General features: G+C 42.1%; 2 protein-coding genes across 3 annotated transcripts; both read right to left on the reverse strand.

Annotated features, from left to right (window-relative positions):
- Positions 1-9,487: 9,487 nt before the first annotated feature.
- On the reverse strand, positions 9,488-33,443 carry PER2 (period circadian regulator 2). Of its 2 annotated transcripts, XM_053389973.1 has the most exons (23): positions 33,119-33,443; positions 27,882-27,964; positions 25,555-25,979; positions 24,494-24,648; positions 23,811-23,932; positions 22,750-22,951; positions 21,782-21,833; positions 20,954-21,090; positions 20,779-20,857; positions 19,639-19,745; positions 18,639-18,792; positions 17,341-17,446; positions 16,424-16,558; positions 16,146-16,248; positions 15,715-15,871; positions 15,475-15,593; positions 14,779-14,982; positions 14,320-14,580; positions 12,768-13,612; positions 12,082-12,268; positions 11,793-11,982; positions 10,583-10,733; positions 9,488-10,270 (listed from the first exon to the last, which is right to left on the reverse strand). In XM_053389973.1, the coding sequence occupies exons 3-23, from the start codon at positions 25,776-25,778 to the stop codon at positions 10,160-10,162; spliced, it is 3,801 nt and encodes a 1,266-aa protein (XP_053245948.1). In that variant the 5' UTR covers positions 25,779-25,979; positions 27,882-27,964; positions 33,119-33,443; the 3' UTR covers positions 9,488-10,159. The 2 variants fall into 2 exon arrangements, with proteins under 2 accessions (XP_053245948.1, XP_053245949.1); XM_053389974.1 differs by lacking the exons at positions 27,882-27,964; positions 33,119-33,443 and having other exon boundaries at positions 14,779-14,979; positions 25,555-25,791.
- Positions 33,444-50,575: 17,132 nt separating this feature from the next.
- On the reverse strand, positions 50,576-70,444 carry LOC128414549 (vesicle-associated membrane protein 2-like). The gene is made up of 5 exons (XM_053389975.1): positions 70,193-70,444; positions 56,828-56,951; positions 53,938-54,096; positions 53,343-53,394; positions 50,576-51,445 (listed from the first exon to the last, which is right to left on the reverse strand). Coding segments are annotated over exons 1-5 (354 nt in total). The 5' UTR covers positions 70,195-70,444; the 3' UTR covers positions 50,576-51,428.
- Positions 70,445-72,089: the final 1,645 nt, after the last annotated feature.

Consider the following 72,089-nt stretch of genomic DNA (forward strand, 5'->3'; position numbering starts at 1 on the left):
TAAAAACATCATTCCAAACTGCAAACTAAAGTGGGGTTTTGGTTTCCATTTCTAGCAGAGAGCACCAACAAAAGTGTTTTTATTAACACAGATCTGTATTGCTTTGGACTGCCTTTTCTTTTTCTTCTAGATTCAAAAATAAAGCTGGCATCACCTACGGTGATCTTCTGCACAAACCCCACAGCAATGAATGGAGGTTACATCATGAGCCGCTCATTATTTTATCCCAGCGGCCAGCCTATGGCATTATTATCCTCTTCTCCACGCAAGGTTTTTAAACAACGCTTCATGCAAACACAAGAGCGTGTGGGTTTCCTTACCCACCCCCCAGCCCCACTTTTGAGAGTCATTCAGGGCATGTAAAACAGTAGCAGCAATTAATTTCGCAGGCCAGCTTCCTGCCGTCAATTCCAGAATGGAAAACCTGGACGTTGCCAAACAAAACCATCTGCTCTGTAGTGATATATCATTACAGTCACCAACATTCTTGCTACCACAAGCAGAGTGGACAAAAGAGAAACTAGTTTCAGGCAGGGAAACAAAAGGCTACACCTTGGAGCTGTAAGGAAATATATTTTGGTGTTTCCCCCTTAAGCCATTCCCTGGGGGTGGGTTATGTGTGTGGGGTGTGTGTGTGCAATATCTGTGGCACAGGACACGTCATACTAAACTGCCAACTTTGCTGCATTTATTTGGTCTGTGCCACAATGTAGGTAAAGGTAAAGGGATCCCTGAACCATTAGGTCCAGTCGTGGCCGACTCTGGGGTTGCGGCGCTCATCTCGCTTTATTGGCTGAGGGAGCCGGCGTACAGCTTCTGGGTCATGTGGCCAGCATGACTAAGCGCTTCCGGCGGACCAGAGCAGCACACGGAAACACTGTTTACCTTCCCGCCGGAGCGGTACCTATTTATCTACTTGCACTTTGACGTGCTTTCAAACTGCTAGGTTGGCAGGAGCAGGGACTGAGCAACGGGAGCTCACCCCATCGCGGGGATTCGAACCGCCGACCTTTTGATCGGCAAGTCCTAGGCTCTGTGGTTTAACCCACAGTGCCACCCGCGTCCCTTGTGCCACAATCTAGTTCAGGACAAATAAGAGTACTTTGTCACGCAGTGCAGTTAAATGATGAAACTCACTCCCCCAGTGATGGCCACCAACTTGGATGGCTTTAAGAGAGGACTGGCAATTTTGTGGAGGCTGCAGTTATCAATGGCTACTAGCCATGATGACTATGCCCTGCCTCCACAGTTGGAAGCAGTAATGCTTTGGAAAACTAGTTGCTGAAAACTGCAAGAGGGGAGAATGCCCTTGTGATTGGGTCTTGCTTGTAGGGTTCCCACAGGCATCTGACTGGCCATGGTGAGAACAGGAGGCTGGACTAGATAGGCCACTGGCCTGATCCAGCAGGCTCTTCTTTATGTTCTTATCACTTTCCATGACGCCCTCTAACTGCAAATTCAGGGGGTGAGGGCTGGCAGGACTAGTGCCAAACCAAAAAAGAGAGCAAACCCTAAGGGAGTATCTGCCACACCAGCTGCCCAATGAGGCCTCCAAATGCTCTGTATCCACAGAATGTGGAACATGACTTGGAAAAGAAAACCTGAGGAGGAGGGTGACAGAATAAGAGAATTGTTTCTCCTATGCTTCAAAGTATGAAATTCAAACATCCACTGTAGGGGCTTGCAACTGATAACTCTTAACAGCAGTGCTTCTGCTCAGCCAGCCATGTCCCACAGAATATGCTATTCTCTTGTCAGAATTTGGGACTAGTCAGAAATAAACTAAACAAGGTTGTGAAAACAAGCATAGAGGGGCAGGCCCCAAGAGCCAGCACATTAGAGATATATGTGGGACAAAAAGAGGACAGGCAAATCCCATTCCCTCTGCCGTGCTTACATGATCTGCCTGCAATCGTGGTCAGTGATTAGATTGGCTCAAAAGCCAATTTTATCACCAGTGGACCACAACCTCTGCTATTCCTGGTTTTGCAGGACTTTCTCTCTGTGAACCCTCAATGTCAGCAGCATTTGCAGGGCAAATTTCTTCTCACCTTATGGCCATAAGAGCATAAGAACCACCCCGATGGATCAGACCAAAGGCTGATCAAGTGTTTCCCTACAGTGGCCAACCAGATGCCAATGGGAAGCCCACAAAGAGATGAATGTGATGGCCCTCTCCTGCTGTTTTCTCAGCAACTGACATTCAAAGACATGCCATCTGCCACTGATCCTGGAGACTGCCCTTGACATCACTAAAAGACAGATAAAAAGCATAGGATGCTTACCTTGTACACCACTCTGCTGTAATGAACAGCAGGGTGCTCATCAATGAACACAATGCAAATGCAAGCAGCCACAGAAGCAGGACTTCAACGTGAACTTGTTGCTAAAAGGGGAGGTCTTCTGAAAAGCCGGCAAAGAGGTAGCTTTCTTCTCATTTTCTGGTAGGACCTTTCAGAGTTTGGCAGCAGTGATCACAAAAGTCCTGTTCTGAGCCACTGCAGTTCCAATTTCCAATAGAAATGGCAGTGGGGAGGATCGTAACCAATTCACAGAGCACTTGTCTTAAATGCAGAAGCTTGCATGCCATGTCCTTAATATAGGACATGGAACGACTCCTGTCTAAAACCCTGGAGAGCCATTAGCAGGCAGTGTAGGCAACTCTGAGCCGGGTATGACTCAGGTTTCGACAGATAGATCTTACGTTTACTAGATCTTAATTAGTGAAGGGCCTCCACGACGCTTGAGGAATGGGACCAGGCTGAACAAAGGTTAAAGGTTTTTTAAGTGTTCAAATCAGTACCTTGAATTAGACCAGTGCCCACTCCAGATGATGTTGGAAGGCAGTGCTCTTCCCTAAACGTATGAGTTGTGTTGGAACCATGTAGGGTGCATTACGGAAGTCAAGCCTAAAAGTTAACAGAAGCATAGATCCACATAGCAAGGTTTGATCCATTTAGGAGAGGAAGAAAGTCTGCTCATCTGCCAAACTTGAATGAAGGGACTCCTGCAATGACGCTCAGTGTACTTCTCAAGAAGCAATGCCAAGTTCAAGGCTTCTGACCTGGTCAGGCAAAGTCAACAGGGGGACTGTCTGTAATAGGCTAGCTAAGTCCTTCCAGAGACTGGCTATCCTGTACCAATATCGCATGTGTCTTGCTGGGTTTCAGTATCAAACTATTCACCCTCATCCAGCCTCTATACTGGTTCAGGAAAGAGAGAGTGTATATGGCAGGGCTGCTCCAAGATGGCTGAATTTCTGAATAAGAGTTTTACTAGGATCTCTTTGATAACTAAATGAACTATTTCTACACCTGTATACGGAACAGGATGTGAAAAGTAAAAGCTTATTTCTCATCCCATAACAGCAGCCCAGGGCTCCATTGCCAAATCCTGGAATCGCTTCTTCTATCTTTATAATTTATGTAGATTACTGGTATGCCAGAGGGTAAATTGCCCTCCTTGAAAAGACATAAACTGAAAGCATCTAAAGGGTACAGCTTTTTTTGTTGCCGTTATATGCAGTGCTTTTTTCCTGGGGGTACGCATACCCCTAAACATTTTGTGAATCTTTGTACTTTTGTCCATTTATTGTATTTATTTTTCCCAATTTGAACTATAAAATGGTGATTTTCTTGAGTCAAAATGGGTACCCCTAAACATTTTTTAAAAGAAAAAAGCACTGGTTAAGTGGCATGGTTTTATTTCTTATACAGTGGTGCCTCGCAAGACGAAATTAATTCGTTCCGCAAGTTTTTTCTTCTTGCGAGTTTTTCGTCTTGCGAAGCACGGTTTCCCATAGGAATGCATTGAAAATCAATCAATGCATTCCTATGGAAACCGCCTTCAGACCAGGTCTGGGGACAGTCTGTCCCCCGACCTCTTCTGAAGGCTGGGGGGAAGACAAGGGCTTTTCTTCCCACCGCCAGCCTTCAGAGGGCTGTTCTGAAGGCTGGCGGTGGGAAGAAAAGCCCTTCTCCCCACCTCCCGCCCCGCAAGCTCCGGGGACAGGAGGGCTTTGCTGCCGCCCGCCAGCATTTTAAAAGCCCCTGGGACAGCGGAGGTCTTCTGAAGGCAGGCGGTGGGCGAAAGTCTTTGCTCCCCCCTGCCTGCCTTCAAAAGCCGTCCGGGATAGCGGAGAAACGCGCTGCGCTTCTCCGCTATCCCGGGAAGGCAGGCGGGGGGGAGCAAAGACTTTTGCCTCCCGCCGGCCTTCAGAAGAGGTCCAGAAATTCGTCTTGCGGAACGACTCAAAAACGGAAAACTCTTTCGTCTTGCGAGGCACCACTGTACAAATAAAGGCACACAGTTGCTAAGTGTCACTAGCATATGTAAGTGTGTGGTGTTGTTGTTATTAATCTTGCCAACTGGATAAAGGAAAGAGATCCATGAATATTCATGATGCTGAATCCCAAAGCCACACCTATCTTCATGCAGATATTAAGCCGCATTCATAATAATACCGAGCCCTATGGAACCCCTTATATTTCCCATAGACATGAACATTCTGACATTCTCATACACATTGGCTCCACAATAACCCGTCTTTGAATTATATAGTAACAAACCTATTGGAATGCTTTCCCAGAGACACCTAGAGGTTGGATGTGGGGCAGAAGAATATTATGGTATTCAGAATCAAAAATCATTGTACTGTAAGGTCTAACAAAATTGCAAGGCCTAACAAAATCAGCAAAGATATATTCATTTTTCAGCCTCCAGGGCTGGCATGTCCAGTTTCCGCCACCTGAGGCAAAAGGGGAAGTGCTGCTCACCCCACTTGCAGAAATATAGCAAAAGCATTGCATGCTCCAAGATATCTCAAGAAATTGGTGCTGGTACTACTTTTCCACTGGCAGAGGAGGCAGTGGGGTACCACCTTTGAGACTTTTGCCACACGAGGCAGTGGCTTCACCCTGCTTCATGGGTGGGCTGTGCCTGCTTTAGATTCAAGTAACCTACCAGGTAGTTCCACAGCCAGGGTGGAAGCCAGATTGACCATTTCAAATAAAATTTGTTATTCAGGAATGTCTGGATTTGCTCAGGCCGTCAGTCAGAAATGAGAACACGCCAGTGAAAAATTGATACGATATTCCTTATCCCAAACTGGCATTTTCAGAAACAAACAAGCCCTTTCTTTACGGCTGATGAAAACATACTGACAATTTAGCTGCAGTTAGCGGAGTTTAGCCAATCTGCATGTTGTGGCTTTTACCACCCCCAACATCCTGTCAATATCCTTGAGGAACAGCAGATCTCAAGAAACTAGATACTTGAGACAAACTGCTGTTTCCAACACTAAATACTGCAATGCAGACTACACTAGTAGACAAACAACTTACTGGATAGACTACATGAGTACCAGGGAATGACAGGAAGCCAGAATGACATGATCCGGTGATTCAACAGAGGTGATAAGAGTTGGTCTTTTAGCTAATTTAGTTAATCCATAAGAGTATAAGAATAGCAAAACCAGCACATCTGCAATGCTTTCCAACTGATTGATACTTTCAGAATTCAGACTCATGAAAATACAGTGCGACTGCAAAATTGTATGAAAAATGGAATCCTGTAACTGTAAAATACTCATCAAAATTCTAAACAGATTTTAGGGATATCTAAATATGTTGGAAGAGTGACACCTACAGGCCACTAAAAAGTTGTTTTTTAAAAATATTAAAGATTTTCTTGGTTTACAAAAAGGACATGCCTTGTCTTTTTTTTCAGGTTGTACAGTCTCTTACATATCAGTTACATTTGTTTTGAGACATTAGTGTTGAGTACACTATAAGGTTGGGGAAGAAGAGCGGGGAGAGGTGGTGAGGCATATTATTTTATATAGTGTGCGTGTGGGGTTTTGTGCCACTAAAAGGTTTTGTCAGCGTTTCAGAGATTACAAGCACACTCTCATATTGGTTAAAATTGGCAAAGTATTTTGGATTGTATCCAGCTAAATTATAGTAGACCCAAAGAAATTAATGGACCTAAGTTTGCCAAGCTCATTAATTTCAATTGCTCTACTCTCTGTATGACTATCATTGGCTGCAAGCCTGTGTAAGTTCCATCTATAAAGAATGACTATCAAAATAATTTATTACAATGTAGGACAAGGATGCAGAATCTATGGTTCTCCAGATGTTGCTGGCCTACAACTTTCATTATCGCTGACTACTGACCATGCTGGCTGGTGCTGATGGGAGTCCAACAACATCTGGAAGACCACAGGTTCTTCATCATTGCTGTAGCAAAGATATAAAATGATTGACAGGCTCAAGAGTTATACCAATACCCATCTGGAAGACAAGAATGACAATTATTCAAAATTCTGGCGAGGATTTCATTTTAAGCATTGCAATCTGGGTGCAGACATTTCTCATAACAAGTCTTCTCAATTCACTGTAGAACAGTTTAACCAGACAAAGCAATTATGGAAAGACTACAGTTAAAAATAAAATTTCTTTATTTACCGATTTTCTACAAAGCACGTAGTAAAAATAAGTCACGTGACAAAAAACCAATATTGCACAGTAGACAGAAAACATTGTTTGAAGATGGAAAACCTGCACATTAATGAAGTTCTCTCATAGTGACCAAGTATTTTTAAGCTAAAATAATCTACAACAAATCTGGTTTCAGAATCTTGCCTAAAAAGAGAGGCTTGCAATTTTAAAAATTTATAGGAAAATATTTTAGTACTATTCCTGTAAATAAAATAGGTTTTAAAACGATGTAGACATCTTTATGAAACCACCCATTAAAGGATTAAACAACTTTTCTCCCCGGCCTCTCAAAATCGTCGTGAAAATGACCACACATACACGTTGCAGATGTCTACAAAAATAAATTTACACCCATAAGTCCTATACTAAATATTAAACCACACTTGTCACACCAGTAAGCTTCAGAGAGGACTTGGCAGGTGTGGTGAGACTCCCACCTCCAGTGCTTTAAAACATACCCTCAATGTCATTTCACAAGGCTGCTTTTGAAGCTCTCATAGTAGTTTCACCATGCATTGGGTGGCTGCTATAAAAGAAGAAAGTCACAAGCCCAAAGTTCTGTGGAGTGTGGAATTAATCAGATGAGACTCTGAATTTTGACACTTTTAAGCACTGAGAGTTTTCCATGTGATTTAAAAATTACATGTAAAGCCTGTGCATAAGTGACTGCAGAATCAGAATTTAAGTACATGCCATTCGATAAAGCTTCATTTCCTCAAAATGGCCCTCCTCGTTTTATGCTAAAAATGACCAATTTAAGTGCAACAGGATATACACAACATGTTGATGTGTGAGCAGCATTAATAAGTTCAATTACCTAGTTTACAATGAGGAAAAACTACATCAGGCAGGGTTCATAGCTACATGCACATAATGCCACAAGTTGCTCTGAGAGAAGGTTGCAGATAAAGCGAGTATTATTTACCTCTTTCCCGAAATACAAAAATTAGAAGGCACCAGAGCAACAGAAGCAAGCTGAAAATCAAGATACCTGGGGTACCCCGTGATGTCTGCCCTCTTGAAATGGGACTTATGGTTTCTTTTCCCTCTGTAATCCCCTCCAATATACTCCTGACCAACCCTCTCAAGCAGTTTCTGGGGGTACAAGAGGGAAGGAGAAGCCCTGCTAATGCTGCGTTGGATTTCACCCTTATTTTATACAACTCACAATTAAGTTGTGCAATTTATTGGTTCAGATAAAGTTGATTGCTAGCCGATTGCGGAAGGCAGTAAAGGTAAAGGGACCCCTGACCATTAAGGTCCAGTCGTGACCAACTCTGGGGTTGTGGCGCTCATCTCGCTTTATTGGCTGAGGGAGCCGGCGTACAGCTTCTGGGTCATGTGGCCAGAATGACTAAGCCGCTTCTGGCGAAACCAGAGCAGCGCACAGAAACGCTGTTTACCTTCCGCTGTTTACCTACTTGCACTTTGATATGCTTTTGAACTGCTAGGTTGGCAGCAGGGACCGAGCAATGGGAGCTCACCCCGTCGCGGGGATTCAAACCGCTGACCTTCTGATCGGCAAGTCCTAGGCTCTGTGGTTTAACCCACAGCACCACCCGCATTGATTGCTAGCTGATTGCGGAAGGCAGACTCACATTCAAAAATGCCTACAAGCTTCTGACTTAGCAGGAAAGCTTGGAAACGGCCACCATCATCACAGCAGCCACCCAGGAATAAATGAACCCATGATTATCCTGAGACGACTTCTCTTTGCTAAAGCATAGGTTACAAAAAGCTGTCGGACTGTATCTTTGGCTCAGAGGACCACTGGCCAGATCTTGTCTGACAGTTCTTACGTGTTGGTATCAAGCATGGCATGACAAGATTCTTGGACAGATAGATTAGTATGCATATGTACATTTATGTCTATTTTATTTTACTTATTAAATTTTTACACCGTCCTTCATCCAAAGATTATAGGGCTGTTCCCAACATGAAAATGAGAACACGAACTACATATTAAAAGAAAAACAAAGCAATAACCCCCCCATACATTTAAAAGGCTATAGAATGTTAATCAGCCCAAGGCCTGGACGTTGAGAAATGTTTTCATCTGGCACTTAAATATGTGTAATGAAGGTGCTATGCCAAACTCCCTGGGGAACTACTACAGAAAAGGCCCATTCTTGTGTTGTCGCCCTCCAGACCTCTAGAGGAGGGAGCACATGAAGAAGGGTCTCATGATAAATGCAGGGTCTGGGTCAGTGCAAGTGGAGAGAGGCAGTCCTAGTTACATAAAAGTGATTTTTATGCCGTGACTAACTCCTGAAATCAGCTCTGCTATTCAGCAACAAACAGCATTTTCTATACAGTACTAACACTTCAGTCTTTGGAAGTTAACTTTAGGGGCACAAATAACAAAAGTGATAAATCTAAAAAAGCTTGAAAATGAACTGAATGCAGTTACGGATATCAGATGTACATTAACGCTCCAGTTACAGATGGCTTTCTAATATGATTTTATTACCATCCTCCACACCACAAGAGGCCACAATGCTAATGATATATAGTCAATGTAGTATAGTTAAAGTGACTACTGGGCCAGTGGAGAGGAAATTGCCTGTAATCCAGCAGGTAAAAGAGTGCCAGTTGTTTGAGAAGGCAAAGAGGAGGGGCAATTAAAAGCTGAAATGTGTTCTGGTCATGTTGAGCCATGTTTCCTCAGTGGCGGACTCCTTCACTTAACTTATCCTCTTATTTAAATATATGCAATCATTGCAACTCCCAGATTATTATTCATTATGGAAATATTATAATGCCAGCTAAATCAGTCTTAAGATTAGTTTCTCCTGTTTGGGAAAATAGCTCCTTTGGTTCAGAACGCCAACCTTCAAGGGGTAATTTTGTTTTTTTGGATACTAGCAGTTTTTTGTATGCTTCTCTACAAGATTGTTTCTGAACCTACAATTACTGATGGCTGATAAAATATGGGAATTCGTGGGAACAAACATCAATTAAAACATTTAACAAACAAGTCACTGATGCATATTTCAAGAATAATTTATTATAATTTTGGATCAAAGATAATTGAAAAATAGGATGGGAATGGTTCAACACTGGTGTGGGGTGAGCGGGCCGCCAGGGATTTTTCATGCATACAACCTTTTTTTAAAGAAGCAAAACAAATTACTTGATATCTTGGAAAGGTGAAATTATTTGAGTTGCTTTTAACAACAGTAAGTATTAGACTATCGATGGGATTGGGTGGTTAGGTTTGGGAAACATGCATGATTTTATCCGCTAGCCTGAAATTCATTCAAAACTAGAAAATATGCCATATATTTCTAAATTATGTGTCACTGAAAAAGCAGTCTGAAATAAATTTTTAGGATGGCACAATATTTTGTGAAATTCTTTGCTGTATCCATTCAGGCTCCGAGTATATCCTCCATAGTTTTAAATAATGGATATTATACTTCTTCAGAAATGACTGGTTGAGGGATGCAGCCTCTCAAAGAGATTAATCACAAATGACCTTTTTCTAGAACAAAAAAATCCATTTGCTTTATATAAAATTAGATCCATTTCACAAGAAACAAACTTAAAAACCCTGAAGATCTAATGATGTACTGCAATAGTTATAAAGCAGATCATGTTCGAAATGGATCTTCATGGATTAAACATTTTCACTGTTGACTTGGTTCAGGGTAGTTGAGCTATTCCCCCCCAATGGCTTCATTCATTTCATTAAGCTCCATTTTATGGATTTCTTCTTCATCTTGTGCATACAGTCTGCTGTTAACATTTTCTTCACAATAAATACACTCCTTCAAAAAAACAAGACAAAAAGTAACTCATATTTCCTTCCTCAGTGGTATCTTGTAGTTTGACATGTTACTAGAAATACCCAACAGCATGAATTTCAAAAGCGTCTCCCATACTATGTCTGAAATTTTGTGCACACAAACCTGGGAGTAAACCCAGTTAAATACAATGCGACTTGATTCTGCAAAAACATGGTTAGGGTTACACTGCAAATATGGTTCCGAGTGCTCCAACTCTGTGATTTGAGTACTCTTAAGTCTCAAATAGAAGTTAATGCTTTTATACTGAAAGAAGAAATAACCATTGAAACATACCGAATTAGTAACAGCTCCCGGTAGTCCACCCTTCTGAATCCATGGATGCACTTCAAGTAGCTCTCTCTTTTGCTCCTCCGTAAATTTTGGCTGGAACTTCTGCATTTGTTTCAGTTTCAGTTTGTCATCTTCTAAAACAGTTTCTAAGTTTCTGAAGTAAAATATACAAACAAACCCCTTTCAGGTCTTCAACTACCCGAACATGCAGACTTTATAAATAGTGACTACTCTGGAGCTCAGGCTTCCTGTCATTGCAGGTATTATGCCAAGCACCCAAATGCCAAATTCCATTTTGTCTGAGAAGGTAAATTAAGTTGAGGGAACTAGGAGAAGATCATCTTTAGCACATTTGCTAAGGCCACATCCACACTAGACATTTAAAGCACTATTATACCACTTTAACAGTTGTAGCTTCCCCAAAAGAATCCTGGGAGCTGTAGTTTGTTAAGACTGCTGAGAGCTGTTAGGAGACCCTTATTTCCATTAGAGAGCTACAGTTTCCAGACTAATTTAACAATCAACCCCTCTTCCTAGGAAATTCTGTCAATTGTGGCTCCTTAGAGTCTCCTAACAACTCTCAGGACCCTAAGCTGTAAAAAGTCAGCCCCTACATTCGTGTAACACAGATTCTGCATGTTTTGACCACTGGAAGATTGTTATATGCCAAAGCATAGGGAAGTATATGTAAATCAACAAAGAAAGGATATCCTTAGAAAAACAAGAAAACTGATTGTCAGCTATGTTGGGTGAATGGAATTGATTATCAAGACTTAACAACAGCTTACAATTGCTGAGTATGTAAAAAGAGAATCCAGTATTTCAGGTGTTGGTGTGGACCTTCATGTTATAAAAAATACTTCAAGAAAAGGATGGTTATGAATGGTGTGTGTATATATATATATATATATATATATATATATATATATATATATGTGTGTGTGTGTGTGTGTGTGTGTGTGAGAGAAACATTATTGGCATTTGAAATTGACACTATCTCACTTCATTGTAAAGAGGATGGTTTTCCTATTTTATTATATTTCTGTATATTATATTTCTACTTGTTAATTAAGTTTGGTTAAATTGGAGGAAAGAGGCAACAGAAATAAATTCTGAGAAATGAATTTTTTTTAGTGCTGTTTCAAGTATACATCTACTTGAGGTGGCAGTTCACAGTGCAAGCTGCTTCAAGTCTGAACTAACGTTGAATTACCGGGAGGGTATCTGGTAAGTCATCATAACAGTGTCATCTGTGTTTGCCATCAGCCGCCAGATGGGATCCTGGAGGACATATTTAATGAACTGCTCATTTTCTTCCAGTTCTGATTCCTTTGTTTTCTGATTGTTTTCTGATGAGTCAATGCTCCCAAAATATTTGCTGGTATGACTTGTTTCACTACTTCCTTCAGAAACAACAATAAAAAAGGTGTGCTTTTAATTATGGAGAAGAGATTTTTTATTGAAATAGCCTCACGATTTCTTAACCGCACACATGATGTTACCTGTTCCACTGCCTGACATGCCGCATCCATTTGAAACTGAGCCTAAGGACTCAGCAGCTGCTGAAACACCACTTCCTGACAAAGCAGACCCAGTGCCTGAACTTGCATCTTCCTGGAGTAAAATATCAAGTAAATCACTAGATACAGAGAAGGCATCACTATTTTGAACTTCCATTGGCGATCCAACCTGAATAATGAAAGAACAAAACCACAAAAAACAAACTGTCAATTCAAAAGGTATTTTTTGTTGTTCATAACTCCAGTTCCTAATCTAAGATTATGCAACAAGATGATGATGTATTACATTTGTATACCACTTTATATCCGCAGGTCTCAGGATGGCTCACAAGATAAAACAAGAGCTTGAGATTCATTTATAGTTGGCTGTTTTATTATGGTTTGTTTATTAGTGTTTTTTAAAAGCTTTAAATTATTTTGCATTATATATTTTTGTCTGTACTGTAAAATGCCCAAGATTTTCTTCACATTGGGCAACATCTAAATTTAATAAATCTAATATTAACTAGTACAAATCTTCCCAAGGAACATGCACAATTTGAAATTGTTTTAAAATGGAATTGTTTAAAAATTGAGCTTATTGAAAGAGCTCTCCATGTGCATAATTAGATAAAAATGTTGTTTTTTTCCAGACAGATCTTTCCCAGAAAGTTACAGACAATGCTTACAGGGGAAGATGCTTTTCTGTTGCAGTCATCTGAGGTCATGGGTTTGCTCGTCACCCCTCCATCAGTTAAAGTTCCATGGCTTCCTAGTGTACCAGCAGCGCCACTTTCAGCCACTTTGGGCATTTCTTCTAATTGCAGAAGGTTCAACTGTAGAGGAGAACTGCACCTGGACTGGAACAATGGTGGTGAGGCTTGACCTTGTGGGCCAGGAGACTGTGGAGTGCATGAACGGGATTGCTCATTTCGAGATTCTACAACAGTGGTCTTTTCACTCCCTGCCAGTGGATTATAGTGGAACGGTTGAGGTGGGAATGTGTTTGAGGCAGTGAATGGAGGCTGTGCTGTAAACACTGCTTGGGAAGAGAAAGAAGGCTGAGCAGGAAAGCTAGGTGGATCAGGATAAAGTGCTTGAGGGATCCCATTGTTCATTGGAGGATACATGTAGTTGGGGAGTACAAGTGCTACCACTGGTGTCATCAGAGGGTTGGGAAACTGTGAAAATGGCAAGTGACAGGGATTTCCCGAGTCCTGCGATTCACTGAAAGCAGAAAGAGGTGCTTCAGGACCTGGTGGCACAGTTCCTGTTGGTGGAAAAACTGGAAGTGGGTATGTAGACATAACTGTAGGAAAAGGCATTCCTGGATAACTTGCTTGAGAAGTATCTGACGGAGACCAGGCTGTGCTATTTGGGACAAGCCGGGGAAACCTGTGGGGAGGTTTGGTACCAGAAGTTGTGCTGTCTGAAGAATTGTGTGGCTTCTGTCGTTTTGGCTTAGATTTCCTGTTCTTCCCGTTTTTCTTCCAAGACTGATCTACTCCAGAGCCATGTCGTGGTCCATGAACACCTGGAGAGAAAGGCAGAAAATCTATTCAACAATGCATCTAAGTTTTAAAAAGGGTGACATCAATACTAAAGCAGAACCTTGGACCAAAAAGCTATTTCCTGTAAATTCTAGATACGTGGAAACTGGCTACTGCTTATAAGCAGACGAGAGACACTATGCACACATTTAGAGAGACATTCTTTTCTTCACAGTTACCAGGGCTGAACTGGTATTTAAATGAGGTTCCAGTTCTAAGCTGTGGGGAGCCCCAACACAAATCATGTCTCTTCCGCCATCTCATTAATCCTGTGTTCCACACGTTATGGCAAACCTCTAAGCTAGAAGAACAGCACAATCCAATGCATGCTTGCTCAGAAGTAAGCCTCACTGTACACAGTGAGCCTTGCTCCCCAACATGTATGTTTAAGAAAGAAATTACCTTCATTCTTTTGCACACAGTAGCAAATCATGTCCTCTTTAAGTCATGGAGAAGGGGAAAACTATGCATCACTGATGATGCGAGTTTAATCCCACATCCACCTGCTTAATACTTCTAAGGTTGCATATTGAGTTTCTGGAGCAACCGATTGTCAGCCAACTACAATTTGGTTTGATAGTAAAACTGAACTTAACTAAGCACCCTGAACTGTCTATGCACTTTTGCAACATGACAATGGGTTTCTTTCATTCAGATGGTGTTATGAGGCTATAAGCAAAGAGAGTCGTACCACGGTTACCAGGATGTCCTTTGGGTCTTTCTTGAAAGTAGTAACTGCAATTATATTGAAAAATATGGAACTTTTTGATTTCTTTACATTTGGTCAGAAAGCTCTGCTCTTCTTTTTGTGTATGCACTGCAAGGACTTCCTTTGTAAGCCCCAATTTCTTAAATGACTCTTTTTCTTGATTCTTTTGAGTGGTGGTAGATTGTGGAGCAATAAGCTGACTCTCCATGGGTTCTGTTCCACTGGGACCATCTTCTATTATTTCTAAAGACAAACAGACATTTAGGGGAAACAAAGTGAAATGTTGATCTCATTTTCATCTAATCAGAATTTGTTCTTCCAAATTCGCATGATCTGTCTTCCCATGGTTCACTTCTACATAAAAGAGAGCACATAGTCATTCTTAAAATCTGATTTATAAAAGTCTATATTCCTCTTAGAAACTGTAAAGCAGTACTATACCTAGTTCAGGCTGTGTTTTTTTGTCTCCAACATGAACTATGGTGCTGCTGTAGCTGCACTGACTGGTTAAAGATACAACGCTCTCTGGCTTGCCAGGCAAAGTTAAAGAAGTTAAGTGAGCACCAACAACAGCAGAAGCATTCGATTTCTCAGGTATCTCCAACTCCGTAGGGCCTATGTGGGATTTTGACAGCACACTTTCTTCTCAAATACCAACATATAACAACACAGAGATACACACACACACACAAAGAAAAGAACAAGAAACATATAAATTTAAGTTTCTCAAGACAAAATAAATGTGATGGCAAGTGAAGAATACAGTTCAGGTCTAACTAAATTACTTTGAGGAGTCAAACACAGTTCCCACCCCTACTTAACATGACAGGTGATACTGACTGACAAGTTTTATACAGTGCATTAGTAGAAGCAGTGGAGGCTGGTCTGTTAGGCAAATGGGGCACTGCTCCACCAAGCTCAGTCTGCCCTCAGCCGGCCCCCACCTGCCTGTCTTCTTACTTGTTTACAACCAGTCAGGGAATGACTGTGCCTGTCATTGGCTCTGGTGCCACCTGCTGTTGGTCTCCATGCCTTCCACCCCATCAATCCCAGCAGGCACCAGCCACCACTGAGTGGGACTTACTTCTGAATAAACATGCATAGGATTGCATTACAAATTCGGTTAACAGTAAATACCTGTGGGTGTTTTAATGTCATGCCTTTTCTCTCTAAGCATATCAGAATTCAGTGAAGCAGCGTTTGAGGAAGGCTGTGATTTATTCACTGCATCACCTGCACTGCAGCTTTCCAAATACCTACAAGTCAAAGCAAAAAACCCCAGAAACCCTTGGTTAAAAACACACCCCCTGATATTCTTAGAAATAAAGTTGTCAGTTCCATATAGCCATTGCTTTAGTGGAGTGGAATGTTGTTCACCTGATAACACTGTCTAAACAGCTGATCTGCTGATATGAATAAACAGGTTGCTCTCCCCAAGCCAGTTCTTCTGCAGCCAAACTCCTCTGACAAGCCATTCCAACAGCATTATTTTCTGCTGGCTGAGTAGCACTTTCCGCGAGGTCACTGGATTTCGCTGTGTAACAGAAACATCCCAAGAATGTTTATATATGGACCTTTCAAAAGCCAGGGAGCTGCTGAATGCACTCCTGGGAACATAGGTGGGGGCTTTAAGTATGAGCATGTGAGAGTTTCCAGCCTACAGCAAAGCTGTTTGTGCAAAATGACAACTACAAACAGGGCTGGGTTGTGTGCACTTGACCACACATTGTGGACAAGATATTCCTGGTTAAAGCTAAACTATTGGAGTTATTCCAAAATCTGATTCCAGATTAACTTGGCTATCATACCTGCATATTTTTTCTCACTTTCAAGCTTTGATCTGGAATTGATGAAGACGTGCTCTTTATTTTTGGCCTCACGTCCATCTTTACAAATACCTTGAGAAGAGTTCTAGAGTGAAGATTTAAAACAAACAAACGAGTTACTGAAAAAACTTACAGTAAGCCATACACGGTAATTGCTGATTGGGGTGAATGAAGAAGGTATTAGACTTCTGTTAGAAAAAACCCCAGGGTCAATTTCCCATTAGACTGAAACTATTAAGATAATATAATGAAAATCTTACAGGCTTGGGTATCCTCTGGGTATCTTCATTATTGTTCCCATTGCTGTCACTGGATGAAGCCACACTCATTAGGTGCTCATGTGATCCATTGCTTCCCAAACTTCCATAGCCACTAGAGCCACTATTATGTACAGGCTAAATATAAATATATACACACATTTTCAACAGAAAAGAAAATGACTAGTTGGAGTCTATATACTGCAAATATTCTGCATACTGTAACTAGAAAGAATCAACCAAGCAATCAAGCAGTTCAAGAATCAAGCAAGCTATCAAGAAAGTCGATAGGGTTTTCCTCATATTCAAGAAATAATTTTAGAATTGCACCTAGAACCTGCATCTTCACAGACACAACCTCCTGTATAGGCAGACAATGATTGCAGGGATATATTTTCATGATAAAACAGGATAACAGGATAAGCCAACATTCTAGTTAAGAGAATGAATGTCATTTTGCAAATCACCCGCAGCATAGGTGACATGACACACCTGGGAAAATGCAAGTACTATCAGCAAGTCCATGCTCCAGAACAGAAATGGGGCAAAAATTGAGTCAGCATACCCATAAAACCCCAGTTGTTCTAGTTTATGGTGATGTAATCCCACTATTTTCAAGGTGAGCAGTCCAGTTTTAGTATCGCTTGAGCCTTCTTGTCCATAAACCTACAGTCAACAGAACTGCTGAAGTGAATAATACTGCAGTGGCTGAAGTAATGATAAATTTCTTAAATAACTGAGAAAAGAAACCCAATGTTAATTTCTAGGTCAGAATTCTAAGAACAAGTATCTAAATACTTTGTAAGCCTACGTTACTTTGGGACAAAAATTTATGAACATTTCACCTTATAACAGTCTTCTAGAGGAGACCCCAGAGGTTTAGGTAAATTTAGATTTAAAACACAGTAAGGAAAGTGTACCTGTAATAATAACCGATATATTTGCTCTGTAATTTCTTGGATGCTAGGGTGAAGGATTTTCTCTTCTGCGCACTGAGGTGTAAACACATCTTCGTTCAACGGACCACTGTAAAAATCATTAATAATATCTAGAATACGACAAATGCATTTGTTTCAGTTATATCAGCCTTTGTTTTTCTATTGCATCTACAAACTTTTAAACTAATAAAATATTCAGGCTTACTCACTCCAAACATGACTTCTTCATTCTGAAGTAATTCTTGACAAGATTGGAAAGATCTGCAGCACTTATAAGTTTCTAGTTAAAAGCATTTACTTTATAGCACATATTTAAAAGAGCAATTTTTGTGTGTACCCTCCCTCCTCAACGAATCTATGTTCAGAAAGATGGTTGCAAATAGATTCTATTTTCTTATGTGTGAACTTTGCATGCTCCACACATTTGACAAATGTCTCCATAATTACCAGTACTAAATACACAGAAGCAAAAACACCAGAACTATCCCAAATGTAGTCAGATATTATCCAATTATCACTGGTAAAGCATTTTTGAGCAGTGGCCATAATGTATAGCAATTATTATTGCATGAATGTTCTACATTGAATGGAGGTGGTTCTTGCTACTACTAATATGAAAGCCAGCAACTGTTAGTAGAAAGGTTTTCCAAAAGTTGTGAAATATCCACATCATAGGGGCAGCAGATGTTTCAACAATTTAATTGGCACACTGCCATTCTGCAACTGCATGAATAACTTTTAAAAATAAAAACAGGTGCAGGAGCCTGAACTGGATTTGGACCCTGTCGTGAAGTGGGGAGGGGCATTAATGGAGGATTTAATCCTTTGTCCCCCAATCTGGATCAGGTCCTCTGCACTTGCTATTTTGTACTTGAAGAAAGGTGCCCATTAACACCAATAGAAGTGTTTCTTCAATGCAAATAGCACATGAGCCCCCCCCCACCTCAGATCAGGTCTGGACTTGGAGTGGGGGAAAGGGTTAAAGTCCCCCTTATATCTGCCAGCATCTTGATCCAGAATGGGCACTCCACACCTGTTATTTACTTTTAAAAAGCCATTCCCATAATTTCTGGTTATGTAATGGAATGTGTTTCCGAAGATGTATAGATCAGCTCTTAAATAAATTTTTTTGGGGGTGGGCAGCATTTCCAATAGGTTGTTGCTATTCAGGTAGTTGTGGAAATCGGGTTTCCACATTATTCTTTTCAGTATTTAAGAGACCAATCTCAAATAATTCATGACACAAGAACCTTCATTTTTATTACCACTTATTTACTTACGTTCTAACTTTGTGTCTTCCAATTATAAAAGAAATCTTTCGACTCCAGGGATTGATGAAACTGGACCAGCTAGTATCCAGAGTTATGTATTCACCATTTCTGGTGCAGAACCTGATTGGTGAATAATCAAATGGCTGTCCACCACACTGAAGAACTGTAACAAAAAATAATTGATTCAAATTTCAGCTTTATTGTAGAAATATTTACAATTTCTCATTTTAAATGATCCAAGCATTTGTAATTCCCATGATTTCACATTGAAACATTTAAATAAAGGTATCAAAATTAAATGTGCTTGAGAACTGAAGACTACTGAAAATTCACAGCTAAGCATTACTCTATTTTAAAATGCTACCCTAATTATTAATATTATCTATTTCTGAGTGGGGTAGAGGAATTTGTGGTGGTCTTAACATCAACATGGGATCAAATGGGGCTGTGGGTGTATAAAGAGTCAGTGAATAATGTGAAAACACCAGATGTTATAAAAGTTTCAGTACTAAGCAGATGTAGACCTGGATGGGAGACCCATGTACAACCTAAAACAATAAAAAAAATTAGAACAAAATATATGGGTGCATTAATAACATATTACTCCTAATTTAATACAGTGGTACCTTGGTTTACAAACTTAATCCATTCCGGAAGTCTGCTCTTAAGTGTTCTTAAAACAAGGCGTGCTTTCCCATAGCAGCGAGGGGCTCAATTTACACACACTCAACAGGAAGCGAAACATGTTCTGCTTCACAGACCAAAACACCTACTTCCGGGTTTGCAGCGTTCTTAATCCAAGTTGTTCATAAACTAAACGTTCTTAAACCAAGGTACCACTGTATGATCTAGCTCATGAGTCTACAATAAACAGTGTGTGTATGTTTTTATGATCTAATAATCAGAAGAGCAATGAACTGATTAAAAGTTACCAAAAACTATAGGATCCCTCATCCTTTATTTCCCCCAACCTTCATGAAAAACACACTATGCAAAAGGAGTCACCTACTTTTTTTGTGAATTGCTATCATTAAAGGTCTGTCACTTGGATGAAGATGTACTAAGACAGGAGTTCCAATTAAGTCCTGAGGCAAGTATCCCAACAAAGGCACCGCTCTGACAACAACAAAAGGTTAAATAATCATGAAGCAAAATACATTTAAACACAGCCTTAAGTTCATTTACAGACTTTGTTGAAATAAAAACAGAATGTTTGGACTTGTATCAGGTTTAGTTCTGCAAACCAATAAGCGGAACCTAAATATTATTGTGTAATATTTACGACACTCTTTTCTGTGCTAATTGTCAGGACGTAAGAGGCAACTATGAAGCATGCAACCTCCGAAAAGTCTAGTAAACCAGAGTGGTTTGCCAGGTGGGGCAGAGCTACTACATTGGCTTCATGGCAGGAGAGTCTCTCTTGCTTATCGGGGGGGGGGGGCAGGTGAGATGGCAGGGAGGTCAGCACAGTGCAGACAAAAATATACTATACAAAACAGAAGCAGGGTGGGGTGGATTAAGTATGCCAACTTCCTGGCAGGTGGGTTGCAGCTGCTTATCAGTAGCGGGTGAGGTGGTGCGGAGGTTGGCATGGTGAAAATGCACCATCAGAAGCACCAGATTGACTATGCCAGTAGATTTACACCACAACAACCTTTTCCCTGCCTCACCTTTCTTCCTCCTGGTAAGCAAGAGTGACCCACCTACTGGGAAGATGGCGTAGTAGCTCTGTCCTACCCAGCAAGCTGCTATAGTGACCATCTTCCTCCTTTTCCTACATAGAACAAGGTATCAAAATAAGATTAAGTTATGCAATTTCAGTATGAGTAAATAAAGAAAAAAGGAGCTAAGAGGTCATCCTAGAAATGCATCCCATCACTGTTTTGAAGAACATTTCAAGAAAATGGGCATCAGAAAGACCTCTCCTGTCCCTAATGTAATACGGGTCAAACATGGATCAAATTCACAATTAGATTCACTAAGAGCTATTATTATTTTTTAATATCCTCATTATTTAAACAACTGCAAAGGTATCCCACCGAGGACATTTCACTATAGTCACACATCAATATTTCCTACCTATTTTTGCATTTTAGTCAATACTACAGCTAAAGACACAACCATGCATATCATAGTTTTAGTAGTTCACCTTTCATCTACATCTTGGAACAAACAACTTGGGGTGTGTGTAGTTGTAAATATCCTTTTATTAGAAGGAATTCTGGGCGCTGAAAGGGAAAAAAAGGACAAGGTTTGTAGAACTAGAGCATTTATATGAACAAGATGCTTTATTTCAAGCACAAAAATAATTGCTGTATTATTACCTTCATAACCAGAGTGGACCTTTTCTGCAAGCAACACACAACAAAGCTGATCATCTTCATCTTGTACTTTGATAAGGTATGGAGTCATACGAAATGGGTGGTAGCAGATCTCACTAGTATGCTCCTCTTTCCCTGCACTAAAAATTAAAAGAAACAACAGTTGAGTTCTTATAGTTTGCATAGCCCACAAGCAGAATAAGGTATTTGGTAGGTGCATCTAAGCGATGGGCTTTGGACTATGCTACTTCCATGCACATATGGGAACTCTTAAGCCCTCCTTCTTACTAAAGCATCCTCTGAAAAATCACCAGTGAAAAATCAAGAGACTCTCCAAGGTGACACTCTAGGAAGTGCAAGGAACGGAAAAAGGCCAACCTCCTGTTTTCCATGACCATCTATGTGCAAGGGCCATTAGGCCTTATTATGTGAGAAGCAATACGTACAGTAGCGGCCAGGTGGGACTCTATTGCTGTTCTCCTGGTTTCCCAACACAGGAGTTACAGTCGCTTACTGAGGTGAAGAAGGGGAGGGGTAAGTTATGGGGAAAGAGATGTAGTGGAGTCACTCTCTTGGTAAGCAACCCACAGTCTTGGGAAGCCGGGAGAGCAATAGAGCCCACCTGCACCACCTCACTTGCCACTACTGAATATGCAACAGCCTAGAAACTGCTTTTTGTGGTGACATCTTAAACTGTAAGGTCTATTCAGCTTTTAGTGAGGATTCTGGAATTCATCTTTGTAAGTCGGCTAAGCCACATAACCAATGAACATAAACAGATTGAAGCAAAACATCTGTTAGTCCCCACGCTGACTTAAAATTTTGCCTCACCTGATGCGGCAGAAAAAAGACTTTTCCTCCATGCACTCCTGGGTGGTAGACTCTATAAAAATATAAAAGTATGAAAATGACTTTATAATCTACAGTAACAGAAAGAAGTGTATACTCTGAAAGTCAGAAAGATGTCCCCTGTAATTACTCAGCTGAAAACAATGCAAACACAGAGTAACTGGCAGAGAAAGGTGCCTTTCTTCTTGTTATTTTAGTGCAGTTAAGAGAACTCTACATTGTGTTTGCACCAAACTAATTTATCTAATACTAGATGTAGTTGTTAAAATAGGTTTTCAAAGCTATAAGAGAAAATTCATATTTTAAAATTTGGAAGCTCCTCCCTTATCAAAGTTGCTATCTCTCAGGGCATCAGAAGACTGGGAAGTAACGGCATGAAGGTTGTTGTTCTATTCTGAACAATACAGTTTTAAAAGCTGGACAGAGTATATTCACATTAACTGTATGACGTTCCAGTGAAGGGACTGGAATAATATCAAAAGTAAAGTCTTGTTTTGCCAAAGAATTGAACGGAAGTATGCACAAAACCAAAAAAAAATTATTCTGGGACCTTAAAAACTAATACAAAAGCTTTCCTCACACAGAGCCCACCTTGTCAGACAAACAACTCAATGAAGCTCAGCCCCATGAAAGCTTCTGCCACAATAAATTTTTTCATATTGTTTTTAAGATACCACAAGGCTCCTTGTTGATTTTGAAGCAACAGGCATACACAGTGACCTCTCTGGAGCATGTAAGTACAGTGCTTAATCATCCTATTAGCCAGATGAAATGAGACAAAACAGATCAGAATATAAAATATTCGTATCTAATAGCTACAAATGACTGTGCCAATTAAAAAGAGCAAAACACTAAAGAAACTGCAATTAAGCAAAGACATATCCTAATGGCTCAAATGCAGATGAGCAGTGGCGGGGGGGGGGGGGGAGCAACAATTTAAACACACTTACCAACTCCATTGCAAATAGTCCAGGATGGCAATCTGTATGGAGTAGTAGAGCTGTAGAACACACTGACATCCTGAGGTGCCAGAAACTCCACAAATTTGGCATTTTTAAATACATCTTTCTTACAGTGGAGAATAGAGGCAGCCTGATCGGAGATGTACAGAATTTTCCCAGTAGCCAAAGAAACAGCTACAGCAAACATATCCTTGAAAAAAACACAATAAAGCACCCAATACACAGTAAGTCAAAACTAGTTTAGTCAGGGAAAATGTTAAACAGAAGTTTTGTGAGTTACAAATATTCTAAAATAATGAGACATGGTAGGTTTACATTTTTTCTTGTTAAGAGTATTAGTATTTACCTGCATATTTATCAATGATTTTTTAACAAAAATGTGGCAGTTGTAATCTAAAGCATATTTTCTTAGATGCCACACCAGAAGAGTAACTCCATATAAGATTGCGTGGAGTACTCCAAGCAGTCATCAATACAATCTTCTTTGCCTCTTCTCCTTCTTGCAGATTGCCTTTGCACTTATCTGAGACAGACTTCCCATTTACTTAGAAAGAATAGGTTCCAATGGCTTACTCTTGACTCTTAACTATGGTTACACAATTATGAATGTTGAGTCTAACTAGACCAAGAGCATTCTCTGTTCACAATGTGACAGATGTATGCTTTACCTTGGAAGGCAGTGGTTTCCTAGATTTTATTTTTCATTTCCTACAATGTTATCCTGTCTTTCCTCCCAAAAGCTGAAAGCAGCATGGGGATCTGGGTTGCTCACCCCAATGTAACCTCACACAAACTGTGTGTAGAAGACAGGCTGCCCTGGGGTCATCAGTGATCTTCACAGGCAAGAGGGAATTTGAACCTACATTTCATAGACCAGGTTTAACACTTTAACCACCACACCACACTGTCTGTTACGTAACACGGTGTACGCTGTTATTCGATTTAGAAATATAGAATCTGTGATTATTAACAACCATGAATTTCTGCAACTCCCAGTTCAGTCTTTTAAAAAATCATTTGCACATGTGTTCATGGGCAAGGATACTCACTGCATTCTTCATGATGTATTCTGTTGTAATGTTTTCAACATCTTCCACAGTATAGGACAATACATCAAGGCCACATGGATAGCTTTCATTAGTCATCAACAACTGGTAATATTCTTCATTGGCTACAGGAGAACAAAGTTTATATTTTGAATAACACTGTTTACATGGTAGTCTAATTAGAACAGAAAAGTAGCTCAGGAATATGCATCCTACCATCAAGGTTTCCAGAGCCTTAAACAAACATTAAGAAAAGACAACCTCTTCTATATATCTTCAGGTTGCTAAGCAGGTAGATGGTAATCCCCTCCCCCACCTTGGGTTATGACACCAGCTCTCAGGTGGCAGGTAAGGCAAGAGAGAGAGAGTGTGTGTCTAAACATGCAAGCGGTATCTTGTTTTAGAGCAGTTAATTTGAAATTTTTACTCTGCAATGCTCTTACACTGTTCATCTGCAATACATGTTCATACTGAATAGATATCAAACAACTCCCACCCTAGTGTTTTAGCTGAAGAAAGTAAAGACCAAGAAGAGGAAGGTTATGACAAATGAAATGTTCCATGAATCCAACCAGCATACCAAGAGACACAGTTATTAATTCAGAATCTCTCTTGCTGTTTCCTACTGTAGTTCAACAATGAAGTTTAAATTTCACAGATTCAACAGAAAGGTCTGATATAGTTACCTCTAACTTGCTTAATGCTTCCAAGTGCATACTTCAGGGTTGCCAGGATACTAGGTTTGCCTTTGATCCTTTTATCAGGAGGAAGATGCCTTTTTAATTCCTGCAATGTTTTTATTAGTTCCTTCTGGGTTTTAGATTTAGATGGTAGTTCGCTGCTAGACAACATGAACAAAAACAATTCTGGTTTAAATGTAGCTTTGTATTCTGCAAAGCCCAAGTTCTTAATGTTTATTACTTAAGAGAGCAAAATGATTAACTGGATGCAGACTGGGTATACATTGCTCTTAAGACTATTGAGATTTATAATTATTTCTTCCTTACATGGAGTGTTTATTCATATAAGGATCTAAAAGATGTGTGGTATGATCATTCTTAATTTACTGCTATTTAATATAAAAGAGATTACTTGAGAGAAGACCCAATGGAATTAATGGACAAGACTAATTTAGGTCTCTTTATTTCAATGGGTGAGGTCCAACTGCAGCAGCTGTTAGTGCAACACAATACTAGTAGTAGAAGCCCTATTCTTAATGTAGTAGGGATGCCCTCGTGGGATTTCACAGGTCAGTCTGACTTCCTGTGAGATCTCATGACAGCATCCCTGCTGGTCCCAGAGCCAGCACATCAAGCAGGCCTTGCCTAAGAAGCAAGGTAGGGAGCTTAAAAGTTATTTTGGTGCCTAGTAACCCAAGAGGACACAGAGTGAAAAGAACATTCAAACTCTGGCCTTGCTTTCTGTTCAGCATGCTGACTCTGGTCCCTCTTCACTGTTCGTGGCAGCCCAGTTCCAAGGGAAACATGCTTTTGACTATAGGTGACTTTTGCATATACACTTTACCCTTGGAACCGAACCCCCTCATAAGATGTGAGCATGTTACATTTCAAGTTAGGACTTAAAAACCACCAACACTCTCAGTATCTCCATATAAATGACTGATGAGTGGGGCATATCCAAGGCACCATATTGGATGATTTTGTAGCTACATTAGTGCAAGTTACATATACATTCTCTCTCTCTCTAATTCATTCATACAACCAAAAATACTATGTAGCATCATTACCTTTTATAGCAGTCTAAAGATTCCATAATCATAGTTGCTTCTTTCCCATTTTCTTCACCCTCATTGCTATGTGAATCATGCCCACTGGAGTAATTTTCACTTGCATCATTTGCACTGGATCCACCATTCATTTCAATATCTTCCTGAAGGGCTTCCAAATTCTGTTCATTCTTCATTTGAATATCCATGTTTTCTGCATTTGCCATTTCCAAATAGTCACTCATTTTGAGCAAAGAACTTCAGGGTCAATGACTGTTATAAAATATTTCAAAGAGTTCAAATTGTTTCATATAGTTCAGAATCCAGCTCCTCCGTTATAGAACAGAACACCTGTACTTAGCATAAGCTGCCGTACAGTTCTGATATTTTTAAAGCCATCTTTGTTATCAGTATTCAGCATTTTCAAATTTTACATCTGAGTTCACCTAGGAGGAAGAAAAACATTTGTTGAATGAGCATGCAAAGAACTACTGGCTGAATCTAGATGAAGTTAGTCACACCTTGGTACCACTGAAGTCAGCAGATCTTAAATGTATACAACATAGTTTGCATCTAACCCCATAAATATTAATTGTGAAAAAATGTGTTAATATTCTGGTTGTATTAACAAAATTAGTATATTGTTGCAGGTCATACGGTACATAATCACTTTAGATTTTCTGGCTCACCATTTCTATATAAATGATGGAAGGTTAGAGAAATTGTCCAAAAGCGCTTTCAGAGTTAGTCTCATTTAGGAGACTTAATATAACCCTGATGAACCAAAGGTTTATATACCCTAACTGAATTTTCTAGACATTTTACATCTTGACCCAAGCTTTCACAAACATGCAACACTCTTCTTCCCAATTATCTAGAGATGCATGCAAGATAATTTGCTTTTGGTTGAAAGAGGAATTGCACTTTATGGGCACTGCTAAACTACATGCCAACTACAAGCTAAACTCCTGCCAACCTTGCAGTTCGAAAGCACGTCAAAGTGCAAGTAGATAAATAGGTACTGCTCCGGCGGGAAGGTAAATGGCATTTCTGTGCACTGCTCTGGTTTCACCAGAAGCGGCTTAGTCATGCTGGCCACATGACCTGGAATTTGTACGCTGGCTCCCTCGGCCAGTAAAGCGAGATGAGCGCCGCAACCCCAGAGTTGTTCGCTACTGGACTTAACTGTCAGGAGTCCTTTACCTTTTTAAACTACATTACTACTGCTAGCCATACTTGGATACTTTCTATTATGAAACTTACTGTACTATTCCTCTTACACCAAGAAACAGCCTTGAACCAAATAGCAGCAAGTAACAAGAGGGAATAAGCAAATAATTGGATATAAGTATTTGCAGAGCCATAAATCTATAATTGAGAGATATGGTCAGCTACTGGGATCACATCATGAATGACAACTGTCATGCCTTACCTTATATTTTAAAAAGAAAGGTTGGCATAAATGTACCATACATCACGGTCCCTCCCAGCTAGCATCAAAAAGCACAACCTAGGTCCAGAATGCAATGCACTTAAACCTTGTTTCTTCCTCTTCTAATGTTAATTCTCAGCCATTAGGATCCGGACACCTCTAGAACTATAAAATATAAGAGAAATACCTGGAATCCCACCCCAATGATGTTCTCTACAAATATTTTGGAAGCACATAAATGCCAAAGATGGTCAGTTATGCCAACCCTGTAACAAATAACTATTTAGCCTTTCATTTACAAAAGAGCACCAAGATCTGATTGTCCTTAGACCTTCATAGTTTCCAATTAGATTTTTCACTGACAAGTGGATTTTTCAAGCAACCTCTTGATGTATTTTTTAATAACTCTGGAACAAAAGGTATGAGAAGGGGGAAAAGGCATTACAACTTAAACTAGGTTTATACAGAAGTACCCATGAAATCCAAAAAATGTTACACTACAAAATAGTTTCTAACAGATATAGAATTAATCAGAGCTCAAGAGCAGATAGCATTTTAAGACCAGTGTGGTATTTACAAAGGAAAGTACTTATTCCCCCCAAAACACACACACTAGCAATTTTTTAAAATTATTTTATTTATTTAATAAAATTTATACACCACTTGATCGTAAAAAAAAAATCAAAGCCGTTTCCAAAAAGATAAAACCAAGAAATCAGAAAAAATTTACAGTACATGAAAACTTTTTCATTAAACAAAAAATTCAAAACATTTCAACTAATTCCTAAGCATACTTTAAGAGGATGTGAGTTCCACTAAACTACTCAGTCACCAAGGTATCAGATGTATGTGTGAGGGTGTGTGTGTGTTCTTATGATAGTAAATTAAGAATTAAGGATTTTAAAGATTGAAATACCAAGCACCTGTTTTAGGGGACATACCTTTTTCACGGGCTTCGAGTCAGTCAAACGGTTCTTTAGAAGAGAGCAGAAGTCGCACCTGTAGCATTAACAAAGACAGTTGTAAATTGGCAGTTTTTGCAATGAAAAAATCCAAACAAACTTTCAAAAAAAAAATTCCTTCCAGTAGAACCTTAGAAACCAACTAAGTTTGTTATTGGTATGAGCTTTCGTGTGCATGCACACTTCTTCAGATACACTGAAACAGAAGTCACCAGACCTTTATATATAGTGGGAGGGTGGGGAGGGGTATTACTCAGAAGGGTGGTGGGAATGGGTGATTGGCTGATAGATGTGGTAAACCTGTTGATGACTTTCTGTTATAGTAACAGGTGTAGATTTATTTATTTTCAATTACTCCCACAGTACAATTCAAATAAAATATGGACCATTATATGCAGCACATTTGCTTTCTTAACACCACAGTGCAACTATGAAATTGACAACTAACCAGCACCTTATACTAGAAAAGTGCTGACCACTACATACTTCCAGCTAAAACTCAGAAATATCACACTGCCTCCAGCCAAGCCTTACAAAATAACCATATTTGTTCCAGTTACTGGGACAGGGATTTACCGGTAAATAAGGAAGATGCATATTAGAAATTAATGCATCAACATTTGTTTTTTAGGAAGAAGAGTGATCATGGTACATTCAGGCATGGCTAACATTTTAACATGCCACTTTTTTTTTATAGAGGCATTCATACCTCTTGTAGGAACTGACCAAGCACCTCTCTCCTGAAAATCCAAGTCTCCTAGTCAGGTTTGCAACATCAAGCATTTAATGCAAGTTAATATTCTAATACCATTTCCTGCTTAATCAAGAAAAACTAAACTTTTCTAAACTTCAAATGGTTCCACCATTTTTATTTGCATTCCTCAAGAGAAATAAAGTGGAGATGTAACAGATCTGTTAAATTGCCCCCAGTTATACCTAAGAACAAAGGTTGCATCCCTACCAGGTACAATGGTACCTCCGGTTACGAACTTAATTCGTTCCAGAGGTCCGTGTGTAACCCGAAACAGTTCTGAACATGAGGCGCACTTTCGCTAATGGCACCTCCCACTCCTGCTGTGCTACCAGCATGCAACTTCCGGCAAAGTTCGCAACCGGGAGCATCTATTTCCGGGTTAGTGGAGCTGGTAACCTGAAGCATTTGTAATGAGGACGGTATGTAACACGGGTTTCCACTGTACTGTTCATTATAACCATCATTAACTGACAGTGCAAAGCTGTGCATGTTTGCTCAGAAATAGGTCCCATTGAGTGCAAAAGAGCTTTCCTCCAGGTAAGTGGGTATGGCAGCTTTTGCCAACCTGGACCCCTCCAGATGTTTTGTACTACAACTCATGCACAACCTTACTAGCTGGGGCTGAAGTGAGTTGTAATCCAAAATATCTGGGGGGAACCAGGTCAGCAAATGCTGGTAAACAGAACTGCATTCACAGTTTGCCAATAGTCTTCAACAGCAGACACATCTTTCTATCTCATAACCATCTCCAGATTTTCACTACAGATACTATAAGAATTAATTGGCTTGTTGCTATGTTACTTAGTAACTAGGCCTTTTTGGCAATGAAAACCAGTCTGTCATAGGTATGTGCCATGTGTTTACATAATAGCTTAATGACAAAATGTTTTCACTTACTCAGCTATGAGCAAGCTACATTTGTTACTAAAATCATCTTTGCACATAAATAGGTCTATGACCAATCCTCTACTTGTCCTTTCTATCATATGCTTCTGTATGTTCAATGTATGTTTAAATGAAAAGCTGTCAAGAAACACCAATATTGTAAGATTTGTTTTCAAAAGAGAACCATTCTTACAAATGAGGTAAGGGTTTTCATAAAAGGAAGCTGAAAGGGTAAATTAAAGATGTTATTTGACCTGCCCCGAATCTGACACTTTAACCCCTTAATTATATTGGATTTCAGTGTAAAGTCTTGTCCAAATGATGAAACAAGAGGGCTCCACAAATTCTGTCAAAACTGAGAAAATAAGTGTTCTATACATTAAGGCCACCACATTTAAATACGATAAGAGTGGGAAACTAGGGAGAGAAAAAACTGATTAAGGATAAGGGACATTGCAGAGAAGTTGCATGAAGTTTGCATCTGTCTTCTCTGCAGAAGATACAATTCGAAGTCATTATTTCAGGAATGGTATCTGAAGAGCAGAGTGAAACAGTGACAACAGATGAAATTCTCAGACTTGGCAACAAAACTAAGAATTAGAAAGTCACAAGACAGAATGTATTGGAAACGACAGGCAAATTAGCTTAAATATTATATACATACACACAGAGAGTGCATACACATATAGCAGAACAAACCTCACAAAAAAGAAGAATCAGCATGGATTTTGCAAAGCATAGTCCTGCCTCACCAAACTTTTCTGTTCTTTGTCGGTGTCAACAAGCATGTGGATGGGAATTATTTGGCAGACATTCTAGTCATGGACTTTCAAACAGCATTTGACCAAGGTTTTCATTAAAAAAAAAACCGGGTCCTCTTATGGTTCACTATCTTCTGACAATTGGGGAAGCAATGATAAAGTAACTTTCCTTGCCTTTCAGAACCAACACCATTGTTAAAATCAACTCTGAATTACACACACACAAAAATCATGAATCCTAAGTCAGGCAACTGAAAAGGACCTCTAACTAGTAGGCTTTTAATGGGAAACCAATAGAGGGGGAAATAGTAGACTGCACCAGTGGTTTATTATGAAAACCACAAGCCTCTGGCCAGGGCCCTGTTAGCCTGTATGAAAATCCAAGCCTGGTCAGAACAGCTTCAATTCCATCATCAGAAAAAATAAATCAAGTGCAGGGCCAAGTACAGATATTCTGAAGTACTCTGCCACCTTGCCATGGGCCACTTGAATGGACCTCGTAGATCACAGCCTGAGAACCTCTATTGCAGAGCATGACATGATTGCCTCTTTTTGATTCAGGATATATGAACCCCAAAGTATTGGGGGTAGGGAAAAAATAAAAGCACTGGGAGAAAGGAACAGAAGACAAAAATAGATAAGATGTCATACAAGTTTACTGAAGTTGTTGAAAATATCACCTTCTAGTCTTAAACAGAATAAGTTTTGTTCAGCCCAAATGCCCATCATTTGCTCACCATTTTGTACTAGAGCCGACCACCATCTTAAAAGTTTCCAGTTCCGCATTTGTCTTTCTACTACTAAAGAGCTTTCAAAATTCCACTCCTGTGTTTCATAAAAAGCAGCAAGGTTCTTCCTTGTAATTCCAGGCCACAAGTACAGTTACATAAATGACTGTGTCAGAGGCACACAAACAGCACGCCTGCTTAAAGGAACACAGCAGAAACTTGAAATATCACTTCTGATAAAAACTTCTCACCTTGTTTCAACTACTAATCTCAACTCCACCTATCAACTGCTATAAATGATGTACCAATTAGAGCTCCAATCCTATGCATATCTACTTGTGGAAAAGCCTTGTCAATAAGGTGAAAATTACTTCTGTATAGGATTAGACTACAGTACAAGTTCTTAAAGGTATTTTACATCACTGGGAAAGGCTGCAGCAGGTGTTTTCCTTGCAAATAACATTCTGAAATCCCAAACCAATGCAGTATTCCTTGAAGTACTATACTGCTGCACATATACTAGTATCAGAATGTTTTAATATTTTAAAGATGAGAGTGACATGAAAGTTTACTATCCAAACTAGTTTAAAAAAGCAAAATTATAAAGTCTTTTGAGAAAGCAAAAGATATAACTTGTCATTCCTTCTCAACAATGCCCATTTACTTATGCTGCCCATACACTATCTATGAATATAACAGGTGTACTACTCTGAATTTACCAGAGGAGTACTAAAAGACGAAATACTGTATCACTTTTGTAATCTACAAAACTATTAAAAATCCAGACCAATTTAACCACTATCTAAAATGATAGCCATTCAGCACTAGCAAACATTTGCCTAATCAATCATAAACCTAGGGACTTGTTGCTAAAGACACATCTAATCTCAGTTACATCACATCCTTCTGCAATGAACTTGGGGGGGCGGGGGCGGGCGTACAAAATTAACAAGGCATGCAACCAGCCAACGGGAAAAGTTTACAGCACCTAGAATTAAAAACACATCTTGGCTCACTGAAAGCGCAAGTGAAGCATTAAGTGTAAACCATTATTCTATCCCACCACCTAACGCTAGGCTCAAAGGATTAGAGAAAGCCACCCTGGCAACCACTGCGCAGCTTACCTGACAGCTCGCCTCCCTGCCCCCCCCCCGCCCCCACCAAACGTACAAAGCGTGTAGTACTGCCTTCAACGGAGCCTATGCAGTTTGGCCACGACTGACACACGGAAAGCAGTCCAGTGACCCAGCGGTGGCCTAAGCGATCCGGTACTGCCAGTCACTTACAACCCCCCATGGGAACCAACTCCAAGGAGGCTTCGCCGCCCCCCCCCCATAAAATATTTGACTGGGCCGCCCCCTCCACAAGTTGATGGGCACAGCCATTCAAATGCTGTTCGCGCACCACGTCATGTGATCGATTATGCGGAGCGGGGCTCACCTGCCCTTTCCCCCTCCCCCCAATATTTTATTCCAGTTGGCGCTCCAAGGGGCTCGCTCCAGTGCGTGCATTTCAGGAGGAGCGCAGCCTTATTATTAGTAGCACACTTACACAACCCAGGCACGCGCGAGGCCACCACTTAAAAACTTCCGCTGCATCCCGATCCCCACGTGTCCTTCGGCTGCCGCCGCCGCCGCCCCCCCCCACGCGGGGGTCGCAGAAGCCACGCAGCTACATTATCTGCTGTACTTCATACCGCCGCTTTTCATGCCCAAGCACCTCGTTTCCTTGAATCCCATTTAAAAAGGAGAAAAGAAAGACGACCCCCCCACACACACTGCCGCACAGCGAAACGCCACAGAATAAGAGGAAACGTGGGAACCTCCTCCTCCTCTTGGTTCAGATTAGTTAAGCCCCTCCATCCCACCGATACACAGGCAGGAGACCCCCCCCCACGAAACCAACCCAACCCAGGCATTTTCTCCCGCGCACAAAAGCAACCTCGGCTCCACCGGCGCTGCCCCGTCCCGCCTCCCTTTTCCTCCCGCAGGAAGGGGGTGTGACGGGCAGGGAAAAGGCCAGGCCTCCCCGCCCTCCAAACACCACCAGCGCCGCTTGCTTACCCTGACCGAGGCTCCCGCGCTCCAGCCCCGGGGGTGGCGGCGGGCGCGAGGAGCGGCAGACCCGCCTGGCGAAAGCCGCCGGTTATACAACGAGTGACGCTGTCTGCCTCGAAAGGGCTCCGCGGGGGCGGGAAACGGGGCGGGGGAGAAGGACGGGAGCGGCCGGCAGTCCTTCCTTCGCCCACCCCTTCCCTCGTTTCTCCCCTCAACGGCTCACTCGCCGCCGCCGCCGCCTCTTCCTTCCCCGGGAAGCGGCCCCCTCACAGCCCGGCAAACTCCGGGCTTCATACCGTCAGAAACGTGACCGTGCCTGAGGGAGCCCGCTCGGGCGGGCGGGGATTGGCTGAGGCGAAGCCACATCTGCATACCGGGTGGGCCGCGCCGCCGCTCGGGGAGCCTCTATTGGCCGCGGCGGACGCCACTCGAGTTGCATAAGCCTCACGTGTGACTCCATGTTTCTTCGGCAAGTGGGCTAGTAGAAGCGGCGGCGGGTGGAGCGATGTTGTTTCTTGGTGCGGCGCTGCTAGCCTTCTCCGGCTCGCTTCAGCCAAGGAAGGGGCGGCTTCCCGGAGGAGCCCGGGGAAGGGGACGGACAGCCGACTGGCGTCCTGAATTGCCGGCGCCCTAGGCATAGGAGGACGTTTCTCGCGCGTGTCTGGAGGGTTAGAGGGGTGGGAAGGCTTCTGCAGGGCCGGCCCTGTCGTTGGGCCTGATGGAGAAGCTACCCCAAGGAGGCAGCAAATCTGGGGTGCCATGAAAGAGCTGCTTGGGCTGGCCCTGAGAGTCTGCCTTCTTTCTGTGCGAGGAAAACAGGACAGATGGTGTTCCTTTGATAAGCAGTGGGGTGGCCCTGATTTAAATAGCCCACATGACACCACTGCTTTAAACATTAAAAACATTAAAAAGCACAATAGGGTGGTATGTTGTTATTATATATTAATTTATATCCCTTCTTGTTCCCTGATGGGACTCAAGGCACCTTAAAGATCACTGAAGAAGAAGAAACCACTAAAAATGTAGAAAAAAGCAATTAAACATTGGTAGATTATAGATAGATAGATTTAATTCTGTTAAAACCATGCAAAAAGTTAAAATAAAAAGCACGACACCAGCCCTTTCAGTAAAAGCAGTCAGTTCCCCAAAGCCTGTTGATACAAAGTCCTCATCTGTCCGCAGAAGGACAACGAGCAATTAAATGTTGGGCTTTTCTACATTTCCATTTGGTCCATGTCCTACTGTTTACTGTCAACTGTCGATTGGGTTTTCTGCAAGTTGACGTTTTTTGTGATACAGTGGGGGAGGAAGGGAAAGGAGAATGTTAGCCGCTTTGAGACTCCTTCTAGTAGTGATAAAGCAGGGTATCAAATCCAAACTCCTCCTCCTCTACAGTGGCAAGCTGGGTTTTCCCAGGGGAAGTGGGACAAAATATAAAACCTCTTGGACCTGTGCCTAGAAGTCACAGTCCAAATGGAAGAAATTGTGAAACAAAGGGAAGTGGATTAGTGCTACACTTCTAAACATGTTTTGAGGGAAGAGAAGAAATGTTCTTTCTGCCTGTTGGATTAGCTGGTGCCTTCACACACTTTTACATCAATTAAATGAGCTGCTTTTGATGTTAACATTTTCAATAAGGAAATCCGCTAGGAGCAAGTGCTCTCCACCTCTGTGCAAAGGGCCAGATTAAGGGTAAAGCAAACTTAATTAAGGTAGAGGAGGGATGATGACGTAAAACTAATAATTACAAATGTAGTTATTGCATCACAGAAGTTGCTAACCCTGCAAAGCCATTCATTACTTCTGGCGTCAAGTACATTGGTTTGGTAATGAAGTTGCACCTAACTGGTTTTAAAGAATGGGCTCAGATGAGCCTGTTACCTTTCACTTCATCTGTCTTACAATTTTTTCAACATCAGGATGTAGAAAAGATTATAGTATGTTTGTTTTTTGTTGTGCCTCAGAGTATTTCAAAGTGTGTTGGGGATTCTACAGTGACAATATCAGTAATGGTGGACAGACTTCCTTGAAAGAATATTGCCCATCACCACCAGGCTTCCTAAAATCCAGTTCCTGTGGAGTAACAGTGAAGCCCAACTAGCCATATCAGTGCCCCATGTAAATGTTACCCAGTATGTCTATAGTCACACAGGCTTTTCCGCAGATAGGTTTGGATATCCTGAAACAATGTTTAAAAATCTGTTTTTAAAGCAACCAGTGGAGTGATTTAAAGCAAAGTCACAGTTCATACCCTCTATAGGAGTAAGTTGCTGCTGCTCTATAACAAAAAATGGTTGATAAGGCAGCTTTCCGTGATCAATAATAAAACGCTTCTGGTCCCACAGGAGGATGTTCCTATTGAAACAACACAGAGATAAAATTCCATAGTCAACTACAGTATCCATGAAAGCCACTTACAAAAGAGAGAATAGGTAGAGAATACCAGAAATGGACAATCCAGTTCTGCCTTGCCTACTTGACACATCACCAATGCCACATTTCCTTTTTTATATAAAAAATGCAGAAGATACCCGATTACATTACTTCATATTATGAAATATATTCAGGGTTCCTGAACAGCAAATTTTAAAGTAATCTAGATATTTGTGGAATTGGTGCTTGTTACTTGTTTTTAAAACCTGCCTGCCTTCTGTTTCTTTCACATTTTTTGTCTCCAGCTGTGGAATTGATTCTCCATTGATTCTCAGGAGGTCAGAAAAATTGCCTGACCTCTTTACACATACTTTCTATCCCTTTTAAAAGAGGTAAAATGTTTACTCTGATATCAGCAATATAACACTTTATTGAAGGCAATATATCTATTGTTATGTACTGATAATACTTTTATCCTGTCTCATTTAATGGTGATTTTTGATGTTCATTGCCCAAGAACATTTAAATAAATAATTATGCATCGGCTTTGTCTTGTACATCACACCTGTGTGAACTACATGGCTGTGTACTGATGTTTAGCTATGCTGGAGAAATCAGACAGCTGCAATGCCCATTTGCACTACAGCTGTTTCCTTCCCATGTAGGATCCCTTCCGTTTTTTAAAAGGAAGTTCTGTGCTCCTGATTTCTCTCTTAAAAGCTGTGACAACACCAGCAGATGCAGGTAAAGTGTAACATTCCAAAAAATACCACAATATAGTTCTAGCAACTGTTATTGCCAACATTTATTTCAAGGAATTGCTAGGAATGTCAGTAAAAAGTTGGCACCAAAATTTTGTCCAAAGTAAAATTCAAAGCTAATGGAGGTGATTCATAACCAACGTTATGAAGAAATCTGCAGGAAGTCAGCAGAATTTTAGTAAGGCTGGCAAAAGATCTTAAAGGGATTTCATACATCCAGTAACTTTCCAAATCCTATATGAGGTACATTTGGCTTACAAGCATTTATGTATTTCATTTTCCATGGGTGCGGGTGCACATGCGCTTGTATCATAAAAGTCTGTCTTTCTGACAAACACATACACTCACTGCCCAATTTACCTTCATCTTACTGCTTCACTGTCACCACCCTTCTAGGTTAATTCCACACTTGTTAAGAGAAGAGCATTTTGAACACTTAAGAGGATGAAAACTGTAGGGCTCCTCTTCCAAATCCCATTAGTTTAAACTGACATTTCCTCTTTGTTCTAGGTCAGATTTTGTAGTGGAATGAGCCTGTCATTTGTGATGAAAGAGTTAGCCCTTACTGGGCTATGTAAGTAGGGTGATCCTCCTGTCTTTCTAAATGTTTTGTAGAAACTGAATCAGAGGCTAGCAAAGGAAAAATCACTCTGTGAAGCTGGGCTAATGTACATCAGCAGAAAATTTAATTCAGTGTCTTTCATATTCTTGCCAAGAATTTGAAATACAGAAGTGGTAGATGGTAATGATGCTGATGATTATGCCCCACCCATCTGGCTGGGTTTCCCCAGCCACTCTGGGCAGCTCACAGCATATATCAGAACATACTAACAACATTAAAAACTTCCCGATACAGGGCTGCCTTCAGATTTCTTCTAACAGATAATTGTTTATTTCCTTGACATCTAAAGGGAGGGTGTTTCACAGGGAGGGTGCCACTACCGAGAAGGCCCTCTGCCTGGTTCCTTATAACCTTGCTTCTCGCAGTGAGGGAACCAGCAGAAGACGCCTGAAGGTGAACGTTAAGTGTTAGGGTTGAATGATGGGGGAGGAGATGCTCCTTCAGGTATGTCGGGTTGAGGCTATTTAGGGTTTTAAAGGTCAGCACCAACACTTTGAATTGTGCTCAGAAATGCACTGGGAGCCAATGAAGATCCTTTAGGTCCTCTTCACTGTCGCTTTCGCCACTTGCTAGGCTCGATGTTGGGCTCTTATTCTGTGTTCGGTCCAATTCAGAATGAGTTTTCCTTCATCGGTGCTTTAGCCATCTCAGCTATGTTTCATCACCCTCAGCTCTGGGGAAATCCACGGGGCCATCCAGGCTCCATGCAATTGGAGAGGGTGCTTCAGAGCCAGACAGTCAATAGCCCTGGTTAGCTCCGCATTCCAGAGGGCCACCAGGGAATCAACTGAAAGGCCATCAACATGGGATAAAACATCCCCTACTACTCTCTGGAAACCATTTGGTTCCATTAAGTGGTAGGGGCGTATCATCCAAATTGGTCTCACTTCCCTGCAGAGGGGAAGGGTTGTGGAGAAGTTCAGTTGCACCAGGAAGTGATCCAACCATGACACTTCTTTTGTTTCACTTTTGTTTAGTTTCAGATCACCCACATCCATAGAGGTGAACACCAGGCCTAAGGCATGTCCATGGCTATGAGTTGGGCCAAACGTATTCAGGGACAGGCCCATGGAGGCCACGCTTTCCACAATGTCCCGAGCGACCCCTTGTAAGGTGGTGTCAGCATGGATGTTAAAATCCCCTAGGACAACCAAACTAGGTGTCTCCAAGAGGACATCGGCCACAGCCTGAAGCAGCTTGGGCAGGGAATCCTTGTTGCAGCGGGGAGGTCGGTATACCAGTAGGAATCCTGTACTGCCCCTATTACCCAACTTCCAGAACATGCACTCAGAAAACTGGGTCTTCCCAATAGGATGCCTGGTGCCGGCTAATTACTTCCTAAAGAATTTGTCAACTTCTTTGGCTTCATGGTGGCATCTGTTTGTATGTCTCCACATAGACTAGCACCAAAAAGCTTGTTATCTTGACTCGGACACCAAAAGCCATACACTGCTGTGTATATTTCCAGTTTTCGTCTTCTTGGAGTAGCTCCTTCCAAAGACACCTCTGAAATTGCATCCTATGAAATATAAGAGTTGCCACTTGAAAATTGGTATGCGCACAAACACACCTGGTGAATGGGTGAAAGTAGTGGGCCTTTTGGATCCTGGCTCCAGTGTTTATGCACCATAGCATCCCCCCTTTATATTTAATAAATAAATCTCTGAATTTATCAAAGTCACATTCAAAAAAATGTAATTATAGCAATCACCTTCTTAAAAGAAAAATTTATTGGTGCAAACATCCATATTACAAATGTGTACAGTAGCCTTGAAAAATACACCACCACTTCAAAATTCCACTATACACAAAAGTATAATGCTATCAGATTTTGTAAATAGTGCACATCAAAAGAAGTCAAGTTATTTACATGCAGAATTTCATTACTTAGATGTGCATTTTTGCTGACCTTCTTGAACAAAATTGCTGGACTCTTGACAGCTTTCCCCAGTGACTATATTAAGACATGGTGGCTGGAATGTATTGTAGAGGCATGTAAATTACAACACTTTGTTCTGCATAATAAAATGTGCAGAATGAGAGGTGCTACCTAGCGCAAGTTTTGTTTCAGAAACACATTAGCACCAAACAGATGTTAAGTACAGTGGTTATATCTCTCCCGTTGAGATCAATGAGATTTCAAATTGATAAACCGCTTATGCCCCACTGAATGCAGTGACACTGACTTTTGAGTAAACATACTTAGGACTGTGCTCTTGAATGGGCTCTTTGTGACCAGTGTTGGTCATTAAACCTGGAGTATATGTATCAGTTTAGTGCATAGAGAGGAGACCAATACTGTTTGGAGAAATTGGAAATAAAGGATGGGGAATAGAATGAAAACTATTTTTCTTTGCAATTACAATTTCATCTTCTTTGATAATGGAAATTTCATATTCATTATCAAGTGCTAATGAGATCCAAATGCTCTGTTGAGCTACTAAAGGATGCATCAGTAAAAAAGGAAGATGGATGATTGACAAAAGACCAGTCCCTCTGTCATTCCCTGTGCATATTAAGCTCCTGCTAAATTCAACATATTCTTTGTTATCCTGAACCTGCTATGCAAAATAAATTTCACTTGAGTAAAAAAATAAACACCAAACTTTATCCAGATAAAGAGGAAGGCACAGAAACTCTAAAGCGATGGATTCGAAGCTCTAGAAAGTGTACTTACAAAATAAGTGCTTAACATGTAATATCTGGGCATTTTTACTCAAAAGTAAATATATTTACTTGGTTCACATGAGCCAAGATGAGCAACAGCTTGGGGAAAAAGTGGTTTGAGGAAATAACGTATTGTACTGAATGGGTACTCTGTGTTTCAGATATTTCGCTTTCCCCCAATATATATGAAATGGATTGTGGCTGCAAGTAATGCATATTTTGTTAGGTGAACACTTGGGGGGGGGGTGAGGAATCTAAAAAAAAAAATACCTTATTGCAGTATCTTTCTCATGGTTGATAATATATTCTCAGGGCAGTCTTTTGAGATTCCCAGATCTCATGAACTGGTTTTGCTAGATATTATCTACTGCTGGTGTTGGGTCCAGCCCAACACATTTTGCTGCCTGAGGCAAAGCACAAGATGCATCCCCTCTTTTATCTCCCAAAGCCAACTGAATTGGTAGCTGAATATTACTTCAGCACTGGTGACTGGACAGCATCCTCCACTATACCTGAAGCCGTCAGACTCGTTTAGGAGGCAGAGAGTTGGCCACACACCACACACATTTCAGTTCTTCAGAACTTTACTGCTCTGCCTACCTCCTAGCATTTGAACATGAGCCCTGCAGGATCAGACCAAACACCCATCTAGTCCAGCTCGTCATTCTCACATACCCATGGGAAGTCTGCAAGCACAACCGAGAGCAAAAGCACTCTGCCTGAAGGGGCTGCCTCAATTTACCTACAAGGCACAGTAAGCTATATAACTGCTTACAGATTGTTTTTCTTACCATCAACCATTATGTAAACTTTATGAAATAAATAAGATATCTTATTTTGACCTGCGGATTAACATTAAAAGGCAACAAAACTGTCAACTCTGTTATTTTATCTGCCACTAAAGGAGGAGGAAGGATTCTGAATTTCTGCCTCTGACATCCAGGTACCTTAGCTCATTTGGTTAATGTTTTCCCCATCTTCTCAGAACTTTCTACATGATCAAGTGTCACAGTTCTTATTAACAATGGTAAGCATTATGTGATGTGAGAGGAGACACTCAGGAGTGTTCACATAGCATTTACTGGTTTAGACAATAAAATTAAATTCAGGGCTATAAGTAGCCTTAAATTCAGGGCTGCAAGGAATCATAAAACCCACTGACAAATACCCCTTCCTCTTGGTTCATGTGGGAACCAATGACACTGCAAGCAATAGCCTCCAGAAGATCAAAAGAGATTACGAGGCTCTGGGCAGGAAATTGAAGCAATTAAATGCACAAATTGTCATCTCATCTGTCCTCCCAGTTGAACGACGTGGCCCAGGGAGAGAGGGAAAAATAGTGGAAGTGAACAACTGGCTTCGCAAATGGTGTAAACAGGAACGGTTTGGATTCTTAGATCACGGAATGCAGTTTCTTGAAGATGGACTTCTGGCAAGCGATGGGCTGCACCTCACAACGGTTGGTAGGAATGTTTTTGCAAAAAATCTCAGAAACCTCATCAGGAGGGCTTTAAACTGACTAATGTGGGGGAGGGAGACAGTGCTCCTGAAGGTAGGAGTCTATCAATTGATGAAGATGATCATCCAAATGTCATTGACCGAATGGAGCAAACAGCACGCAGACCTAGTGGTGGGAGGAAAAAATCCTTAAATAAGAGACACGGGGGAATGATTAATGGACTTCAATGTCTGTACACTAATGCGCAAAGTATGGGAAATAAACAAGATGAGCTTGAGCTCTTGGTACAGCAAACTAAATATGACATAATAGGCATCACTGAAACCTGGTGGGATAAGTCCCACGATTGGAATGTAATAATGGAGGGATACAATCTATTTCAGAGAAACAGACCAGACAAGAAAGGAGGAGGAGTGGCGTTATATGTCAGGGATGTGTATACCTGTGAAGAGATCCAAGATTTAGAACCTCAAAGCCAAAGTGAGAGCATTTGGGTCAAAATTAAGGGAGAGAAGAATAACAGTGACCTCATTGTGGGAGTTTACTATAGATCCCCAAGCCAAACGGAGGACATAGATGATGCCTTCCTGGAACAGATGGCCAAGCATGCAAAAGGAAGGGAGATAGTAGTAATGGGGGACTTCAATTACCCGGATATTTGTTGGATGTCAAACTCAGCCAAGAGCATAAGGTCAAACAGATTCCTCACTGGCCTTGCAGACAACTTCATTGTCCAGAAAGTGGGAGAAGCTACAAGAGGAACAGCCATTTTAGATCTGGTCCTAACCAATGTTGATGACCTGGTTAGTGGGGTAGAAGTGGAAGGATCATTAGGCGCGAGTGATCATGCTCTTCTGAAGTTTACTATACAGCGGAAAGGAGCAGCCAAGCATACTAGGACTCAATTTCTCGACTTTAAGAAAGCCGACTTCATAAAACTTAGGGAAGTGCTGGGTGAGATCCCATGGACAGTAATACTAAAAGGAAAGGGAGTTCATGATGGCTGGGAGTTTGTTAAGAGGGAGATAGTAAAAGCACAACTTCAGGCAATACCAATGAGACGGAAACATGGAAGGTGCCTAAAGAAGCCAGGGTGGCTATCTAAAGAACTTTTAACTGAGTTAAGATTAAAAAAGGATGTGTACAAAAAATGGAAAAGGGGGGAAACCACCAAAGAGGAATTCAAACAAATAGCCAGCACGTGTAGACACAAAGTCAGAAAAGCTAAAGCACAGAATGAACTCAGGCTTGCTAGAGAGGTTAAAAGCAACAAAAAAGGCTTTTATGGGTATGTTCGTAGCAAAAGGAAGAACAAAGAAACAGTGGGGTCACTCAGAGGAGAAGATGGTGAAATGCAAACAGGGGACACAGAAAGGGCTGAACTCCTCAATGCCTTCTTTGCCTCAGTCTTCTCCGATAAAGAAAACAATGCCCGACCTGAAGAATTTGGAGCAAATGATTCAGCAGAGGAAACACAGCCCAGAATAACTAAGGAGATAGTACAAGAATACTTGGCTAGTCTAGATGTATTCAAGTCTCCAGGGCCAGATGAACTGCATCCAAGAGTATTAAAAGAACTGGCAGATGTGATTTCAGAACCACTGGCAGTCATCTTTGAGAATTCCTGGAGAACAGGCGAAGTCCCGGCAGACTGGAGGAGGGCAAATGTTGTCCCTATTTTCAAAAAGGGGAAAAGAGAGGACCCAAATAATTACCGCCCAGTCAGTCTGACATCAATACCAGAGAAGATTCTGGAGCAGATCATTAAGCAAACAGTCTGTGAGCACCTGGAAAGGAATGCTGTGATCACCAATAGTCAGCATGGATTTCTGAAAAATAAGTCATGTCAGACTAACCTGATCTCGTTTTTTGACAGAATTACAAGCCTGGTAGATGAAGGGAACGCAGTGGATGTAGCCTACCTTGATTTCAGCAAGGCATTTGACAAGGTGCCCCATGATATTCTTGTAAAGAAGCTGGTAAAATGCGGTCTTGACTATGCTACCACTCAGTGGATTTGTAACTGGCTGACTGACCGAACCCAAAGGGTGCTCATCAATGGTTCCTCTTCATCCTGGAGAAGAGTGACTAGTGGGGTGCCACAGGGTTCTGTCTTGGGCCCGGTCTTATTCAACATCTTTATCAACGACTTGGATGATGGACTCAAGGGCATCCTGATCAAATTTGCAGATGACACCAAACTGGGAGGGGTGGCTAACACCCCAGAGGACAGGAACACACTTCAAAACGACCTTGACAGATTAGAGAACTGGGCCAAAACAAACAAGATGAATTTTAACAGGGAGAAATGTAAAGTATTGCACTTGGGCAAAAAAAATGAGAGGCACAAATACAAGATGGGTGACACCTGGCTTGAGAGCACTACATGTGAAAAGGATCTAGGAGTCTTGGTTGACCACAAACTTGACATGAGCCAACAGTGTGACGCGGCAGCTAAAAAAGCCAATGCAATTCTGGGCTGCATCAATAGGAGTATAGCATCTAGATCAAGGGAAGTAATAGTGCCACTGTATTCTGCTCTGGTCAGACCTCACCTGGAGTACTGTGTCCAGTTCTGGGCACCACAGTTCAAGAAGGACATTGACAAACTGGAACGTGTCCAGAGGAGGGCAACCAAAATGGTCAAAGGCCTGGAAACGATGCCTTATGAGGAACGGCTAAGGGAGCTGGGCATGTTTAGCCTGGAGAAGAGGAGGTTAAGGGGTGATATGATAGCCATGTTCAAATATATAAAAGGATGTCACATAGAGGAGGGAGAAAGGTTGTTTTCTGCTGCTCCAGAGAAGCGGACACGGAGCAATGGATCCAAACTACAAGAAAGAAGATTCCACCTAAACATTAGGAAGAACTTCCTGACAGTAAGAGCTGTTCGACAGTGGAATTTGCTGCCAAGGAGTGTGGTGGAGTCTCCTTCTTTGGAGGTCTTTAAGCAGAGGCTTGACAACCATATGTCAGGAGTGCTCTGATGGGGTTTCCTGCTTGGCAGGGGGTTGGACTCGATGGCCCTTGTGGTCTCTTCCAACTCTATGATTCTATGATTCTATGATTCTATGATTCTAAGTAGCTGTCTGTGCCAGTGTCCAATCCATCAAACGGAGCTGCAAACAATAAATGAATTATTTCTATATTTTGGGAAGTGGTTTATTTGCTATGTATTTGGACACCTCTTAAGATGTTGTAACCAAATTTACATGACGGTTTCCGAGACCAGGTTTTCATCTATATTTGGATACATGGACACCAATTTGAATCTTTCAAAACTGCACTCATTTTAATCACTGTATTCAAAACTATGCAGATATTTTGGTTTCATAGGGTTCCCAAGCAATGCTGGGTCCAAGGCTGCTAGTACAATGTAATCTTGAATAGACTTTACTCAAAACCAGAAAAATGATGGGTTTGGGAACAGCTCAACTTTAAATGATGTGGAATATTTTTAGTACATTAAAAAGAATGTATTTGATGAAGTCTATTAATAGGCAATAGAGAATGAAAACAGTAAATGCCCTTTGAAAACACATATGTATGTAGAGCCATGTGATTACCAAGAATTTTTCTTGGACTCTTTCTACCCTAATGTTTCTTTATATCTTTCACCATCTTTGATTTATTTATTTCTGTGTCCTGCTTGTAACTCACACTGCTTTGTTTGCTTCCTTGCTTTTGGAAGGTCCTTTATTGTTGCATTGCAACAGGGACTGGGATAACAAGAAAGCCAGAACCCAAGCAGCTGATCTTTTCCAAAAAACATATTCCCTTCCGGGCAACTTTTTGGAGGCCACATGCTGTTTGTAGGTGGAGCTAGAACCAAAGTGGGTGGGGCAACAAATGTAAATTTTCCCTTTATATACAATAGGCTAATTTCCACACACACAAACACACCTCTATCCTCCATTCAGAGAAGCAAGAGGCAGGCATCAGCAGAATTCATTCCAGACAGGCAAAAACAGGCAAAGAACACATGAAGCAGGGCCAGAAAGGTGATATGGACTGGAGAGAGTCCTAAGACTCACATAGAGATGTTTCAAGGGCTATATTTGACACATAAGCCTAAGGTTCCCCATTGCTGCTCTAACAGGTTAGAATATTTGTGGTTTGGTAATATTGGGGTGAGAAGGATGCACATATATCAGGAAGTGAGATGAAGGGAAACACCTGCCTTTCCCCACACCTCCCCTCCAAAAACCTCTCCCCTCTTTGGGTGCTACAAAGTTCTTGCTCCAGGCTGTTTGGAGCCCTGAAGAGGAGTACTCCTTTTAGGGGTTGAGCTAAGCACAGATGCACTGCAATATTTTGCTGTGGGTCTCCACCTGTCCCAATTGAATTATCTCAAAGGGGAGCCTGTTTCCTTTTCCTTTTGAGTTATTCTTTTTTATTAACATGCATACCCTGCCTTCACTCCAACAAGATGGTGGCTGCGTCAATAGCTCACACCTCGCCCACAATTTTAACTGCTCAATAATTCTCTGAAGTACGTTTGGCTGAGAGTGACTTACATCCCTCACCCCCAAGACAACTTCATGACTAAGATCTGAGCCTTGGCCTTCCCAGTCCTACTTTACCTATCATTCTACATTGTCTCTCCTGTTCTGCCTTGGCACATACTTGACTATTGTATGCAAATATAGCTGTTAATAATGGTTCTTATCTTTTCCAACCAAGCCATGCTAGATGTTCACTCAGTCTTATCTGGAGAAATGGTGCATGTTAACATTCATGACAGAATGAGGTTACTGCCTAAATGACTCACTGCTGCATAACTAGGTGTTTACACTCACAGAGCTACATGTAATTGGACCACCTCTGTGCTTTCTTTTCATTCACAGATGTCGCCTTTTAAATGCCACCTCAATGGGAAGCTGTAACTGTGGTGAGTGACTTGAGCCCCTATTGTTTGTGTACAGAGGTGCTTAATATAGTGGCCTTCCGGTTCACAAAGGGAAAAATAAGCCCCTGAGATGAGCTGCATTGAAGTGCTGTAATGAATTGCAGGAGAGACATCCACAGAAAGAAAACACTGGAGGGGGAGAAATGGGAAGTGGGACTTCAGGAAGAGTCAGTTGGAGAAGAGAGAGAGAAGATGCTTCCAGATGTTGACGTTGCTCTTATGCCCTGTGCAGATCCCACTACATGAAACACTGTCAGCTTCTCAAAACCTGGCTCTGTTGAAGTCTGACTAAAGTTGTGACAGAGGCACATATGATGAGTAAATCCATTCTGCAATACTTTTTATAGCTTTTTTTTAAAAAGAGAAATAGCAGGCTGCAGTTTGACAGAGGAGACAGGTGGGTGCAGGGAAACAGAAAGAAAAATCAGCTCTTAAACAATTTTCCTGCAGAATATCACCTTCCTCCACCAACCCGCTTTTACTATCCTAGTGAAATTACTGTCACTTCTACATTCGACTCCCCTCTGCTTCTCTTTAAGAAATATGTGCAAGGGTTTACAGGGGAGAAGTGAACAGGAAAAGTGGTGCTTAAATGTTTCTTGGCCTCTTGCTTCACCCTCCACAGGTTCTGGATCTGAATTTGCTGGTTCTTGCAAAAATGTTGGCCGCTAAGAAATGGAGAAGTCATTCTGTTTCTATGTTAAAAGAATCATTTAAAATATGGAAGGTGGTAGAAGTGTCTAAATTGACAGAACTGATGAGATGAAGAGATAAGCAGAAATCAGAGTAAGTTTCTGTTAGCATGTTCAGCTCTAGTTAATGCATGAAGGGGTTAAGACGGTAGAGTAATCTTTTTTCCTAGACTCAGCTAGGTCACAGCCCTTCACCTCCAATGATAATCAGTTAGGAAAGTTCTTTGTTTATTTTCTTCCTACTGCTTGTCCTCTTCCACTATGTGAACCTGACCAGGGAGCATAGGGGGTCAGTATACTTATTTGAACAAACATGGTTAAAGTGCTGTCAATTATAGTCTCTTCTTCACTATTCACTTTTGTGAACATTTTTGAAGTGTTAGAATGAACAGCTGTCAGTGACCCCATGTGTTTTATCAGAATGCATACCAATACCTGAATCTTCAAGAATGTTTGGAGAAATAAAGGGTGTGAAAAGGCTGAAATGGTCTCACAGATGGAGCAGCAACATTTAAGAGACACTATATAGTAATCCTCTGATGAACAAGCACCATTTTTTTTATAAGCAAATCTCCAAGGCTTCCAGCAAATTGTCACAGAACTCAGGCCCTATTTTATAACTTGTACAATTAATAACTACACACAATCAACACACCTTGGTTGCTTTGACAGTCAATGCTAAGTCTGGCTAAGGCAATTTGGGATTCGCATAAGAACCCCAAAAAAGAAGTCATAGAAAATTTGATCAAATGTAGATTGGAATATTGAGCAGAGTCTGCTCAAAAACAAGAAAGCTGAATATACCAACAACAAGAACAACAAAAAACCAGTGTAGGAATTAGGACTAGCAGTAATGGAGCAGAGTGAAGACAAATTCTGGGAACAACATTATTCATAAAGAGCTCTGCTTTGACCTTGAATAAGTGTCAGCTAAGGAATTGGCTCTTCTGGATAATATCCAGAAAGGACATACAACTAAGTAAAAACACCAAATTTCCCCCTTAGCAACCACTCTTGAGAACAGAGCATTTTAGAGATAGTCATCTGACCAAACTCTCACCAGTTTCCTTAAGAAATGCTTTTATTGAACTGCGTTCCCAAGTGATGCCAACTGCAGTCTTGGATGGCCACTACAACAGGGTCCAGTGTACAGAAAGACTTTGTATGTGTGCTCAACCTGGTGGAAGACATCACTCATTCTGTTAGCCTGACCCTTATATAGAGACCCAAGAGATTGCTTTCTGAAACTGTTGTCTACACAAGCAAGCAAGCACACCCTGGAAGAAATGGTTCGGCTTTTTTCCCAGCGACAATAATAGCTTCATGACACACAGTGGGGCCCTCTAGGCACTGTCTGAAAAAATATATCAGGAAAAATGAGTTAGATAAAATCACTAAATTGTTGTGGTGATTCAGAGGTTTAATCTGAAGACATATTTGTCTTTGTTGGTGTCTCTGGTAACTTCTCTCTTTTGCCATAAATACTGGCAAACTGGATTTTAAAAAGGCAAATAAGATTAGAATTGGAACTGTCAGAGATGCACAAGGGAAACTGTGTTTTAATGCTCAGCAACTTGGCAAAGTCTTTGCAGATTTTTACATTATAGATGTATGTTCTGTATTATTTTATTAATACTGTTGCTTAATACAAGTTTGCCATGGTCCTTTGGCTAGAACAATAAACCTGTGAACTGAACTGAATGAAAAATGGATGCAGTTGAGATATTAGTTTAGATATTAACAAATATAGAAATTTGCTTCTGGCAAATAAAGTTTGTCTATTTGTATTGGGTGAAGTCCAGCACAGTGCAAGCCGACTTCCACTTGTGCAATGGAACTTTCCCATCCACTCCTCCCACACGAAGCTCCTTTATGTCCCCAGATTTGTTCCAGAGGATTCAGTCCCTCAGAATAGATTCCCCCCACATTGACCTTTCCCCTTTTTATTCCCCATTATTTTTATGTGTGGTATTGCAGGTTTTGTTTTTTATATTTTCTATATTCTTACACTTGATATTGTGTGTATATGTATATATGATAATATTTACATCATAAGGTGGGGGTGGGGAACACAATGAAAATCGAGAAAACAGAATGAAGATTTCTGTGCCAGACTGAGTGAAAATACACTCAGTTCCCATCTTGTAAAAGCACTGACCTGAAGGAGGAAAGTAGATTTAACATAGATGTGTGGAGTATTGAAAGGTGGCTATGGAAGGTAAAGATGAAGAGCTGGTAAACTATGTGGCAAACCTAGTTCTCTCTCTCTCTCTCTCTCTCTCTCTCTCTCTCTCTCTCTGCAATGAAAGATTTCAACATATACCAAGAAGAGAAGGAAGAAGGTTTTGGTTAGAGGTGGCAGGTCAAGAAGGCAGAGACAGCCGTCTGCTGCTTGGGTTTAATATGCTGAACAATGTACAGTACTTTCTGCTTGGAGTACAAACTGGAGACATGACTGTGAGCCTGAACGAACACTCCCTTCCTACTTCAAGGTCCTCGGTTCATTCTAAGCAAAGAATATAGTCATTGACTTTACAGTATGCACTGCATATCACATGTATAGAAAATTCTACTTTTAGGAGTATGTGCATACATTGCTAATGAGATGTGTTTTCTTGATCTGCCCTATATATTCAAGATATTTCCCTGTCCTGAAAGTAGAGTTTCTTAACTCAGGAGGAGACCATAAAGTGGCTTTTTAAGGCTGGACTTGACTTGATTTTTTTTTGGGGGGGGGGGTTAAAAAAGCAACAACAAACAGAATAGTGGGTTCCATTTTATCACCTGCTTACCAAGTAGCCAATTATGTGAAGTGTTCTATCCTGCAAGGTGCAAGTCAGAGGTTACATGTGTTTTTCATCACAAAGAATCATACTCTTAAAAGTTTCAGAAAATTGAGGAGGAGGAGGACAACAGAAGAGAATGAGAGAGCGACGGTCTGGCCAAGGAAATTTAGTAGCAAGAGCACTGGAGAAGGAAGGAAGGCACTAAGAATGGTAGTTTTTCCACAGGAGGGAAAGAGAGAGAAGTAAGCTCTCAAATCTCCCCTATGATGGTGAGCTAAGACCCCCTCTAGGCCAAATAGCAGAGGCCAGGAAGAGTCTGAAGCCCCCCGTCTCCTGACGTTAGAGGGAACTGAAAACATCCCAAGGAACTGAAAACTTAAGAAAGCTTCGGAAAAAGAGAAATGCCCACTCACTGGTACATATACTCCCTGCATACTTTTTTTAGGCATTGCTTATTCTTTCCTAATATACATACATGTGTTATTTGTCCAGAAGTGTGCGTATCTATCACTCTGTCTATTTCCCCTATGAGTAGTCATTTGAACACAAGGATGAGGAACCTGCAACACTCTACATGTTGTTGGACTACAACTCCCATCATCCCTGGCCATGCTAGCTGGGGCAGATGGGAATGGGAGTCTAACAACACTGGGAGAGTCAGAGAGCACTTCCTATCCCTCTTTTAATATAATGCTCTTAGGGTTGGTGCACCATGGGCATAGCTGGGGGGTGCAGCTGTCCCCCCAATCAAGTAAATAAATAAAAATACTTAACTGACCAATTGCATCACAGATAACTCGATTCTGCCCCCCCCCCAGCATAAAGCCTGCCCCTCCTAAAATAAACCTTGGCTATGCCTATGTGGTGTACCTGTGTCAATACAGTCATACCTTGGTTTTCAAACTCCTTGGGAGTTGAACGTTTTGGCTCCCGAATAATTAAAAACTGGAAGTGATTGTTCCAGTTTTTGAACCTTCTTTGGAACCCAAATGTGTGACGCAGCTTACGCAGCTTCCAATTGGCTGCAGGTGCTTTCTGCGGCCAATCAGAAGCTGCGCCTTGGTTCCCAAATGTTTGGGAAGTCGAATGGACTTCCAAAATGGATTCCATTTGGTACCACTGTATAGTATAATGCTTAGAGTGATGGACAAAGCTGGCTTCAGGTTTGAGGGTGTCCTCATTGAAATGTCCCTCCTTTGTTGGTGGTGTGGGATATCCAGCCTCATATTAGCAACGTGCTTGAGTCTAATTAATACATGAAGGGGTTAAGACCATAGAGTAAGCTGTCCTATTGGACTTCACTAGGTCACTGCCCCTCACCTTGGGAAGGCAGGGTTATCAAGCATTTCCCATGTCACCATGTGAACCCTACCAGTAAAGAGGTCTAAGCCAGATGCTCCAAGTTTAGACTATATGGCTTAAGCAAGCCATCTTTGTGTTTCTATACAAATAATTTAGAAACTCTCATTGCTTTGGAGCCTAAGTCTTATTGGGATTGATACCTCCTTTTGATAGTAAAATTACACTTGCTGATAAAGTGCCCAGTGGATATGAAGCTCTTGTTGACCTTAGCATATTTAGTGGGTGCTCAGCTTTCACGACAATCATCTATCACTGAGACAGAGGTCTCCTAGGCACATTTTGAGGATGATGGCCCCGATATCTAATCACGCATACCTGTTTTGGAAGGTGCCTTTACGTACAAACTCCAAAACTTTTCTTGCTCAATGTAACATATATATATTAAATGGTTTCCAAAAATTTGTTTCTGAAGGTCAGCATGGGCACATGTGAAGACACAGTGAGAGATCAATAAGTGGCATTGGTTGGCAGTATTTGCTGGCACACACACACATACAATGTGTGTGTGTGTGTGTGTGTGTGTGTGTGTGTGTGACATAATACCAAAAGGGAAACAAAATCAGACTACACTGAATCACTGAATTCTTACATACTGTTGCAGGCTAAGAGCCCCAAGACACAAGGAATTAAAAAGCAGGCTTCATTTGAGAGATTATCAGGAAACAAGCCATTTGCCACGAGTGGTTCAGCTGCAGAAATAGACTGGAAGAAAAGAAGAATGAAGAAGGTAAATATTTAATATTTCAGTCAGGGAAATGAGCATGCTTATCCAATCAAAACACAAAGAGAAATTCAGTGACAAAATTATATATGCGAATTTAAAAATGAAATGAAATGAAGTAAGCAAATAAAGGTATTCACGGCTACGTCCAAGTTTTGTACTGGAGTTAGCAGGACTTGAGTAAAAAAATGGGGCAGTGGGGGAGGTCATTTGAAGTCAGGAGGGATATTACACACACACACACACACACACACACACACCGCTCTTCATTTGAGGTTCATAGGGTGGTTTACTATAAAAAACACAAAAATACATAACAATATAACAAGCAAAAACAATAACCCTACCAAACAATTTGAAAGACCATAAATTGTTTAATTATCCAAAGGCCTGGGAGAATAGTGGTGCTTTTGCCAGGCACGAAAAGATACACAAAGAAGGCACCAGGTAAGTCTCCCTTGGGAGTGCATTCCACAAAACCAGGACTTTGAATTGGGCCTGGATCGGCATTAGAAGTCCATAACATATTGCCCCAGTGAGCAACCAGGCTGCTGAATTCTGCACCAGCTAAAGTTTCCAAATGACCTTCAGAGCAGCTCCACGTATAATGCATTGCAGTAATCTAACCTAGAGGTTACCAGAGGATAGGGTACCAGCCCAACCTGATGGTAGGCATTCCATGCTGCTGAGGCCACAAGAGCCTCAAGCGACAGCAGTGGACCCAGAAGTACCTGCAAGCTGAGTCCCGTTTCTAACTGAAGTCCATCTGTCCATAGCTACCACAAGGCGATGAAATTATTGTCATATGCTTGTGTCTATGCTGCAATTTTAATGCAGCAAGTAGGTTTAAAAGCCATGTTTTTTCTTCTCTTGCTCATAGCAAAACTGGTTAACTTAATGCAACCCTTTTGAAATGCTGGTAGTCACAGTGAAACATTGGTAGTGTTGGTTATTTTAACCAAACCAGATTGTTATTAATATATTACCTTCAAGGTGCAATCCTGTGCACAGTGCATAGGTTTGCAGTGTCATAAAACTGTAATGGGTATTGTACAAGATAAATCTATAATTTCAGGTGCAATGCCATATTCTAAATATGGCAATGCTTTCCTTAACAGGACATTGAATGTGGGTTTACAGTATTAAAATAAATACATTACTGTCCTACGCATACACCTTGTTATGATGAAATCTCAACACATCTCAAGCTTTCCAGGTTTCAGGTTTCCTAATCCACCCCTACCAAGCCACCAGAAGGGCTTTGTCCAGCTATTGCAGCACTGAGCTAATTTAATGACCGACCCTGGATTCAGAAAGACTTTTGTTGTTGATTTTAAGACCAAGATTAGAGCTTTTATAATTACGTAAGTGTTCTACTTCATCATGAAAAAGGTTTGTCCCTTTAGCAATGAGAAAATTAAGCAGTTATACAATGGATACTTAAGCAAAAACAAGCCAGCTATAAAGGAAGCATTACTTAGTGTGCCTCCTTATAGAAGGAGCAGTGGTTTTTTTCTGGGGGATGCAGGGGTACGCATTTTGTGAATCTAATGGGAGAAGAAACTAAACATTTTAAAAATTTTAATTTCTTCTCTAGCACTATGAATCTTCAGTTCTGTTGCTACCCCTGATGGCGGCCTCATTTCCTGAGTCTCAGACAGAATGCGAGTACCCCTAAACATTTTTTTCACAAAAAAACACTGAGAAGGGGCATTGGTGATATTTTTGGGGGGTGGGTTGGTAAGAGAAGGAGACACTGGGAAATTCCAAACTTGTAAAATTATTTGTTCACTCTTTTTTTTTACCTTCAGAACAGTTTGTCAGTAGTCATGAAATGAAATGTGAAGGTAATTCAAAACAAAGAATTGAACCACTCACTTATAATTATGATGAGAATGACTGCACATACGATACCCAGGATGATCATCATCTAGAGAGGGAGAGAGAGGGAGAGTCAGTTCAGGGGAGGAAAACAGAGAAAGCTTAGCTTTGCCTGTACATTTGGACAGGCTGTTTGCCTTCTACAGCTGATACTTCAGATTTCCCAGGCAACAAACATGTGCTGTAAGAAAAGTACCGGTAGATCATGATCTACTCGTAAGATGTCTGGGCAACTTGCAACAGATTGCCATGGGGTTTCTGACTCCCAGTCATTTAACAATAGCTAAAACAATTAGGCTCCTCCCCCACCAAAATCAGACCGGTGAAAGGCAGAAATGCAGAAGTGAGGTTTGATCTGAAAGTACTGAACTCAGTTCTGGTACTGAAAAGGTGCTCTCTTCCTTAATTTGATGTGTACGACCTCCCACCTCTATCTATTTTGCACCTGACTTTTGTTGGTGGATCTTGGGGTTCAAATAAAAACACAGCGGCTGCAGCAGCAGGCTGAATGTCTGGCCACCCCTAGTTTAATCTTTGCACTCGTTCTTTTGGAACTATGTCCTGATTACACCCTTGCAGTAGTAATGTTTACCTTGCAGTTTTTCCACCAGTTTTTCCTCTTCAGTTTAGCTGCACTAGTTTCAAACTGGGAGGCACCAGCTTGCAAGGCGTCCGCCCGGTTATCCAACTCCGAAAGCTTCTGGTCTCTTTCTAGTACTTTGTCCACATTGACTCGCATTATATCCACCACCTGAAATGGACATATCAATAGCTTGTAAAACACTGGGGTGGTGACCTATAGGCCTAGTCAGGTCTTTCCCCTCCATGCAGAGAATGAATGTATGGAAGGAGAAACAGAGAGCTATGCTCTTCATCCTTGTGCCCCCCCCCCACCGCATTTTCAAACTTGTGCAACGTCCAAAAGGTGAGACTAAGCATCTTCAGACCATGGGCAAATTCATGGGCAGGTGTCAGGTATGGGGCTGGGGGAAGCAGTGATGTCCTACTGCCAATTCCAATAACCCCTCTGTCTATTTGCTCTGTGCAGGAAAGAGGAACAACTGAATTAGTCAAATACAAGGCAGGGATTGATGGTTTAAACGCCTTAGGCTGTGATGGAATATGCAGAAATGGCAAGACTAACGTGAAAGATCAGAAACCAGGAAGAACAAGTGTTTTTAAAAAGACTGGAATAACTTTATTGTATTCTTAAAAGGCCACTGTAGACAGTTAAAATCATTGGCAGGGATACAATGACACTTGCAATGTGAAATGAATTTTGGTTACTATGATTATATAATAGATGGATAATGGTAAAAGATGCAGGGAAAAAGGAAAGGAAAAACTTTTTAGAAATGGAACCTATGGAAGGGAGAAGGAGGTCTGAAGGTTTGAAAGAACCTTGTTATTTTTATGATTTGGAATGGTTATAGTTATTGTGTATAACTTTATGCAAAACCAATAAAATTTTTATTTAAGTAAATGTCTTAGGCTGCATTTCTAATCGCACTTGCCAGGAAATAAGCCCCTTAAGTGATACTTAATTCTGGAGGAAACACCCAAAGGCTAGGGCTGTTTATTTCCATTTAGAGAGAGAAAAGAGTAGCTATCTTAAATGAAGAAGCAACCAAAGAATTCTAATTTCAACTATTTAATTTCAGCTAACGGTGAAGAAAGTGAAACACTCAAGACTGAAAAGTTTTCTTAATGAAGTACTCCAGTGAATGACAGCTGCAAATAATACCGAACTGATTCAACAGCTTGACATTTTTCACAGAAACACCCAAAACTGTAATAGTAATAGATTTTATTATGGTGTGGCTGTTTAGTGCCACCTTGAGGATATGTTTAATATGGCACCACATATTAATGGACATTTTCTAAGGATCTTTTCAGATGGACTCCCCACTTCTCCAAATTGCAGCAAATGGACAAGAACTGTTATGTGCTTGTTCTGTGAGATCCAAATGCAATCCCCCAAATGCAATGATTCTTTTGTGGGACTACTGCATTTCCCCAATACCAATGCCAGTATTTTGTAGGAAACTGAGCACAGATTTTCTGTTCCTGCTGCTGCTCCCACATTGCCACTTAATGCTGTCAGCTGACTTGGAAGTAGAGGGGGAGGGGACACAACTGGCTTGGCTGCAGGTTTGTTCTGGGACAAGAGGCAGCTGGTGGAAATCTGCTGTTTGCTGTTAACTCGTGTGGCTGAAATGCAAATTGGCTCTCACCTCTCTCCTTGGTCTTTGATGGTGGCAAGAAGGTGGCAGGAGATGAGAAGGTGGTCGATAAGCAGCAAATGTTGGCCTGCTGGCTGGCTGGCTGGTGGACTGGCTCATTCACTTGTATGTGTGAGGGCGGATGCAAGTGCAGAGTAGTGAGACAGAAGTGGTGACTCAAGCAGGCATGGGGGGAAAAGCAAGCAGCAGATTTGCAGAGGCTGGTGGGTGGCAGTGGCAGGCTGAGCTCTGAGCTCAGGGATAATAACAACAGTAGTGCAAAAAGGCGGGTTGCCTGTTATATATTCAGTGGTCTGTGTTGCCCTGAGCTTGAGTCTGGACTAAGGATTCTGAGCTCCTGTGTTCTGATTTGATACATGATGTCCAATCACATAACATTTCAGGGTTTGGGCTGCTGCCATTGGCCCTTGAACTCTGAGTTGTGATTTGCAGCTTGGAAGTTTAGACAGCCAATCATGTTGGGAGTGGGAGTGGCCCAGGCTTTCAGAAATGTATATAAGCAGTTGATTTGCCCCTGTTACCCAATTATGTAGTCAATGAAGGTTCTTGCTGTTATCACTGTGTCTTGCCTCGTGGGAACTCACCTACTCTTCATCGCCCACCCCAAGTGGGCCAAATGGGGAGGTCGCCTGTTGGGCCGGAATTGCTTCATGCGATGAAGGCTCCCCACCCCTAGTTTAGTGGATTTCTTCCCACAAACTCCCAGTGATGTTAGCTGTGTCCTGTGCATTGATGAGATACAGTGTTTGACTCTGCTTCTTGTGTCTGTCGATGCATGAAGGAGTGAGAGTTTGTGTGCCTGTCGCTTTCTTATGCCTGTCTGTGTTGTCCGAAGCTGCCCCAGCTATGCCCTGTTCCATCTTCAGCTTCTGCCTTAAACATACAAGAGCTTTTAAGGCAGATGAGAGACATAAAAGACGATGCACAGAACCTGAGACACAAGAGCTACTCAATCCTCACCATGTCCGCTTGGAAGTATTGAATTCAGGCAGCTTACTCCCAGGTAAGTGGGGCTACGATTGCAGCCTTAGTCACTTCAAGAAACATGAAAAAAGGTAGACCACCACAATACAACAACAATGCAGAATTTGTTACATGAGTTTTCTCCTTGGGACAATGACAGTGCACCATAGGTGAGTGGCATATTCAAAACTGGCACTCAACAGATGACCCAGATCACAATCCTGAAATCCACAGACCTCAACAAAGACAACGCAAGGTGCCTTGTGCTCAGCTCACCTCATTCACTTGAGCCTGTGTTTGCTGCAGCCTACGATTGCTGGTCACGTTGGTCTGGAGTGGAGCCCCTGCTGCACCTGGACTGGGGGCTCCTCCTGCACCTTGGGAAGGAGCTGCTGCTGACCTAAATCAGAAACCCAGCACATATTTATACCCTTGTGAAGTGAAGGACATGAGGCAGGAGTTGGTAATGCAGGTGAGCTGTGCATAAGCAAGCTGCCAGCTAGCTCTGCCGAGGTTCTTTTTATTAGCACAATATGCAAAACCAGTCAGACACATTTTGGACTGTGACCTTTACACATCTTCCAGTCCCGAGATCGAGGGGTGGTACAAAGTGATTTTGGCACCTGTTTCCACCGCGTCATTTCCCCCTTGAACAATGTGTGATGAAGGAGACAAAGGTCACAGACAGGGCATGGCAGACCACTGAGAAAGCCAAAGGTTAGATAGAGGGCATGATGTTCAGACAGCTGTGGCTTGTCTGCAGGTGGATGTGTGCTCCACACCCGGCAGTCATTCCTTCACCCTTGTATGATATGGCTTACATCCTAACCAACGTTCCACTGGCAGGAGCATCACGCAATGTTGTATTTTTCTCTAATTGCTAAGTTACAGTTCTGAGAAAATGAGAACAAGCTACAGTGCTCAGAATTCTTTGAGGGGAAAGGATGTGCTTCAAATGTGCTTTAAAGGCATAGAGTGCACCCAGCCAACCCCACTCTCTTCTCCCAGAATGCTGGCTATGGAAATATCACCCCTTGCCCCTGCCTTTATGACACGGTTGAGCAGATCTCTTAATTTGAGGGCCATATTGTGTCATTAGCAACTTTCTGGGGGCCACACATACCCTCCAATATTTATCTGATGAAAATCAGGATGTCCTATTTCATCATCATCATCATCATCATCATCATCATCATTATACCCCGCCCATCTGACTGGGTTGCCCCAGCCACTCTGGGTGGCTTCCAACATATAGAAAAACATAATAAAACATCATACATGTTAAAACCTCCAGATACAGGGCTGCCTTCAGATGCCTTCTAAAGGTTGTATAGTTAATTATCTCCTTGGCTCAGGGGTTGCATAACTCCATACCCTCCATACCCACATGCCTTTAACCACATGCCTCAAAAGTCACAGACTGTGGTGTGGAAGTATCTGAGCACACCATCTTGTTGAAGGGAACCACATGCAGGCCATTTTGGCTTCTAGGATGAATGTAAGGCAGGATATCAATGTAAGGGGGGGAAATAGATAAATGTGGCTAGGGCCAGAGGCAAAAATATGATGGTGCAATTAATTTGAGGCTCTGCCTGTGTATAGTAGGCTATGTTTGAGCCACACAAAAGTCTTTGGTTTCTATTCCTCTCCCCACAACTTTCATATCTATCTCTCCATTCTCTGTCCGGGCAAGGAAGAGGCACCCTCACAGTTCAAGGGCACATTCCAGCCTGAAGAAGGGGAAAAAATCCCTCAAGGAAGGTGAGAAGCAGGGCTGGGTTGGGTTGGATGCCTGTGGTAACCAGGGCCAGATTGAAAGTAGGGGGACCAATAAAAGTGACTCTTACTTTTGCCTGATAAGGCTACATTTCAGCCACACCTAAGTCAGAGGTTCTACATGTACACATTGTTTTCCATCCAGGCAAGTAAGAGGCATTTTCACAGTTGAAGGACGAATTCCAGCCAGAATTTTGCACACTGAAGGGGGACCCAGGCACGTCACATCCCATTTCCCCTCATGGGGTGCAACGGAAAGTGCTTGAAAAAGGTTCCTCAACTTTGTCCTAGGGCATCACTGTCCCATGTATAAATCTAGGAATGCACAAGGCAACTATTTGCACAGTTTCAGGCCCGGAAGTTTAGTGCTTTAACCATTGATCTGCACCACCTCCCTTCGTTGATCCACATTTCACATTTGAGGTCAGCTTCCTAAGGTTTGTAAAGAATGAAAACAAAACTGAAACATTGATATACGAATGAGAGGAAATTGGCATTTGTTTCTGTTCAAATTAATCCACAAGGCAAGTCTTTTCTCTCCAGGAGCCTGTTTTTTATTACCAAAAACATCCCTTTGGAGGTTTCCTGACAGATCCAATCTGTACTGGTGGCTGAACATCGGCCAGCAAGTCTTCCTCACGCCCACTGGCCTGACAGTTCCTAATGATTCCTTCCTCCCACACTCCTGTGACTCACTGTCCTTTCTGAAAGGTCCCTCGTCATTTAATCCCACAGGGAGACAGCCAACCTCCTCTAGAAGTGCCAAAGAAATTCCTGGGAATGAAGCAAAATGCAAAAATGAAACAGCATATAACAGCAAATGATTAGGGATGGGATGAAAACTGATTCAGGTTGCATGAATCAAGAAGGGGGTTGCATGGAATTCTGGCCAGCTGAGCAGGATTCCTCCCCCTGCTGCCACAATTATTTTGAGGAAGGAATGTGCTTTAAATATGTGGTGTGTACACAGCCTAATAGTGTGTTATTAGGGTATATTACAAGGCATCCAGTGAATGTCTCTAGAGTTCCTGGAATCTTTCACCTTCTCACTTTGAAAACTATAGGCACAGAGCTGGAATAGTCCCTAGGAAACTGCAAAGGGGCCAGGAAGTGTGTGGTTTGTCACCCTCTGTTTGTTTGTGTGCTGCTGTTAGAATCTATTGTTTTAACTATGAATTTATTGTTCTGCTGCTTGCCTATAACTCATTACTGACAGTGGTTGCCATCTATGGTAGGGCAGAGTCTATCAGTTGGCTGCCAACATTGCAATGATTGATCATACAGCATATAACGACATTAGTAACACTGCCTACTACCAAAGACACATTGCCATGCTGTGAGAAATGAAGATCAGTTTGTAAGAGGCTTTGCAGTGGGTTTATATGCAAGCTGAGAGGCTTGCAAATTCCTCTGTAAAGGTAAAGGACCCCTGGACAGTTAAGTCCAGTCAAAGGAAACTATGGAGTGCAGTGCTCATCTCACTTCAGGCCGAGGGAGCCAGCATTTGTCCACAGACAGCTTTCTGGGTCATGTGGCCAGCATGACTAAACTGCTTCTGGCACAACAGAACACCGTGACAAATGCCAGAGAGCACAGAAACACCCTTTACTTTCCCTTCCCACCAGAGCAGTACCTACGTATTTATCTGCTTGCTCTGGTGTGCTTTCAAACTGCTAGGTTGGCAGGAGCTGGGACAGAGCAACAGGAGCTCACCCCGTTGCGGGGATTCGAACCACTGACCTTCTGATTGGCAAGCCCAAGAGGCTCAGTGGTTTAGACCACAGCGCCACCCGCATCCCTGCAATTGTGAATGCCTACATGCTGCAGAATGCCTACATACTGCAGAATGTCTACAATTCATGCCGGCAGATGACTTATCAAGAAAAAAATATATTTTAAATAGAGTGGTGCAGCAAAGAATAAGTGATGTTCTGAGATGTGACTTCTAAAGCTGATCTGAATAGTCCTCACAAAATTGCAATCTATTAATTTATGATTTGCTTGCAAATAGGTGTCTTATTAGGGCAGCTCCATGCATTAGGATTGTTTCTAATGTTTGACATTTGCTGTGTTTTTATTATGTTTGAAGCCACCCAGAGTGTCTGATGGGTAGGGTATTAATAAATGATGATGATGATGATGGTGATGGTGATAAAATAGAAAGGGTCTTCTCAGTGGTGGCACCCCAATTTACCGCTCTCTCCAGGGAGGATAGGATTGGTGGGAGGGGGACCTCACAGCATTAACACTCCTATAGATCTTGCTTCCCCAGTAGGTTTCTAGGGATCTCTAAGCCAAGCACAGAGCACCACATGTGTCCCCAGCTTCCAGCATTAGCCCAGCTCCCATTTTTCTCCATCTTACAATGATGGGCATCCAGCCAGGAGAGGTGGAGAAAATTGTCTTTAAGGCAACAGAGCGCACACTTTCAAAATGTGAATAATGGAAACTTAGCTGAGCAGCTAACACCAGTCTGACAGGTTTCCTCTTATAGACTCTACTCTCACAGATACAGGATCACAGGCGTGGAAGATTCCTATTGTATTAACCAGACCCAACTCCCTAAACTAGTGGATTTATTACCTGCCATCCCATCTACCAGCTCTTTCTTCAAGCCAGACTGAGTCAGAAGGTAGCATTTGCTCACCTTGAATCCACAACGAACACATCTGACAAGCACCAAGATGAATCACTTCTGTATGTTAGCACTTAGTAATATTCACACAGCAGAAGGAAGACCTATTGCGGTATAAGGTCCATAAATTTGTTTCCTTTTTTAAGTTGGATAGTTTGGATGATGGAATATATTACTCAGACGGGATCTTCTTGGACCCCATGTGAGGAACACACCTGTTCGGCCACTAGCCTAAGTCTCCTTGAAATCTTTTCCACAGGTCAGTAAATTGTGGCTACCTCATAAGCATGGGAACTCTTTTTCTACCTTGTGATCAAAGAGACCACACCATTGCAATAAATGCTAAATAATACTGGGTTACATGCCACCCCAATCTCTGAATAGTGAGAGATTCCAGGGCTACTAGGGGCTTAGCAGGCTCTGTGTTTCCTTTTGGACAGTGAGAGATTGTCTTCATGATATATGGTTTATTTACACATATATACAACCTGAGCCTACAATGGAGGGGTTATAGCATTACACCCGCAAGTGGGTCCTGTCTCTCTCTCGTGGCTGCCACATTGGATCCAAAACTGCTAGTCCCCATTGTGCTCTGGCCCCACTTTCTCCAGCTCGCAAGCAAAAAGCCACTCTCCTCTGCCGGCGCTCTCACTGTGCTGCTGAGAAGGATTTATTTCCCTCCAAGGATACAGCCCCCTCCCCAAAAACGTTACACAGTATTTTACAAATTGATTGCGCTTTTCATAAAAGCAGGGTCCCAAATGAGCACAAGCAGTGTGCAAAATATTGCAACATGTGCTGGATAAGACTGATTGCCGTTGTCAGCCAATCAGCACTGAGCGCAGCTGTCTCTACAGCAGAACGACAAAATCCATAAAGGTGGGGAAAGCTGGATTTGCCTAGACTGGGGATGAGACTGACCAATGTTGCTGGACTCCAGTGCTCATGCATAGGACTGGCCTAGTCATGAGGCAAGGTGAGGTTTCAGTCCGCAGGATCCACAGGGGCAGCAGAGCCAGCCTCCAAGCAATGCATTGCCCACTGCTGCTGCCACTGCAGCGGCAACGATGGCTGAGGCATACTCCTTGGAGGCCAGGTGTCAAAGTCACTCCACACTCAAAGGAATGCACACAGCAGACAGTTAGCTCTTTATTGTCAAGCTGGCACTTACAGTCATTCTATGGCTCCGAATACCCACACACGCCAGTCTAGGATCTAGGCCAGGGGTTGGCAAGGCTTACCGGGCATGCGCTGGATCACTCCTGTGGAGATCCTCTGTGAGCTGGACCGGTGCAGTGTGACACTTGAAATCGTGTCTGCGCATGCCCAGACACCAAAAATTGCGCCTGTGCAGGCGTGATTTCCGGCATCTGGGCATGCGCAGAAGCAATTTCCAGAGCCGCGGAAGAGAGTCCCTGTGCTGTGCTGCGCCGGTTTAGCACAGCACACAGGGACTAGCCGAGCGAGTGGCTCAGTTCGGGGGCGGCTCATGGGCCGGTTAAGCAACCCTCATGGGCCGCTTGTGGCCCATGGGCCTTAGGTTGCCGACCTCTGATCTAGGCAGCTATTCCCAGGCCTGTGCTCTACGGAGCAGCTGCAGCAACAGGGGCCACTCCCCCTCCACCAGTTTAGGTAGCTCCCCGCAATGGGCTGTGTGCGTACAGCCAGAGACTACGCCTGTGTGGAAGTTGCCTCTGCTCTTCCCACTTCAATTTTCTCATGTTTCTGGATGACAGTGGTGCAGGAGAGGGTGGGGAAGCACCTAGCCCTTCACGTGCCTGACCCTCCTCTTCCTCCTCTTCTTCCAGCCCATCCTGTGCTCCACCCTTCAGCTCTGAAGCTTCCCCTACCTCTGACTCCTGCATCCTGATTGGTACAGGTCGCCACAAATCACTGGCCAGAACTCACCATGAGCGCCTCCCTTGTTCTCTTACAAAGGCAATGGAGCCCATTTGAGAGGTGCCGGAACTGAGTTCTGGTGAGTTCCAGCTGGAAAAAAAGCCCTTCCCAGGACTTTCTATGACTGTTAAAGTGATATAAGAGTGCTTTAAACATATGGTGTCGATATGCCCACAGGGTACACAGTCTAGTCAAGCTATGTAAGCCCTATTTATTTATTAAATTTCCATACCGCCCTTCATCCAAGGCTTTTTCCTAATAAAGGTGAGTGGAACAAAATTTAAAGGGTGGGTTTTCAAGAGGTTGAAAATATGGGCAGTTTTCAATATGTACTTGACAAAATTACTTTTTGCATCAACGATTTCTAGATTTGTTCTCCAGGGCATGGACAGAAGCTAAGAATAATCAAGTGCAAATTGTTTGGAGAAAAAGCATTCAGATGCCATTTAAAACAGCAACCAGGAAGCATGCAGTAGCCTGCAGTTATCACTATATCTTTATGCTCATGAAGATGTGCACGCAGTCATCAAAGACTGTGTGATATGAAGACTTCCTGTCCCTGTGAAGCAAAAGTGTTGGTACAAGCAGTGAATATATTTACGCCAAGGGTTGTCACACATTTTGCACAGCACGTAAAAACGTGTTTTCATCTGTGATACGTACTTGCTGATCTTTCTTCCTTAAAAATGATTATTCACACCATTAACCATTGACCAACCGCAATCAGAGGAGAGTACCAATAAAACCAGATTCTTGCTTATTACTTCCAGCCATGCCCAGTCCCTAAACTTGGCATACTTTTAGTAAACACTGCCAATTAAGGATGTGTGAAAACACACAGGAGGAATTCTATTTCTATGCCTGTTTTCCCAAGTCTAACAATTCTTAACATACGGTGCATATCTGGAGGTGAAAAAAGAGAGGAGGGGACACAAAAATACTAGGAAAAGGAGAGGGAAAAACACAGGTCAGGAACTTCTGGAGGCCAAAGATTACGGTCAGGGGCAGTCATGCTTCTGAATACCAGTTGCTGGAAACCACAGAAGGGGAGAATGATCTTGTGCTCAGGTCCAGTTTGCAGGTTTCCTCCAGGCATCTGGTTGGCCACAGTCAGAACAGGATGCTGAACTAGATGGGCCACTGACTTGATTCAGCAGGCTCATTGTATGTTCCCCACTGCTAGTGTATAGGATGGTAGCCTTAGTGTTACTTGTTTGGTTCATCCATCCTGCATCACAGGTTTACCATTAAAAGTTTCAAGCATTAATACTCCCAAAGAGGCACTGGGAAAGGAAATCACTATCACTTCTCCATTTGTGGTGCATAGATCTACCTTTCAGAGACTGATGGGGCAAGGGAGGGCCTGGTAAAGTCTTCCCCTCTCCACAACCTTATGATTTTATGAAGTGAACGATAAGTAGCAAGCATTGGCAGCTATCCTTGTTGGTCTGCCCAAGACATTCTGTTGCCTGGGACAAAGGACCACCCCCTTTCCCCATTCGACACACCCTCCGCATTCAATCCAAACTGGTAATTGAATCTTACTTCAACCCTGTCAACGGGACAGCATGCTTCAACACACCTGAGGGCAGGAGGGCAACTTAGGGAGCACTGGGCAGCCCCCTGTATGGAATCCGCAGCTGTGCCCTCCAATGCTTATGCTTCATCACTGGCTTCCCACCCTCCAGTACCTGCTGCCTGAGGCAGCTGTGTTGCTTGCCCTAATGGTAGGGGTGTGTGCGTGTGTAGGAGGTAGAATAAGCCTCCTGCAAAGCTGAGGGCTGAATAATCTTCTGCACTGTCCACGATCATTTGCAAACTACTTAACAGGCATCCAGGAATGGAAGAGTATTGAACAGTAAGTGTTGAATCAGTAGTGTTGACTCATCATCCTCTACAGGTAGATATAACAAAGGGAGGAGGGTAAGTCATTTCCTGGGATGAGACTATAACAACAGAATGTTCCATTTTATCTATATGCTGCCATTAAAACCTGCTTTACCCCTGCAATCAGGCAATGTGCAAAAGCTAAAAGCGCATGAAACCCACACCAGTGAAAAAGATTCTGTTGTTATCCAGGTGTAACAATGGAAGACAATGCATCTGCAGGGTGACAGAAGGCCAGGATGCCAGGAACAGAAGGTCATTCAATCAGTGACTCATTCCCTGGGAAGCACTTACAACAGAGATGACTGCGACCAGTGAAGCTGTCAAGTGAGACAGGGGACCAGTGTGACGCACTGAGTCAGGTCCCAGCGCACCCATCTTTGACTCCCACTCACCCATGACATTTCCAATATGATCCTTTGGCGGTAACATTTCCAGCTGGTGGCTTGCTTACGGAAGTCCCAAAGGCTTCCAAATGTTTCTTTATCTAATTTTAAAAGATTGTAAACATGCTTTGATGTTATCAAGGTATCTGATGATGTGAGACTTGCCCTTTCATACAGAACAACCTAATAAGCAGCATGCGGTGGTGCAGGGAGATGGTCATCCCTTCTATTTCCCATGTTCAAAGGCAAGTGCTGATGTAGCCAAAATGGCCATTCTAACTTTTTCTCCCCCTCAAGGCAGTGTTTGGATGAGACACACATTTTGACATCTCTTCATTGATGATTCAAAGCTGTATGATTGCGAGCACCAATCAACATTCTGGCAGCTGCAAATTGAATCAATTCAGATTTCTAAACTGTCTTCAGAGGCGTTTCATACAGGGTGTGTGTGCTTACAGCATGAATGGCCAAAGCCAGGTCCATCTTGTCCAGGAAAGTGTGCAGCTGGTGCACCAACTGAAGCCAGTAAAAAATGTTCCTAGTCACTATGACCAAGGCTGACATCAAGGGTCACCATGGCTGGGCATCTAAAAATCAACTAGAGGTTCAAGCTTAGTTCTCACCAGGGCCAGAATGGGGATTAAACTGAAGATCTGCTTTATGCAGCGCTAATGTTCTACCAGAGAGTAATGTCCCCTATCTAATATCTTGTTGGAACTTCCTACTTCCAGCAGGCTTCTGGAGACTGTTTTTAAGGAAAAGGCTGGTGCTGTGATGTTTTCATTGCAATGATCTGTTTGTTTTAATAGCTCATATATATGCATGTGTGTGTGTTCTATTAATGTTTAATTGCTTCCCCTCCCCCAATGTTTTTGGCTGCTTCTATTTTAGCTGTAAGCCACCCTGAGTCCCCAGTCAGGTTTTTGTATGTGACTTTGTTTTGAATAAATATGGAAGTATTAGAAAACACACAAAGCAAGATAAATATAGAAGGCCTATTAGTACAGTTTATGTAATGTGGCAGCAGGAAATAGTTGCATTAATCACCAAAGAACAGCCCACGCAAATAAAGGTATTTGACGTCATCCTGCCTACTTGCATACACACAGCTAGGCAACACAGCAGCAATAGCATGAACTGCAGGGCAAGTTTATAAATGCTGGAAAGATACAAGGTGCCACATCAAACCAAGCAGTGTCTGGGAAGAATAGCTACACAGTTAAATGAGTTTTATTTTAAATCAAAGAAAAAGAAAAATATCTTAAGTTATGTGCTTGTTTAATAAGAATTATCCTATAGAGTGCAAGCAAATCAGGATAATTGATTAAGAAACTGATTGCCTGAAGGGGCTGATAGCCAACATCAAATTTTGTGTGGATGCTGTCAGTGGCTTTACTCTTCAATAATCCAGGCAATCAATTTTCGCCTTAGCTCCTTGGGGATAGATCAGTGACATACAGTATATAATGTTGTTAAATGCTTTTTTTCCTTATGAGACAAGCTTATACATGTCTACTGAGAAGTAAGTCCTGTTGTGTTCAATGGAGCTTACTCTAAGGTATGGGTGCACAGGAGCGAAGCTTCAGGCATGACTAACTTTAGATGAATCATGCCCAATGTCTTGTCATACCTATGGAAGAAGGAAAGCATTTCTAATGGTATGTAAATGTGAAACAATTCAGTTATGATGTACCTATTCAGAACGGCAGGATCTGTGAATCTCTTAAAAGGCAAGCATAAGTATTTACTACATGCCACTATTTTAGGACGCTGGGTGTTGAAAGCCAGACTGTGCAAACATATGTACAATTAGCTTTGTAAAATCTACAGCCCTGTGAGAATTAGCATGGTATCCAAACTTGAAATTTGCTTGTGTGTGTAGAAATGAGCCGAATGTACAAAGGTATTTTTTAGTTTGCTCAGTTATCTCTGGTCCCACCCACAATAGGGAAGTGCCCTCAGAAAGTTGCCTGGAAGGTTTCATGTGGCCCTCATAATGAAAAATGTCCCCCATATTGGTTCTAAAGTAAATCTAACAGGGCTATAGCTTCTGGGAGCACCTTACCTGGGGGTAGGTGCTATTCATGTAAGAACGGGGACAACTACAGCCTAGTGGCTTGTCTTGGGTAAGGTGTTCCCTATCCACTTCACTCTGCAATAGAGCAGGGGTGGAGGGCTTAATTTTCTTCAGATAATCTGTTAGGAGCCACATGCCAGTGGAGGGTGAGCAGAAAGCAGAGGTGGGCAGAACCAGTGCAAAAAACATTTTCCCTCCCTCCCTCTGGCACTCTTCCTCTCTATCTCAATCACCCTTCCCCATCAGTCAATGGACTGCTGGAAGAGCACAGGTCAGGGCTGTCATATGCTTGACCTGCTCATTTACTGATGACCTTTGAAATCAGCCCAGGGTAGCCAGCCCCTGCACGGGAGACCTTGCAAATGTTCCAAAGCCTTTACTTGCTCCCTGCCTGGTGGGCACACCCACTGATGAATGGGTTCTTTTGTATCTGCTTGGCTCCAAGCACTGATCTATGTTTCCATGGGCTTGGCTTGGCTTGGCTTGGCATGAGATGAATCTCTGGAGCTTGGAGGTATCTGGGAATAAAAAGCTGGCATCATGCAGCCACATTCTATTTTCAGGTGAGCTTGACCTAGAGAAAAACTAGCTCATATTTATCCCATAGCTTCAGAATGTGCCTAACTGGTAATGTAACTCATATTTTCAGTGACAAACTGGCTATTCATCCTTTCATATTTTGTGTAGTGGTTTGATAAGTGCTACTGAGTGGCATGTTGTCTGTGTTCTGGAGCAATCAACACAACTATGCCCATATGGGCTAGCTTTGCACAGATTCACTGGCCTTAATAATTTCATTCCAGTTTATATCTGTCTATAAATATTGATGTCCATAATATGAATGAAATATGTGAAAACCAGAAAATAGATTTAACAACTGTCATCATTCAGTAAAGTTCTCTGCCATGGGTTCCTACTATCTTTCCAAAACATTTCAATACATATTAAATAGAGGATGTTCTGATAGGAGGTGGAACTTAACAACATCTGGAAGGCCACAGGCTTCACATCCCTGCTGTAACATTGCTTAAATAAGAATGTTAGAAACACAACACAGAAAGCTATTGAAGATTTAGAGACCTGAGCAGATCATAAAGTCTTATTTCCATAATAGTAATGAGTATCCTACTCTGTGTCTGAGCAGAAGTGTGAACATACTTTTCAGCACAAATGACCATCTAGGGCAGGGATGGGTTATCTCGGGCTTGAGGATTGAATGCCACCCTCCAGACCTTACAATCTAGTCCTTGGGACTCTGTCCAGCCCAGCCTAGCTGTCCTGCTTGAGTGACTCTGCATGGCTGGAATGTACCTTGAACTCTAATAATTATTCTTGTTTGCCTGGATGGAGAGGGAATGTGAGCATGTACAGAAACTAGCCTACTGCACAAAGGTAAAATTCACACTTGTGGCTCCACCCACTTTTGCCTCTGGTCCCACCCACCACTGACATGTGGCCTCCAGAGGGTTGCCCAGAAGGGAATGTGCCCCTCAAACTGGAAAAGTTTCCCCACCCTGATATAGGTCGATTCACAGGAGGCCAGTGGATATAGAAACACAAAGTAGATACAAAGTCCCTGAGTCCATCTGCAATTCCTTTCCCTCCTCCTCCTTGTGAGAAACACACCAACTCCCATGGTCTGAAGACTCTGCAGGTCAACAGACAGACTGCTTGTGAACTGGTATCTTCAATATCAGCCACCACCTATGTCTTTTTGCCCTTTCTCTCTGGTGAGAAAAGCATGGAACCTAAAGTGTATCACCCTCTGCCAGGTGCCCAAAGCTACTGCCCCCAGCCTTGATACCCTTAATTATATTACAGTGTGGCTTTTAATTATAAGCTGCTTTGGGAGACAATCTTGGCTGAAAAGCAGTGTGTAAATATAATAAATAATACAATATAAAGAAATGACCTATATCAAGTCGGGCTAACAGTCTGTCTGTCTAGTACTGCCTGCCCTGCATGGTTGCAGTTTTCTTTGTTTTTGTTTGCCAGGGTTCATTGAAGTCCTTTGCTGAATATGCCAGAGACCAGAATGAAGCCAAGATATTGTGCAGGTAAAGTATGTGTTAGACCACTTCATTGCAGCTCTCCCTGGAGAGGAAGGTTCTGGGTAAATTACAGTCAGCTGCAAAGCAAGATGGTCATCTGTTTGCTCCTTCCTACTGCTAGCTTAAAGCTTTCAGCCCACAAGGAGGCAGGTAAGAAATTTTTGCACACCTCAGTGTGGACTACTTGGCCCACCCATTGCTAAAATGAAGGCATCAGACCACTATTTTGCTGTACATCAAGCTGAAATATGTATTGGAGATGTGTCTTAATCAGAATACTGAGTATTTCCAGCCCTCTCTTTACCAACATATATCTTGTAATGTAATCTCAGAAAAGTATATTACCTACTGAACTGCCAGTTATGACTACCTTCAAGTGTCTATAGGTCCAATGCTAAATCACGGGTGAACTCCTTCTTTACTTTAGTGGAGTTCTATTACAGCCTCATTCACCACTCGGCTATACCTCATAAAGCACAAATGGAGGTTTTGTGTTCCACGGTAATCCGCTTCTGCTATTCAGAACAAAATACAGAACAAAAAGCCATCGCACAAAAGCTCAAATCGCAACTTTTCATGGTTCCTAAGCAGGCATGAACTTTCCGGGGACTGTGTTGGCTTTCCTAAATAGAAACCCTCCAGAGGTCCAAGTTTCCCCACTTTCTACTGAAAACAGAAGCCTATCTGGGGTTTGGAGTGTCCCCGCAAAGGAATCTCGACCCCTCGAAGCCTTGTAGCCCTCCTGTAGTTGTAGAGGAAGGAACACGCCCATAGCTCAAGCTGAGTAGTCGGAGTTTTTCAGCACCACAGCTGCCGGACAGCGCCCGAGCGCCGCTTCGACATCACCCGCGTTCTGGAGCCCCCACAGAAAGCCCATCGGCGCTGCTAGGGCGAACCTTTTAAAGACAAAACCAAATAGGCGATACTCACATTGTTCCGCTTTTTATAGTCTCTGCTTTCCCTTTCTCTCTCTCAGTCGCCAGCAAAGATGGCTTTCCAGTTCTCCTTCTGATGCAAACAGCCTCTTAGGATTGTAGGCACTGTTGCTGAGGCGAAGGCACAAGCTACTGAGCATGTCTGCACCTCATCGCTCCCACCCGCGAAGACGAGGAGTCAGTGCGCTGCTTTCCACCTTCTGTATCAGTGGCAGTCCCAGGGCAGCCGGCAGGGGTGGAGTTCTGAATCCTCCTCCTGCCTGGAAAGAAAGAACGAAATCCAAAGCAGCTGAGTAGCGTTGGTAAAGAGGGCTAAACAGTGAAAAGCCAACATCTCTTTTATTTCTTACATTTGAATCCCATCTTTCCTCCAATGAGTTCAGGCCTCCTCCTTTCCTCTCTCACAACAACCCTGTGAGGTTAGGCTGAGAGAGACAGTGACTAGCCCTAGATCACCCAGGGAGCGAACTTAAACTTGAGTCCCCCCAGTTCTGCACAATGCTCTAATACAGCCTTTCTCAACCTGTGGGTCCCCAGATGTTGTTGAACTACAACTCCCATCACCCCTAGCTAGCAAGGCCAGAGCTCAGGGATGATGGGAGTTGAAGTGCAACAACATCTGGGGACCCACAGGTTGAGAACCACTGCCTAATGGTTAGAGTCTAACTAGTAGAGCACCCTGGCATGACAGAGTTACACGTTGTGAATTCCAACTATTTGACCCAGATTACAAAAATGTCCTGTGCAACAAGCACATGACTGTTATATGATGTTGCCAACTTTTGGGCCAGTCCCTGGTTGCTGTGTCTTTAACAGCAGCAACTAGTGGTATTTATCTTCATGCTGTTCACCTTTGGAAAATGCAGAAAGCACTTGCAACATAGGCTTCAAAGGAAGGGTCAGCCCACCAAAGCAAGGGAGTTTTACAACATCGTTCTACTTGGATGCCCAGAGAGTGTAGGGGCCAGTTTTGAATGGGGTTTTGTTAAAGGACTGAAATGTGTTCATTTCAGAACATGTCCCTTTGATGCACTCTCAGGTACTATAGGATGTAAGCTCCCAGTATCTAGCAAGAAGCACCATCCATTTTATCCTCCTACAAAGCAGTTTCCTAGTAACATGAAGAAGAGAATGAAAATGCTTAAACCTTCATGTTACATCGAACACACTGAAATGGCTCCGAGTGACAAGCATTTCCCAGACCTTCATGTATATTTTTTGTTTTAGGTACTCAATAAACATTGTCCCTATATAAGTGTACATTATTGAATCAAACTGCCAATATATGTTATTTCCATGGTTCAAGGATTCTAATACATGAGACTCTTAGAATGGGCATAAGGGAAACATGTGTCTACTAGGGAGGCTTGCTGACCATGCTAGCTGAATTGATGGAATTTGCAGTCCAACAACAACTGGAGGGCCACAGGTTTCCTCTCCCTACAGATCCAAAGGTTCACCACCTCCAGAGTAGAATGCAGGTATAAACCATGGTCACACCTCTTGGATAGATCATGAGTTTGAAGGGCAGCATGGGCTATTGGATAAAGTAAGAGTTTGAATTGTAAAAACAAAACAAACAAAACAAACAAAAATTAGTCATGTGGCTATGCCCTTGGGATGGAATTTTGTAAGTCCCCCCCCCCCCGCACTTTGCTCAGGTGAGCTTTCCTCCTCTGGCCCTCCCATCCCCATTTTGCTTAACATCTGCATTGATGAAGAGCTCTGGAGAACTTGAAAGCTTGCTCACAATTTTGTTAATTTTTGGTTGCTCCTAAAGTGTTTTTATATTTTGTTTGAAGCCTCCTAGAGTGGCTGGGGCAACCCAGTCAATGGGCAGGAGTACAAATAATGACATCATCATCATCATTCCACAGTCACTGCTACCCATC

The sequence above is a fragment of the Podarcis raffonei genome, chromosome 5 (assembly GCF_027172205.1).
Source record: "Podarcis raffonei isolate rPodRaf1 chromosome 5, rPodRaf1.pri, whole genome shotgun sequence".
NCBI lineage: Eukaryota > Metazoa > Chordata > Lepidosauria > Squamata > Lacertidae > Podarcis > Podarcis raffonei.

Bases quoted from the DNA above. Each gene is read 5' to 3' on its own strand.
- PER2 (XM_053389973.1), bottom strand. From the start codon at position 25,778: ATGAGTGACTATTTGGAAATGGCAAATGCAGAAAACATGGATATTCAA. The intron at 21,834-22,749 runs GTAAGTGTGTTT...ATATTTTTATAG, and splicing joins GACTATTTGCAATGGAGTTG to AGTCTACCACCCAGGAGTGC. The intron at 12,269-12,767 runs GTAAGCATTGTC...TTCATTATTCAG, and splicing joins ACAGAAAAGCATCTTCCCCT to GTTGGATCGCCAATGGAAGT.
- LOC128414549 (XM_053389975.1), bottom strand. The intron at 54,097-56,827 runs GTGAGCTGAGCA...TGTCCATTTCAG, and splicing joins CACAGGCTCAAGTGAATGAG to GTGGTGGATATAATGCGAGT. The intron at 53,395-53,937 runs GTAAACATTACT...CTCCCTCTCTAG, and splicing joins ACTGGTGGAAAAACTGCAAG to ATGATGATCATCCTGGGTAT.